Source organism: Bubalus bubalis, chromosome 11 (genome assembly GCF_019923935.1).
Source record: "Bubalus bubalis isolate 160015118507 breed Murrah chromosome 11, NDDB_SH_1, whole genome shotgun sequence".
In the NCBI taxonomy this organism is placed as follows: Eukaryota; Metazoa; Chordata; class Mammalia; order Artiodactyla; family Bovidae; genus Bubalus; species Bubalus bubalis.
The window spans coordinates 60,401,957-60,454,475 of NC_059167.1; the positions used below are offsets into that span (position 1 = coordinate 60,401,957).

The window sequence follows — 52,519 nt, forward strand, 5'->3', positions numbered from 1 at the left end:
TTAATTGTTAAAAATTCATACTTTCTTCTTAAAAAAGAAGGGAGTTTTATTGACAAGGGTTAAAAAGTCACAGAACAGATCAGATGCAGTAGCTTCATCTTATTACTTAATCACCTGGATTTTTTCTGGGTGCTTATTTCTTGGGCAAGCAATTTTTTTTTTTTTTTTTTGCTTAGCGTCACCAGTTGACTTGTTCCTTTTAGAAACTCTCCATTCCTTGGTGTTCAGTACCTTACCCTTGCTTGTCTGTAGTTGGAATGAGGGGTTTAAACAATCCAACTCTGAAACAGTGTCATTAACTCTTTGGCTCCAGAGCGCCCATGTGCCAGACACTGTTCTTGGAAATCTGAGATGCTTTCCCTCTTGAATGTAACTTCCTGTCTGGAAGATATTGAGGTGAGGGTTCAAGTTTGGTGTCCCTCTTTCACATACAACTTCCCTAGTCTTTCACTTGTTTCAACAGTGGTTTCTGAACACCTACTATGCACTAATAATTCTCAGTGTAGTTGGTTAGTCAGTAACTGCTACTCTGCTGGTTTGGCTGCAGGTCCAGGGAGTGAATGAATAAAATAATTAAGGCCTGTCATAATAGCTAACACTCACACAGGGCTTAAAATGCACCAGGCACAGTTCCCAGGGCTTTACATACCTAAACCCATTTAATTCAACACCAGCTTTCATTTATAGTTGAAGAAACTGAAGCACAGAGAGGCTAAGATACTTGCCTGAGCTCACACAGCTTATAGAACCAAGATCTGAACCCAGGCAGCTTGGCTCCAAGTCCACATTTTTAAACACTGTGCTACATTGGTTCTCACCTGATTAGGTTAATGGTATCCCAAGAATGTTTTATTTAAAAAGCAGACAAATGTTGTCCCCAAATACCAAAAAATTTCCCCCAAATCATATGTAACCTCTCACAGTCCTAAGCAGAGAAATGGTTAAAATGAGCTGCTTCGTGTGTTCTGTAATTCTGAGCAGTTCTGTATGTTAAGTGCATCCATTACGTAGCAGAATATAACTGCTGACTCTGCCATTCAGAAGAATCTCTCTGAAGCTGAAGTGGTAATAATTCAAAATTGACAGACTTGGAGAGACTTGAAAAGCCAGGCTTGTTATTAGCATTTAATGGAATCAGGTATTTAATAGACCATGGTAGAAAGTATTACAAAAATAAATCTCAATAAATGAGCAGATTTCAGGAATATTTGGGGAGCAAAGAATTTTTAATATTTCATATGTAAGAAGTAGTGGTTATTCCTGGAAATAAATCCCTTAAGTTGACAAAATGGCTTTTGTTTTTGACATAATAGTTTTAGATTTCTTAAAGTATTTATTTTTAGAAAGGTTCAACTAGAGCAAAAATAATTTAAATGTCAAAAAATTATTCAACACTACATAGTTCTAAAGATACAACACAGACTTGCTAAATACTGCGAAAAATAAATATTAACTTTCTGATTATTATGTAAAGAAGTGTGACACTGATTGTTATATAAAAGTAAAAATAATGCAATTGTATATCAATTCAATACAATCCTTATGAAAGATGTTTAAGTTCAATGTAAGCATTAATAAATTCTATTAGTTCCTACTTATGAGTCTATTGGTAGAACTGGCATGCTAAGCTGAGACTAGAAGGATACTAGAAGGCTATTTTACTGAAATAAGTACTAAGAATACTGTGCATTCCTTTCTTGTTCAATTCAGTATGTTAGTGACCCCTAAAAAATAAGGGAGACCAAAGGCATTTCCAGTTGGAAGATGTCACATAAAATTGACATTTCTGTCATCTCTCAAAAAGCACCCAACAAAAAACAAAGGAAAGAAGAAATGAAAAGGAGTAAATCTCATCTTCCAACAAAAGTCCTTTTTAATTTAACCACAAAATATGCGGTGGTGTTGGTGGTTCAGTCGCTATGTCGAGGCTTCTCTGTCCATGGGATTCTCCGGGCAAGAATATGAAGTGGGTTGCCATTTCCTTCTCTGGGGGATCTTCCCAACCCAGGGATTGAACCCAGGTCTCCTGCATTGCAGGCAATCTCTTTCCTACATTGCCAGCAAATTCTTTACCGACTGAGCCAACAGGAAGCCCTCAAAAGGGTGGAAGGGTACCAAAAGCAGTGGAGTTTGAGCAAAGGCATGAAAGGAAGCTGAGAGAGGGCACCCAAGGCTACATATCTTAGAAAGAGCTTAACAGGGCAACCAATGAGAGGCACATACTGAGGCGAGAAATCAATAGCTCAGTTCGCACAACAGTGGAAGTAAGGTGGAATTATGGGTTGGTTTGTGTGTGTCTCCAAAAGATGCACTGAATTTCTAACCTCTGAATGTGGCCTTATATAGAGTTTGCAGACATAATCAAGGTAAAATGAGATCATACTAGATTAGGGTAGGCCCTAGTGCAATGACTGGTGTCTTTATAAGACAGAAATTTGGACCCAGAGAGGAGAATGCCATGTGAAGATGAAGACAGAGATTAGAGTGATCCTTTTACCAGCCAAGAAACACCCAGATTTCTGGCAGCCAGGAGCTAGGATGGAGGCATGAGACGGATCCTCCCTCAGAGCCTCTAGAAGGAACCAACCTAGCCAACACCTTGTTTTTGAACTTCTGGCCTCCAGAACTGTGAGACAATACATTTCTGTTGTTTTAAGCCACCTGATCTGTGGTACTCGTTACGGCAGCTCTAGCTGTCTAATACAGATGGGTAGGCTGGTAGCGTGAGTTTCCCAGGACCTAGTTTGGTTTTGAACAGCAGAGAAAGTAGACCTAAATTAGAATTCCACCTACAAGCCATATTCATATATTCAGGAAGTTATATGTTCAGGAAGAAAGAAAAGAGACTATGCTGTGAACAGCTCTGCACTGCCTGTCTTCACTGGCTGGGGAAGAGAAAGGCTAAAATATCTCACACACAAAGCCCTGAGTAAAAGAAAAATTCCCCAGGGTATAGAAGGTGTCCTTGGCCCCTTCACTACACAGTCAAAGTTGCTCAGTTGTGTCTGACCCCGTGGACTGTAGCCCACCAGCTTCCTCTGTCCATGGAATTTTCCAGGCAAGAGTATTGGAATGGGCTGCCATTCCATATACAAACGTCCTATAAACAAATATTTAATATAGGAAAAATTCTCCTCATTCAAACATGAGGAATGGAAAAGAAGGCAACAAAGATATAAGAAAAAACAAAAAAGAAAACATGCAGAAACACAAATGCTGATGAATAGTCACCATGAAAATGTTACCTCAGAGCAGATGAAAATTCTAAACACATATTTTGTCTTAAATTTTCCAAAAGATGTAATGGAGCAATTGCTTTCAGTAAACGAGCACAAAACAAAGAAGCAACACTCAGAGAAGCGATGGGGGGAGGTGACTGAAGGAGCAGAAACAGAAGCTGACAGAGCTCAGGAAAGAAAGAAATGAAAAAGAAACCAAGACCATGGTAGCCATATATGCAAAGCTAGAAGCAGGGTAAGGAGAAAAAGGTACAGTGTGGAACACAGTAGCCAAAAATGAGGAGAAAGTACAAAAAGAAATATAAACAAAGACCAAAATGTTCAGAGAGAAATGTGTAAATTTTGGCCAATTTATATGTACACAGGAGAGGGAATTCAATATTCGCAAAATAAAAGTACCTGAAGAAGACAACATGAATAGTGGAAGAGAACAAACATTTAAAGATATATTTTAAGAAAACTTTCCTGGAATAAAAGAAGATTTGAATTTACAAATTGAAATTGCATACCATGTCCCACAAAAATCTTGATTTGGAACAGTCACAGTAAATTTATAGTTTGAAATCTAGAGAGTTTAAAATAAATATTCTTTGAGCAGCCAAGCAGGTTGAAGGGAGGAATCAAGACATTTACAAGGAAAAACATTCAAATTAGCCCCAGATTTCTCTGTGATAACATTAGACAGATACTGTGGCAATACATGAAAAATTCTCCCAGAAAGAAAGTATATATTCCAAACTGTCACTCACTTCCAAAGACAATAAGTAGTTTTGAATATGCAAACGCTCAGGAAATACTGTCTCCAAGAGCTCTTTCTGTTTTAGTATATGTGCTGCCAAAATGAACACCAAGAGCTCTTTCTGAAGAAACGATCAGAGGACAAATTTCAGTCAACCGAGACATAAACGGAAAAACTGCAGCCAAGAACTGCCTGTGAGCCCCTGAATCTATTTAATTGTGGGACTAGAACAAACACAAAAGTAGGAATTATGGTTTCAAAACCAAATGTAAACACCAAAAACTCTACCAAAGTAGAAAAAATTTGAATAAAAATGTTGAAAGGGAAAGGTGGAAAGGTAGGAGGTAGTTAAAGAATATTAACTTCTCCATTTCTTCTAGCTGAGAGCCTCAAGATTTCTTTAAACTGAGAAAGTAATTAATAAGAATATAGAAATAATTAAGTTACCAAAAAAGATGATATCTTTTTATAATAATATCATATAGATAATATAACTAAAATTAGATGGAAAAAGAAAGGGAAGGAAAATAAAAAGGGTATACAGTATAATAATCTCATCAGTGTTCACAGGAGAGAATTAACAGATTATTGGCTAAAGAGAGGATTAAGGACAGTATCAACCATCCTTAATAGAAAACTCTTAGATCTAGGAGGAAATAAAAAACTGACATTTCAGAATATCTGAAATATAGAAATAATGAAAACACTACAAATCAGATTTTAGAGGTACAATCAAAACAGTGGTTCCAGGGAATCTTATAGTCTTCAATAATAGCTATGTCTAAATAAAAAGGAAAAAGAAAACAAAAACTTAAAACTCTGACAAAACTTTAAACTCTCAATATGTTAGGTTTAGTTATTTTTATTTCTTTTCTAAGGAAAACAGAATTAAGCTATAAAGATAAAAATAGAGATTAGTGAATTAAAAGCCAGAGGAAAGGTAGAAATAAATTTCAAAAGCTGTTGCTTTAAAGACAAAACAAAAGGCAAATAAAATCCTGTCTAACAAATCAAGGACAAAAAGAGAAATTTTGAAAAAATAAATGAAACATAAGGGCAAATAGTCACAGATACAGAAGAAATTGAAACACTCATGAAAGTTTGATGATGTAAAAGTATAATTTAACTAACTTTCCAAGACAGAAAATCGAAACAGACCAACTGTAGAGAAGAAACAGAGAAAGTGGTGAAACGATACAGGTTACAATCTCCTGGGAAGCTTCTGAAATCTCTAGGAGTCTAGGCTGTGCCCCAGGCCAATTAAATCTACATCTCTGGGAGACAGCAGTAGTTTTTAAGCTCCTCAAGTGTTCCAATATTTAGCCAAGGTTGAGAAGCACAATTCAAATTATTAAAGACATTGAAAATGATACTTGAACTGCTCTTGGGAATTCCCTGGCAGTCCAGTGGTTGGGACTTGGTGTTCTCTGCTAAGGGCCCAGGTTTGATCCTTGGTCAGGGAAATAAGATCCCACAAACCTTTCAGTGCAGCCAAAAGAAGAAACAAACTGCTCCCTTCCATAGAAAAATAAAGGAAATTCTTGTTAATAATTTACAAGGTAAATTCTTACCTTGAAATATTACTATTGATATTATTACTTTGTATAATAAGTAATAATTATTATTTATAGTAACTATAACATAATTTATAACATTATTATCAGTGTTACTTTGTGGTAATACCAATTAAGATAAAACTTATGCTAAAATATGAGAAAGATAGCACACACAAAAAACTATAGGCCAATATTTTTGATGATTATCAATGCCATAAAGCCTACAGTGAGTGCCAGCAAACAGAATCCAGCATCATATTAAAATAATAATACACCAAGTAGCTTTCCTTCTAGAAATGCAGGTTTGGTTTAATATTAGAAAACCTATTATAATAACTCACCATATTAATAGATGTGGGGAGAAAAATCATATGTATGATTGCCTCTATAGATGCTATAAAAAGATCAGATATAAATGCACTATCACTTCTTGATTAAAAACTCTCCCTAGAATAGGAATAGATGGGTGCTTCCTTAGTGTGACAAAAACGATCTTTCTCTCAGTCTCAGAGCTAGAACCCCACACGGTGGAACATGCTGGCTTGGGTACCCACTCAGGTCTTCCCAATGCCTGTGTCCTCCTAAAATACTGTGCTCCCAGACCTCCCCAAGGCTGATTCCTCCTCCATGTTTGCGTCTCTGTTCAAATGGTACCTCCTCTGAAGGCCTCCCATGAAAATTCAGTGGAAGCATTTCATTCTCCCAAAATATCCATTGATCTCTTTATTCACTGTCTTGCCTCCTTAGATTAAACTCTAGACGAGCTCGGTTTGCCCTGTCACGGGGCTACCACACTGCCAGCGCCTGCATCAGTGCCTGGCTTGTCAAGTGGGCACTCACTGAGGAGGGTAGGGGTTGGAGAGGGAAGAAGTCCTCCTGGAATACTAAACCCAAAGAATAGGCTAGATGTGACCAACACAAAAGCCTTTTTATGAAAAATAAAATAATGTGGTTTGTGAGGTTCTTTAAATATTTAAAATCAGACAATGCAATATCTCCCATTTAAAGCACTTCTTCATTATGCATTACATCTCCATCACTCAAGAGTTTATTTTTTTGGCAAATTCCCCTGCTTTGGGCTTCCCTTGTGGCTCAGCTGGTAAAGAATCTGCCTGCAATGCAGGAGACCTGGGTTCAATCCCTGAGTTGGGAAGATCCCCTGGAAAAGGGAAAGGTTACCCACTCCAGTATTCCGACCTGGAGAATTCCATGGACTGTATAGTCCATGGGGTCACAAAGAGTCGGACATGGCTATATTTCTTCTTCTTGGAAATAGCCATAACAGGAGTTTAAGTTTTCAATGACTTAGAAAAGAATCTGCCTTACTCTCATCTTCATCAGCTAGTTTCTCTTCTCCATCCACCATTTTCTCCTGGTCAATGGGCACCTCAGCCATCCCAACTGACTGATCTTTCTGTTTGCCCACCATGGCTGTCATTATGTGCTAAATCAACACAAAACCTCAGATATAGAACTAAGAATGGTCCTAGCTTAACCTGGCCTTTTCTGGGATAAAAATGCCCCACAACCATACTTCTGGTCCACTAGGCTAGTGAATGGGCTTCCCAGGTGGTGCTAGTGGTAAAGAACCCACCTGCCAATGCAGGAGACATAAGAGATGTGGGTTTGATTCCTGTGTGGGGAAGACCCCTTGGAGGAGGGCATGGCAGGGCAACCCACTCCAGTATGCTTGTCTGGAGAATCCCATGAACAGAGTAGCCTGGCAGGCTATAGTCCATAGGGTGGCAAAGAGTCGGACACGACTGAAGTGAATTAGCACACAGGATATTGAATTCCAAACTAGTTAAGTTAAAAGAGAAAAAACTTAACGGTGAAATGTGTGTTGACACAAGTATTATTGATGCACCTGGTCTTTAGCTAATGTAACAGGAACTTTTCTGTCTTTTAAAAAAGTGGATGAGGGTGAGTTTATTTCAAAATCATAAGAGACGTGGAAAATCATGGATCCTCTGTAGGGCACACATCTGGCTCCATCCCCAGTATCCTTGGGAATATCCTGCCATGAACAAGGCAAAATATATCAAAATATACCACCATTTACCTAATTTTTAAGTGAGTTATATCAAGATTGAAGGCCATTCATTGAATTTCTGAAAAATAGAGTAAATTAGGCATTATATAAATTCTGAAAGTAAGACACATTCCCCCTGAGAGGAAATGTTTGAACATTTATGTGAGATATTAGAGAAAAATATATACAGGCTTCCCAGGTGGCGCAGTTGGTAAAGAATCTGCCTGCCAATACAGGAGATACAAGAGATGCAGTTTCAATCCTTGGTTCAGGAAGATCCCCTGAAGTAGGAAATGACAACCCACTCCAGTATTCTTGCCTGGAAAATTCCATGGACAGAGGAGCCTCGAGAGGTGACAGTCCATGGAGTTGCAAAGAATTGGACATGACTGAGCACGCAGTGCACACATCCAGTCAGAGCAAATTAATGCAAGTCTGAGGGCATTCCTCCTCTGCCAGAAAATCTTTTTATGAAAAATTTAAACAAAGAACAAAGTTGAAAGAGTTTTGTGATGAACATCAATGTACCTTCTGCCTTGATTCAATTATTTCTATTTTGTTTATACTTGCTTTATCACCTTATCCATCCCTCTACCATTATTAATCCACCTTAATTTTCAATGCTTTTTTCATTTGGCCACCATGCACAGCTTGCAAGATCTCAGTTTCCTAGTCAGGAATTGAACCTGGACCATGGCAGTGCCAAATCCTAACCACTAGACCAGGAAACTCCCACAGATGCATTTTAAAAAAAATTATAACATCAGTACATTTCCCCCTAAATATTTCCTCCCTATGATTAACTAGAATTCAATATTTATTTACAGTTTTTATGTAAAATTTGTATATACAATGAATACACTTCAGTGTTTGCTGAGTTTCAATGAATGCACATATTACTGAGTTTTAACAAGCCCGTACATCTGTGTAAACCAAACCTCTATCAAAATACAGAACATTATTATTACCCCCCAAAATTCCCTTTTGCCCCATCCTAGTTAATCCATACTTCCATGCCCTTAGAAGATATCAATATTCTGATTTTTTTCCAACATAGATTTAGTTCAGTTCAGTTCAGTCGCTCAGTTGTGTCCGACTCTTTGAGACCCCATGAACCACAGCACGCCAGGTGGCCCTGTCCATCACCAACTCCTGGAGTTTACCCAAACTCATGTCCATTAAGTCGGTGATGCCATCCAACCATCTCATCCTCTGTTGTCCCCTTCTCCTCCCGCCCTCAATCTTTCCCAGCATCAGGGTCTTTTCAAACGAGTCAGCTCTCTGTATCAGGTAGCCAACGTATTGGAGTTTCAGCTTCAGCATCAGTCCTTCCAATGAACACCCAGGACTGATTTCCTTTAGGATGGACTGGTTGGATCTCCTTGCAGTCCAAGGGACTCTCAAGAGTCTTCTCCAACACCACAGTTCAGAAACATCAATTCTTCGGTGCTCAGCTTTCTTTATAGTCCAACTGTCACATACATACATGACCACAGGAAAAACCATGGCCTTGACTAGACGGACCTTTGTTGGCAAACTAATGTCTCTGCTTTTTAATATGCTGTCTAGGTTGGTCATAACTTTCCTTCCAAGGAGTAAGCGTCTTGTAATTTCATGGCTGCAATCATAGATTAGTTTTGCTTAATTTCATATAGATGGTATCATAAAGTATATACTCTTTTGTATATGGTTTCTTTTGTTCACCTTGTTTTCAAGATTCATCCATGTTGTTTTTTGTATTTATTATATACTGTTGAGTTGTATTCTACTATATCACAGTGTATATATCCAGTCTCATATTAATGGATATGTAGCATGTGAGAGTTGGACTATAAAGAAAGCTGAGCACCAAACAATTGATGCTTTTGAACTGTGGCATTGGAGAAGACTCTTGAGAGTCCAACTGCAAGGAGATCCAACCAGTCCATCCTAAAGGAGATCAGTCCTAGGTGTTCTTTGGTAGGACTGATGTTGAAGCTGAAACTCCAATACTTTGGCCACCTGATGCAAAGAGCTGACTCATTGGAAAAGACCCTGATGCTGGGAAAGATTGAGGGCAGGAGAAGAAGGGGACGACAGAGGATGAGATGGTTGGATGGTCGGATGGCATCACCGACTCGATGGACGTGGGTTTGGGTGGACTCTGGGAGTTGGTGATGGACAGGGAGGCCTGGTGTGCTGCGGTTCATGGGGTCTCAAAGAGTCGGACACAACTGAGCGACTGAACTGAACTGAACTGAAGGCTATTTCCATTACAGATAAAGCTGCTCTTTCTATTAACATGTTTTCACTTTTCTGTGAACCAAGTAGCTAGGATTAGTTTTATAAGAAACTGCCAGACTTTTTCCAAAAAAGTTGTGCATTTTACATCCGCACCCACAATATTTGAACATTCCAGTTGCTCCACATCACCACCAACATTTGGTATTGTCAGTCATTTTAGTTTTAGTCTTTTGGTAGGTGTGTAAGCAATTTTATTTTTAAATTAAAATATTCTTTCTATTCCAAAAAATATGTGCAGTTTACTAAAATCCATTTAAGTTGAAAAACAAACACAAAAATTAGAGTGAAAAAAAGAGTAAGTGTTCATAGATATGATGAGTTCAGGAAGTATTAGTACAAAGAAATAAATGCATGAAGTAAGTACTTTGTAATTATTAAAAGTGGTCCACTTCATCAGACCCTGGGGATCTTAGTGGCCAAAAAAAAGAGGGAAACATGACCAGTTACAGGATTTATGTTGTCCTTATTGTAAAAACTTATTAACTGTTCAGGACAAAGCATTTATAAGGTACTGGGCATAAGGAATGTCTCCTGTAGGGTCTCATATATAAGACCCTGATTGATTCTATAGTACACATTTTCAACTGTGTGTTCTATGACAAATATACATTGTGTATCAAATTGCCCTTTTAAATATAACATCCCTCAGTACAATCCAAAGGTTTATTGGAGCTTGTGACTCCAGAACAACCCTAAGAAATGAAGTGCAGCAGAGAATGTGAACATCGCCTTTTGTGCTGAAATGAGATCATGCACATCATTTTTTCTAGTTTTTTTCTCTGCCTCATAGTCTCTGTCTTACCTGAATTGATCCCTTTAATTAAAAGAATTTATGTGTATTAAATTAATTTCAAATTATTCATATTTATTTCTTGAAACACTATATCCTTATCTCTTCCCCCAAAACTATGTGTAATATTTCCTTTGTTTGTGTGTTTTCACAGATGATCCTACCTCTCCAATTTGAGTATAAACTCCCAAGGGCAATGGCCATTTTTATATTGCAGTCAACAGTAAATGTTGACTAAGATATTACTGGTAGAGAAGAAAATATGACATAAATATAAGCACTATGCAGTTATACAGTATAGCATAACATTTACATTAAAACAGAAAATGTTTTTATGATGCTAGGATAATACTAAAACACATGTGGAATATAAATCTTGTATAGTATAAACCTAAACATAGAACCATTTAGAAGTCAGTATTATTTTGTATGTTCTATTATCATTTTAGTTCTTTCCATGTTAGGCCTTTAATCATTTTGCTCTCTCAAATTCTGAGAGGGAAAATCTGTGTTGTTATTTGAAAAATCTTCCTTAATTGTTTATAAGAATGCATAATACTTAGCGTGCTCCTCTTCAATATTAAATATTACTGTGCTTGCGTTCTCAGTTGCTAAGTCATGTCCAACTCTTTATGGCCCTGTGGACTCTAGCCCACCAGGGTCCTCTGTCCATAGGATTTCCCAGGCAAGAATACTGGAGTGGGTGTCATTCCTACTCCAAGGGATCTTACTGGCCCAGGGATCAAACTCACATCTCCTGCTTGGCAGGTGAATTCTTTACCACTGAGCCACCTGGGAAGCCATTAAGTATTATGACCACCTTACTATGGTGATAAAAGCTACTGGTGGCAGACACTGCATGCTGGCTGACCAGCCAACACTTCCAACACTCTTTTCCCTCACCTGCCTCCACTGCAGAAGGTATAAAAGTTAAAAACTCACTTTCCTAGTTGTCTTGGCAACTTTGTGTGGTCACACGACACAGTTTTACAAATAGGACACAAGGGAAAGTGTGCTGAACTTTTTTTAAATTCAAAGTATAGTTGGTTTACAATATTGTGTTAATTGTCAGATGCACAAATTAGTGATTCATTAATTTTTGCGGATTATTTTCCATTAGAGGTTATTATAAGATACCAGGTGTTACTTCCCTGTGTAGTGCAGTATATCCTTTTTCCTTCTCTATTTTATATATAATATCCCATATCTCTTATTATCTCTTCCCCATTTCCTCTCCCCTTTGGTAACCACAAGTTTGTTTTCTATATCTGTAACTCTGTTTCTGTTTTGCATTTATATTTACTTATTTTTTAGATTCCACATATAAATGAAATCACTTGGTATATGTCTTTCTCTGACTTATTTCACCGAGCATGTTATTCTCTAGGTTCATCCACTTTGCTGCAAATGGCAGTATTTCATTTTCTCACAGCTGAGTGATATTCCATTATAGGTGTGTGTGTGTGTATGTGTGGTGTGTGTGTGTGTGTGTGTATCACATCTTCTTGATACAATCATCTTGTATAGTATAAAGTTAGTGAGCACTTGGGTTGCTTCCATGTCTTGACTATTGTAAATAGTGCTGCTTTGAAGATTGGGGTTCATGAATCTTTTCAAATTAATGTTTTTGGTTTTGTGGGTATATGCCCAGGAGTGGAATTGTTGGACCATATGGTAGTTCTATTTTTAATTTTTTAAGGAACCTCTGTACTGTTTTCCATATGGCTATAACAATTTACATGCCCATCAACAGTGTGCCCTTTTCTCCATACTCTCTCCAACATTTGTTACTTGTAGACTTTTTTGTGGTAGATATCCTGAAAGGTTTGAGGTGATATCTCACTGTGGTTTTCATTGCATTTCTCTAATAATTAATGATGTTGAGCATCTTTTCATGTGCCTGTTCACCATCTGTATGTCATCTTTGAAAAAATGTTTATTCAAGTCTTCTGCCCATTTTTTAATTGGATTGTTTGGGTTTTTTGATATTGAGTTGTATGAGCTGTTTGTATGTTTTGAATATTAACCCTTTGACAGCTGCATCATTTGCAAATATGCAAACCCATTCCTTGGGTTCTATTTTCATTTTGTTGATGGTTTCCTTTTCTGTGCAAAAGTTTTTAAGTTTAACTTGTTCCATTAGTTTATTTTTGCTCTTAATTCTTTTGCTTTAGGAAACTGACCCAAGAAAATATTGCTGTGATTTATATCAAGGAGTGTCCCATCAATGTTCTCTTCTAGGAGTTTTATGGTTTTATGTCTTACATTTAAGTCTTTAAACCATTTTGAGTTTATCTTTATATATGGTATGAGGGAATGTAGTGTGCTGTATTTCGTATTTCTCCTCCTCTGCTTTCCATTCTGTCACCTAAAAGTAACACTTGGCAGAACCACAGCTGCATTCCAGCCACAGGACAGAGATTCATAACTACGGATGGCAGACTGGCAAGACGAGAAAGAGCTTGGATCTATGATAACATACCTTTATCTTCATATTACCTATGAATTTCCTACTGTGGTGGCCAGCATCCCAATTGGCCCCCAGTGACCCTTAACTCCTGGCCTTTACAGCTTTGAGTAAAGGAATTAGGGATTCCTGGAAAAAGGAATTCCACAAGGAATTAGGGCTGGCCTGTGTGATTAACAGAATAGAGCAGAGTGATGCTGTGTGACTTCTGATGCTGGATCATAAAAGGCATCTCAGCTTCTGCTTTGCTCTCTTGTATTGCTCCCTGTGGGGAAAGCTAGCAGCCATCCTTTAAAGACATTCAGGGAGCTTTCTGGAGAGGCACATGTAGGGAGAAAATGCTTCCTGCCAACAGTCAGTACCAATTTACCAATCATGAAAGTGAACCACTTTGGAACTATATCCTCCAGCCCCAGTCAAGCCTTCAGATGACTACAGCCATGAGAATTAACAGCAATCTGATCAAAGGCCTTAAAACTGATTTACCCAGCCAAGTGACTCTTGAATTCTTGAACTATAGAAATCATGAGCAAGAATAAATTATTGTTATTGCTTAATCCATGAAACTTTAGGGATTATTTGTTTTGCAGAATTAAGTAACAGATACATCAGAATTCTTGTTATATAAGAGGAGTTTCAGCTCAGATGGTAAAGAATCCGCCTGCACTGCAGGAGACACAATTGTTATTTGGGTAACTTTTTATCATTGGAAGGACTGATGCTGAAACTCCATTACTTTGGCCACCTGATGTGAAGAACCAACTCATTGGAAAAAACCCTAATGCTGGGAAAGATTGAAGGCGGGAGGAGAAGGGGACGACAGAGGATGAGATGGTTGGATGATATAACCGATACAATGGACATGAGTTTGTGTAGGCTCCTGGAGTTGATGATGGACAAGGAGGCCTGGAGTGCTGCAGTCCACGGGGTCGCAAAGAGTTGGATGCGACTCAACTGAACTGAAACAGTTCTAAGTGATAAACTACTCCTGGAAATTTCGTGTATGCTAATCCATCCTAAAAACTGCATTCAAAGCAATATCAAATCCAATATGAGGTTTAATTTCAGTACCAGTATGAAGAATAAAATGGGAAAAATGAACCACATTTCAAGAAGCCTAAACTCTAGCCCCAACTCTGTCATTATTAGCCTATGACATTGGGCAAATCAACTGGAGATCCTTTTCTTCATTTGAATGATGAGGAAACTGGACTAGATGATTTCTGTAGCTCCTTTTAACTCCTAAACTCTGACTCTGAGCTTTGAGTTCAATGGTTCAAAGAATTTGAAAAAGAATAAATACATGTATATGTATAACAAAATCACTTTGCTGTACATCTGAAACTAACATAACATTGTTAATCAACCCTCCAATATAAAATTTTTCAAAAAATTTAAGGTTCATTGGTACTGTTTTCAGGGCTCTGATAACCTTTAAAGAGAAAATTTTACCTATTAAGTTAGTGTGCTAAGTCACTTCAGTCGTGTCCAACTCTGTGCAACTCCATAGACGGCAGCCCACCAGGCTCCCCCGTCCCCAGGATTCTCCAGGCAAGAACACTGGAGTGGGTTGCCATTTCCTTCTCTAAGGCATGAAAGTGAAAAGTGAAAGTGAAGTCGTTCAGTCGTGTCCGACTCTTAGCGACCCCATGGACTGCAGCCCACCAGGCTCCTCCATCCATGGGATTTTCCAGGCAAGAGTACTGGAGTGGGGTGCCATTGCCTTCTCCAATTAAGTTAGTGTAGTAATAGTCAATATTGAGGAAAATGCAAGGTTATTGGCACTAACATACTATTGTTGGTGACAGAAATTGGTTTAATCCTCTTAGAAAGCAATTTGGTATTATGTCGGTGGGTTTCTTTTAAGCCAATATTCTAATGGAAAAAAAAATATTGTCATTTTAGAAGTGGAACATATAGTACCCTTACAAATAATGTTTAAGAGTTTATACTGATCAGATCAGATCAGTGGCTCAGTTGTGTCTGACTCTTTGCAACCCCATGAATCACAGCACGCCAGGCCTCCCTGTCCATCACCAACTCCTGGAGTTCACTCAGACTCATGACCATTGAGTCAGTGATGCCATCCAGCCATCTCATCCTCTGTCGACCCCTTCTCCTCCTGCCCCCAATCCCTCCCAGCATCAGAGTCTTTTCCAACGAGTCAACTCTTCGCATGAGGTGACCAAAGTACTGGCGTTTCAGCTTTAGCAGCATTCCTTCCAAAGAAATCCCAGGGCTGATCTCATTCAGAATGGACTGGTTGGATCTCCTTGCAGTCCAAGGGACTCTCAAGAGTCTTCTCCAGCACCACAGTTCAAAAGCATCAATTCTTCGGCGCTCAGCCTTCTACACAGTCCAACTCTCACATCCATACATGACCACAGGAAAAACCATAGCCTTGACTAGACAGACCTTTGTTGGTAAAGTAATGTCTCTGCTTTTTAATATGCTATCTAGGTTGGTCATAACTTTCCTTCCAAGGAGTAAGCGTCTTTTAATTTCATGGCTGCAGTCACCATCTGCAGTGATTTTGGAGCCCCCAAAAATAAACTCTGACACTGTTTCCCCATCTATTTCCCATGAAGTGATGGGACCGGATGCCATGATCTTCATTTTCTGAATGTTGAGCTTTAAGCCCACTTTTTCACTCTCCTCTTTCACTTTGATCAAGAGGCTTTTTAGTTCCTCTTCATGTTCTGCCATAAGGGTGGTGTCATCTGCATATCTGAGGTTATTGATATTTCTCCCGGCAATCTTGATTCCAGCTTGTGCTTCTTCCAGTCCAGCATTTCTCATGATGTACTCTGCATATAAGTTAAATAAACAGGGTGACAATATACAGCCTTGACGAACTCCTTTTCCTATTTGGAACCAGTCTGTTGTTCCATGTCCAGTTCTAACTGTTGCTTCCTGACCTGCATACAAATTTCTCAAGAGGCAGATCAGGTGTCTGGTATTCCCATCTCTTTCAGAATTTTCCCGAGTTTATTGTGATCCACACAGTCAAAGGCTTTGGTATGGTCAATAAAGCAGAAATAGATGTTTTTCTGGAGCTCTCTTGCTTTTTCTATGATCCAGGAGATGTTGGCAATTTGATCTCTGGTTCCTCTGCCTTTTCTAAAACAGCTTGAACATCAGGAAGTTCACGGTTCACATATTGCTAAAGCCTGGCTTGGAGAATTTTGAGCATTACTTTACTAGTGTGTGAGATGAGAGAAATATATTTTCATACTAAGAAAAAGTTTAAGAATAGAGATATCTCTTTTGATAGTCTTCTTTGGATGGCGAAACTAGAGATTACTTTCCTCTCCATCCCCCACTGTTTTTATATTTTTCAAATTTTTCATCCATCGCTCATTTTTATAATTTTAAAGCCTGAATGAGAGCCTAGAGAAGGTAAAATTCAAAGAGGAAAATGCAAAAGAATGAAAAAAATTCAAGATGGTGACTTTGGGTTCATTAAATAAGCCAAGATCTACTGCGGGTAGCTTGGTAGTTAATCAAGAGCAGATGTTGGCAGTAAGATAGGCCAAAGAAGAAGCAGTTTGATGAGGCTATGACTTGGAAAATTGGATTAGGAAATAATCGAACACATATGGCACAAACCCAAGAGGAATAGGAATATGGCAAATCCCAGGAGTCAAGGCCAATAGGAAGTAAAAAATGAAACAGAGAACAGAATATACAGACATAGCAATCACCTAAATAATAGGTGGACTAAGAAGACTAAAGTAAGCCTTCAGTGTACGTATTGCTGTAGTATGCCTATTTTTAAAGATTTTTTAATGTGAACCATTTTTACATTCTTTATTGAATTTGTTGCAGTGTTGCTCCTTCTTCTTCTCACTCTTAGTTTTTGTTTTTTGGGGTTTTTTTGGATTTTTGGCCACAAAGCATGTGAGATCTTTACTCCATGACCAAGGATCAAACTCACACTCCCCTTATTGGAAGACAAAGTCTTAAGTACTGGACCACCAGGGAAGTCCCATGTAGTATGTGTATTTAAGTTAATCAATAGACCACAACATCACATATACAAAAAGCAAGGATTTTTTTTTGCAACATACAGTGGAGTATGAGCACTAGGTTATAAACAGTTTGGAATTAATATTTAGCACGGTTGTTGTTAGTTTTTCCTATAAATTTTTATATAATAATATCAGTTCTGCAATTGGTGAGCTTAAGAAGAGATTGAACATTTTGTTTGGTACTTGCTTTCACTTTCTGGGCACTGAGATTAATCAGGAGATCAATAGCGAGCATGGGCAGTAACATCCCCAGAAAGTGTGTGTGATTTCAAAGCATAACAGAGAGACTGTGTCAACTTAGTGAGGGCCTAGGAAGGAACTTATCTTTGTGATTTTTAGATTCAGACTTTTCCCCTCTGTATGTCTTCCCACTGAATTAAAATTAATTCATACTTCAGTACAAAAACCTATAGGTTGAGTATCTTTAAGAAAATAGGACAGTACTTACAAGAGTTGTTTTGAAACTACAAATCAAAGCAACAGAGAAAAGTTCTCCCTTTGATATCGAGACTAGATGTAACCTGGAGACAGAGCAAAGCCAAAACAAATACAGTTTGCTTAACACACAGGCGTATTTCCTCACACGCAGTGCAGTGCTCTACAACATGATGAATGTATGGTTCTTGCTTCATCTCACTGATTGATCCTCCATCCATTCTTTTTTTTCTCCCTGTCCTCTAATTATGAGCCTTCCCTTTGGATTTGTCCTTGGATCCCCAACCTAACCTTTCTCCTGGGGACAGCTCATTCACATCCATGGTAATGCATGAAAACTTACTGAGCACCAACTATGGACTAGGTACTATGCTATACACCAGAACACACCAAGAACACATTGTCCATGAGCCAGAGAAAAACACTCGAGTAACAACAGTATAATGTGGTAAGTAGTACTGAGTGAAAGTTGCTCAGGCATGTCCGACTCTTTGTGACCCCCTTGGAATTCTCCAGGCCAGAATACTGGAGTGGGTAGCCTATCCCCTATCCAGGGGATCTTCCCAACCCAGGAATCAAACTGGGGTCTCCTGCATTGCAGGCAGATTCTTTACCAACTGAGCTATCAGGGAAGCCCATAATGTGGTAAGTGCCCTACTAAAGTTTCATGAGAATCATAGGAGCAAAAAAAAAAAAAAAAAAAAAGAATGTGACTGACATCTGAGAAGTTTTCACAGAAGGAGATATTGCTAAAGGACGACCAAAATGTTCAAAGGTGGATATGAAAATTTCAAGCTAAGGAGACAGTCCAAAGACATGGCATAACATGTTAAGGACAAGTTTGATGTGGAAGAACTTAGAGGAGTTCAAGGGGGTAGAAGGAAGTGAGGCCGGAGATAAAGTGAGTGCTATGGAGAGTTCTTCTAAGCACTGGTAATAAGTTTCAACTTTATTCTTTATGTATTGAAAGCCATTAAAAGCATTAAGCAAGAAGGAGACAAGATCATCTTTGTATTTTAAAATGATCCTTTTGGTAGCAATCTGGATGCTCCTTTGCTAAGACTCAAGCAAGTACAAAGTATTCCAATAATCCAGGTGAGAAATAATGGGAGCCTAAACTAAGAGAGGGGCAGTGGGAGATGAAGAGGAAGGACAGATTCAAGAGCACTGATCAGATCTGTTAGCAACAGAATGTAGGTGGGTAAAGAGAGGGATCAATAAAAGGCAAGTTTTTAACATAGTTAGCTAGTTCGATGTGATATCACTAAATGAGACAAAGAATATGAGGCAAGTATGATAGAGATAAGGCAAAGGATAAAAGGAAAATATGTATCTATTTTGACATGATGAATTGAAGAGTTCACTGGGATATCTGCGGGCAGATATCCTAGGAACAGTTGAATACAAGAATGCAGAACTTAGAAATAATATGGGGGGGGGGGTGTCAAAGCCACTGGCAAGTGACAGCTTCAGTGCTGAAAAGACATCCAGGAAATATAGGGTGAAAAGTATCTAATTGTCTAGATAGTCGCATTTTTCTCTGATACTCGACTGTTAGAAAATCTATGTCCTCTGTCTTTGTTCATTACCAGACTTTTCCATTTGGACATCCTACCATCGCCACAAACATGAGTGAATCTTAAATGGTTGAATATTGGAATTATGTATATTTCCACCTTAGTAATTAGCGTTTCACAACTGGATTACCGCAGCAGTTTCCAGGCTTCCTTATCATGCAGCTCACTACTTTACAATTTATATTGCCAGATATTTCTTACCCTTTCCTCACATATCATTTCCCTGCTCAAAATCCTTTATCGGTGTCCTGTTAATCACTGCAGCCAAGCCGAGCCCCACATTCAGTCTCTGTCACTTCTCAGCATTATTCTTCTTACAGGACTAGGCTCCTCAAGTACCCCAGTGTTCACTGCATCCTTGATTCATGCTGTACCCCTATTTCCTCTTCTCAGCTTATCCAAATCCCATTGAACATTTCAAGCAGTATTTCTCAACTTTTTGACCATTTCTCTTCAATAAAGCTAACTCAAAACACTGTTTCATCCTTGTCCGCTTCCACTAGAGAGGCTGGAAAAGTTCAGTACTTGTTTTCTGAGCCTTCCTTGGAACTAGGAGAGACCAGGTGACACAGTTCCAGTCAATGGTGCTGCTCCCTTCTCCTTCTTGCCTTGAAAATGAGCACAGGTACCCAGAACTGCAGCAACCATCATGGGCTCATAAACAAACAAGGCAGCCTGTTTAGTCTTACAGCCTGGGAAAACACAAATTGCAAGGTCCTTGATTCCATTCCTTATGTCACACCAGGCCACAATTGCCTACCTCTGGCCTTAAATTAGGTGAGAAAATAAGCACCCAATTTTTTAGGCTACAATTGACTGTCTTTGTTTTTTGCTGCAGAAAAAACTTCCAAATTGATATACATGGCATACTTCCATTATTTATTTTCAAACAATAAAATACCCTTAATAGCTAATATTAATAAATTCATGAGAGTTTTTATGTGCAAAAATTCACTTGACAGTTCCAACACATATCTAATAAACTGTCAGCTAAGATGTGTAGACACTCATATCTTCTACCAGTTACAGCTTTGTGTAGAAACTATCCTCGCTGAAGTTCAGAGAGGCTAGGAGAAGCAATAATTAAAATGCTTATATTAGTTAAAGGGAGAATTTCAGCTCTTCAATTGCAATGTGTTTAAGTTATTCTGTAAGCATTTAGTTCTCCTTTACTGCAACTAAAAAGAGAGTTCTAAATTACTGAATTATATATATATATATATATATATATATATATATAGTTACATTTTGCTTTCCCACTAAAGAGAGATGGGTGACCCCTCACAGAAGAGCACTGAAGTATCCCTGTGTCCTGATGTGGACAAAGGATCATTCCATGCTCTGGTAGGCATCCTCTAAGGAGGCCCTCAGTGTTCACCACCTCATGGCATTTACAGCCCTGTTTAACCGGCTCACATAGAGTGGGGCTTGGATTTAGGGGCCAGGTCATATGGTAACTCTATGTTTACCATTTTGAGGAACTGCCAAACTGTCACACCACAGTGGCTACAGCATTTGACATGCCAGATAAACTACTTTTTTTTCTCTAGAGCAAAGGGCAAATTATTTAACCTGAGTTTCCCATCATTTATAAGAAAGAAAGAAAGAAAGTGAAGTCGCTCAGTCGTGTCCAACTCTTTGTGACCCCATGGACTGTAGCCTACCAGGCTCCTCCCTCCATGGGATTCTCCAGGCAAGAGTACTGGAGTGGATTGCCATTTCCTTCTCCAGGGGATCTTCCCGACCCAGGGATCGAACCCAGGTCTCCTGCATTCCAGGCAGACGCTTTAACCGCTGAGCCACCAGGGAAGCCCATCATTTATAAAATGGGATAATTTCAGAAGTAAAGACTAACCTTTACTTAGCACTTACATGTACCTGTACTTTTCTATGTAATTTCTAAGATTTTACTATTTTAATCCCCTGTGTAGTGTTGTCAGATAAAGGATACCCCAGGAAATTCAGATAAAAAATAAATTTTTTTAGTATGATTCTGTCCTCTGCAATTTTGCCCAAGGTCTCATAGTAGTGTGTGCTATTATGTGCCAGGGTGGGAATCTAGGCAGTCTAACTCTGGAACAACTGCTGTTTATTTCCCATAACTTCAAGCAGTTCTTGCAAGGTGGATTAAGTACATTTAAAAACTTGGTACCCACAATAGTAAATTTCCAGTAAATGTTAGTTCTCTTTCAGGTTTCTTCCTTTGCTGGCCTTCTTTGCTGACAACTCCCAAGCCTTGGTGTGCCCATAGCACTTTGTTTATACTTTTTGGTAGTGTGTGTGTGTGTGTGTGTGTGTGTGTTAGTCGTTCAGTTGCATCTGACTCTTTGCGATCCCATAGACTGTAGCCCACCCGGCTCCTCTGAGCATGGAATTCTCCAGGCAAGAATACTGGAGTGGGTAGCCATGCCCTCCTCCAGGGGATCTTCCAACCCAGGGATCAAACCCAGATCTCCCACATTGCAGGCTGATTCTTTACCATCAGAGCCACCAGGGAAGTCTCTTTCACAGTAATAGACTACAGAGAGGTTGTCATTGTTCAATGGTCATAATTTCTGAACCGAGACTTTAATGAAAAATTATTCAAATATCAGTTTACTATAGTAAGTTATGGTAAGGATACCAGTATCCTCAGGGGAAGCTTTAAGAAATAAACACTTATTTTATAAATGCAGAACAAAAAAGTGAAATTCTCTGTTCTCTCTAAATTGGCACCTCACTTCTGATTTTGTTCTGTAAAAGTAAGTCTTCAATTTAATCAGTGATCAAGAATATCAAATTTGATGAAATACTAAGCACATTAATCTAATCATATTCTTGTATTTCAAATGTCAATTGTTTAAATATATTAACAGCAATTTTTTATTTCTCAAACACATTAACCTCTAGAATTCACCCCAGAAGATCTGCAGAGATTTTTTAAAAAGTAGTTCTTTAGCTTTCTGCAGTAATGAATGTGCCTTTAATCAATCATTCAACACAAAAAAAGTCACACTTTTTTTCCCTCTATATCTCAGTGGTGTACAGAACAACCACATCCCTATGAGGAAGTGCTCTACACTTGTTCACTCTCTGGAATTTTTTCTGTTGTATTTGTAACTCAGTATACATTCATTCTTAGAAAATGTAATATGGCACAGAAGAGGAAACACTGGTATATATCCATTGTGATCCTGCGATAACGAAAAAAATGTCTGCATATAAAGCTGGATTCAATGTCATAGCAGTCATTTTGGTTACTGTGTTTCCTGTACCAACTGCTGTCTTTTTCCAGCTGAAAATTATGTTGGCTGAGAGCCATGCCACAGAACCTCCACCCTGAGGAATGACTCAGATAATTAGACAAAAGCATGTAAACATCTCCAGGATTTTTTCAGACTTCTCTCTTGACATTCCTTCCTCTTAGGCATAGATTTGGTGACTACACATTTTGTGTAGTTGAAAGGAAAAAACTACCACCATTCATAAATCTACAATGCCTGTTCTCAATCATCATCTTTGAAAAGGTATTAATACAACAAATAGTTGGCTCCACAGTATCTTGAGAAAGTCTTTGTTCACTGAATATTTTTTATGCACAGTATAATTTTTCAAACTTACTATGGATAAGTTCAAACATTCAATTGAACACCATTCACTCAACTTCAACAGTTAGCAACTCATAGTCCATATAATTTCACCTATAAGTTCAGTTCAGTTGCTGAGTAGTGTCTGACTCTTTGCGACCCCATGCCCCCCTGCCCATCACCAACTCCTGGAGTCCACCCAAACCCATGTCCATTGAGTTGGTGATGCCATCCAACCATCTCATCCTCTGTCATCCCCTTCTCCTCCTGCCCTCAATCTTTCCCAGCATCAGGGTCTTTTCATATGAGTCAGCTCTTCGCATCAGGTTGCCAAAATATTGTAAACCCACTCCTTATTTCCAGATTATTTTAGGACAAATCCAAGATACGTAATTTCATCATTAAGTACTTCAAGGCTAGCACAAGTCTTGAATTTTATTTCTGCTTTCATTTTTTTTTTATTATTAAGTTAGAGGGAAGAAAGAAAATAGAACTAACATCTACTGAGTGCTTCCCATGCCAGATGTTATGCAAGAGACTTTCTCCTAAATTACCACTTTTAATGATAAAACCCTGCTGGATGAACATTACCAGTCCCATGTTTAGAAAACGAAGCAAAGAGAGAAATTTTCCAATGTCACTTAACTATTGAGTAGCAGGGCTTGGGTTCAAACCTAGGTCTGACTCAAAACGTTATGCTGGTTCCCCAAATTCACCCTGTCAGGCAGGGTCCTAAAATGCTGGTGGAAAGGTAGGAGTTGTCTTAGACAACCTTTTTGAGGAGGAGGCACCTCTTCCGTCTTCAGCCCTCCCTCCATGCTATGAATGATATCCCAACATCATACACAGGATGTTTCCAGAGTCTAATTCTTTACTCTAGTATTTCTAACACTTATGCAGAAGTCACAGTTTGCTCAGTCACTATTTTGATGCTCAGGAAAGCGACATGGACTCTTGTGCACCAGTAGGCAACATACTTCAGGGTTTATTAGGAAGGGATGTGCACTGAGAAAAAAACACAAACAACAACAACAAAACCCTACAGCCTAGAAATCACCATAAGTGTAGAAAAATAAATATTAACATGTCTAAGCACATGGAAACAAAAACCCTGTCAACAATACTAGAAGGAAGATTAGTTACCCAGGATACAATTTGGAAAATTTTCCATGCTAGTCTAAAATCTATGCTCCAAAAAAAAAAATAAAACTTTAATTAATAAAACCTATACTCCAATGTGGAGAAGGCAATGGCAGCCCACTCCAGTACTCTTGCCTGGCAAATCCCATGGACGGAGGAGCCTGGTAGGCTGCAGTCCATTGGGTCGCTAAGAATCAGACACGACTGAGCGACTTCACTTTTACTTTTCACTTTCATGCATTGGAGAAGGAAATGGCAACCCACTCCAGTGTTCTTGCCTGGAGAATCCCAAGGACAGCAGAGCCCTGTGGGCTGCCGTCTATGGGGTTGCACAGAGTCGGACACGACTGAAGCAACTTAGCAGCATACTCCAATGAGATTTCCAACAAATAATAAGAGTACCTGTTAGCATTTATGTAAAATATTTTCTCCAAGATGTCTCTATTATATTATTACACTAAGTAAAGAAAAAAAAAAGAACCAATATGTGATATTTTGTTGTATAACTTAAGTTTGTCTCAAGGACAAAAAAAAAATAAGATTCCTCAAAAAAGTTTCTAAATACTAGGTTCTTGTGTGAAATGCATTCACTATCTTAAATCAAGTATTATCTATGAATTTGAGAGAATAAAAAATATAAATTAATCTTATAAAAAGAATTCAAATCATAGATAGGCAATCAACCACAAAAGGCTAAGAATTTTTCATATACCAGTATTACTGTTTACTTTGTGATACTTACCTATCTTTATCCTCAAACTTGATAATTATAGTTCAGATTTTTTAAATTTCAAAAATAAGCCATAATACAATGTGTTCATTTCAGATATAGACTTAAGGTTCCTAAGGAACAATTCATGGTCTAGGAAAAACCTCGAGTGTATCAAATGAAAATACAATGTGTCAATAGTTACCAGTGTCTCAGGTTTGTCCTGTTAAGTCTACAAATGAGTCATTGGGTAGTAACCTCAAAAATCTTGCTTTAAAAGTAGTTTAAGAATCACTATTGGTTACCTTGAGCTAAATATAAATACAAAGATACTGACTGACTTAACACTACTACCAGATCACTACGTATTTTTTTTTAGTTTGAGGTATTAACTACTATTTTTGATACCAGTGAATGTGTTGGAAAAATGAATGAATCCCAAATACTAATATTAAAAGAGTTATTTTTTTAAAACTTCTATTTTAAATTTACTTATAGCATGGAAGAAGATTTTTTTAAATAATTTAACATGAAGCTCTCAAAGTCAAAGCCTCAGAAAAAGGAAAGTTATGGTTCATAGCCACTGACTCATTTCCTTAGATGATTCAACCTCCTGGCTTTAACTGTGCCTTGCCCTCCCCTCCCCCTTCCACTTTTAATTCAGTACTGAGGGAAATAAACCTCTACCACTAAACAGCTAGCTCTCCTGTGCTAACACATCATAATCTTTTAAGTAAACTAAGTCTCTCTACAAGCTTTTATATACTTTTGATATTAAAGTCCTATTATATAATTAACAGTGGCTCAAAGACGCTACGTGGATTTTTCCAAAAGTTATTGAAAAAATGCAGAGGTGTTTTTTCCACCTCTTAAATATGTCACTGGCACAAAGATGATTTCATTAAAATGTGCATCTTTCTGCTACCCTGCACAAACCCTTGAAAAGAAGCCTGGGCTTCATCTCACTTCTCTATGTATTCTTTAAATATTTATATACCTCAAATGTTGAGTTCCTGATGAATAACATGTTCATGAGCTTAGCTAATACAAAGTAGAGACCCACAAAGACAGATGAAGAGAATTAACACAAATACACCCAAGGCACGTCTACACACGCCCAGAACTCCTGGCCAAATTCATAGCAGAAACCAGTACATCTGGCTCCTCCCCAAGTAAGGGCAAGACTAGCCAGCCACACAGAGTTCAGAAACCATGTGTACTGATGCTGCTCCTGAAAAACAACAAACCACCCCCTAATCAGAGGCATATAGAGGTATGTAGTTCAAACCAAGTTGAAAGAAAAAGTGAAAGTCACTGTCACTCAGTCATGTCCAACTCTTTGGGACCCAGGATTTTCCAGATCAGAATACTGGAGTGGACAGCCTATCCCTTCTCCAGGGGATCTTCCTGACCTAGGAATCAAACCCAGGTCTCCCACATTGCAGGCGGATTCTTTATTAGCTGAGCCACAAGGGAAGCCCAAGAATACTGAAGTGGGTAGCCTATCCCTTTTCCAGGGGATCTTCCTGACCCAGGAATTGAATGGGGTCTCCTTCATTGCAGGCAGATTCTTTATCAACTGAGCTATCAGGGAAAACAAGTTGAGGTCACCTTATTTAACATAAGGTAGGAGAGAAGAAGGCCTCTTCCCCCTCACCATCTATGGCACCCCTCCCACCCCATACCTGCCCCCCTCATTTACCCCAAAGCCTTTCTTGTCAACCAGGCCCGCAGGTGATAGTGGATATATAAAGAAGAATGTTTGGGAGTTATTTAACATTGCCAACTTTTTCACTCTTTGGAGGGAAGTACCCTGCTCATACACTTCCAACAATCCCTGCCCTTCCAAAAGTTGTTTTACCTCCAGGAGCATCCACAAGTCCCTGATAAATTGGATTAATGGTGGACAGATCTCCTGGATGACTGACACCAGGTCTTACTGGATTCCATGTTGGGAAAAAAAAAAATAGAAAATTATTGCTGTTTGTTAGAACCTTCCCCTCCTAAAGCCTATTGCTTTGAAATCAATAAGACCTGAGTGTGAATGTAGGCTCTCCCATTTAATAGCTGTGGTATCATGGGCAAATTACTTGAATTTTGTACAGTAAGTTTCTTACCTGTAAAATGAAAGATAACACCACTTACGTTGCTAGTCTGTTGTGAGGATAACATTTAAAGTCTGTTGCACACTGGCAGGCACACAATAACCATTCAATAAGGTGTAATTCAATACAATTATTTAGTACTATACTCCACTTTTTCATCCTGTAGGATTTTTACCTCTAACTCCTAAATCATTGCAGAAGAAATACCATGAAATTCAGAACTGATTCTGACAGACAGTATTGTCAATTTGCAAATCTTTTTTTTTTAAATAATTTTATTTATTTTGGCTGTGCTGGGTCTTCGTTGCTGCTCTGGGTTTTCTCTAGTTGCAGGGAGCAGGGGCCCCTCATTGCAGTGGCTTCTCTTGCAGTGCACAGGCTCTAGGGCACATGAGCTTCAGTAGTTGTGGCGCACCGGCTTAGTTGCTCCAGAGCATGTGGGATCTTCCCAGACTAGGGATCGAACCTGTGTTTTCTGCATTGGCAGGCAGATTCTTCATCACTGAGTCACCAGGGAATCCTGCAAATCTTAAGCTTCCTAGTAAATTGGTAACTATATTTTAGTTAAACTGGGATTAGGTCAATCATGATGTCTACAAATTAGAAACTCTTTTAAATTTCACTCCATGGCCAGATAATTGCCAAATACAAATACATTTTGCACCTAGTCTCAGCTACATGACTAATTGCTATGGTTTCCTGGACAAGTCAGAGCCACCATGGCTTACTTTCCACATTTCTGAGATTGGGATACCACCATCACATTTGCAATTACAGTGGGACTAGAACTACTTGGGCATGGTCACTGCATTTCCAAGGAGAGAGCTCCAACTAAGCTAAAAAAAAAAAAAAAAAGTATCTTACAGGAGTTAAGGTTTTCCCTGATAGCTCAGTTGGTAAAAAATCTGCTTTCAATGCAGGATACCCTGGTTCAATTCCTGGGTCAGGAAGATCCCCTGGAGAAGGGATAGGCTATCCACTCCAGTATTCTGGCCTGGAGAATTCCATGGACTGTATAGTCCATGGGGTCACTAAAAATCAGACACGACTGATTGACTTTCACTTTCACAGGAATTAAGGTGAATGTTTTTCAAATGGTTTCTTTTTTCAATTTTACTTTCCCTCTAGGAAACAGGTGGTAGGGAGCGCATGTTCTCCATTCCCCACTTCACCGTTAATAATCAAGACCTGCTGCTGCTGCTGCTGCTGCTAAGGCGCTTCAGTCGTGTCCGACTCTGTGTGACCCCATAGATAGCAGCCCACCAGGCTCCCCCGTCCCTGGGATTCTCCAGGCAAGAACACTGGAGTGGGTTGCCATTTCCTTCTCCAGTGCATGAAAGTGAAAAGTGAAAGTGAAGTCGCTCAGTTGAGTCTGACTCTTAGCGACCCCATGGACTGCAGCCCACCAGGCTCCTCTGTCCATGGGATTTTCCAGGCAAGAGTACTGGAGTGGGGTGCCATTGCCTTCTCCGAATCAAGACCTACCTACCTAAATAATGTTTTGAAAATTAAATGACCCTCTTGTATTAAAGTGTTATCATCCCTTCATCTCCAGCTTCTTGGAACACTTGTATTAGCAGCTTCTCTACTATCTCCTGTCTTTTTCATTGCAAACTAGTTTCTGACCACTTCACTCAAATTTATCTAAGGAAGATCTCAATGACTTTTAATGTCAATTCTAAAGAAGTCATTCTGAATTTCAACATTCTTGATCTCCCTGTAGGATATGTTGTCATTGATATTCTGACCCATGTCTTCTAAGTCTTCTCTGTTAACACCCTCTTCTTCTAACCATCCCTTAAACATTGGTGGTCCCCAGGGAGGTGTTCTATTCTTTGCCCTTTATTCTTCTTACTCCAAGGAAATCTCACTAGCATCTTTGGCTTGAAAAATCACTTACAAGCTAATTCCTAAACTTCTATCTGTAATTTAGATGTCTCCTAACCTAGCTGGATGTAGACTGGACATTTCCATGTAAATGTCCATACCATCAGATCAGATCAGATCAGATCAGTCGCTCAGTCGTGTCCGACTCTTTGCGACCCCATGAATCGCAGCACGCCAGGCCTCCGGAGTTCACTCAGACTCACGTCCATCGAGTCAGTGATGCCATCCAGCCATCTCATCCTCTGTCGTCCCCTTCTCCTCTTGCCCCCAATCCCTCCCAGCGTCAGAGTCTTTTCCAATGAGTCAACTCTTCCCATGAGGTGGCCAAAGTACTGGAGTTTCAGTTTTAGCATCATTCCTTCCAAAGAAAGCCCAGGGCTGATCTCCTTCAGAATGGACTGGTTGGATCTCCTTGCAGTCCAAGGGACTCTCAAGAGTCTTCTCCAACTTGCTGTCAAATCTGGGTATGTCATCTCCTTCCTCCCCTTAAACTTGTTCTTTTCCAGCTATACTTTTACAAATATAAAACTTTCATTAGCAGTCACTTATGCAAAATTTCCCTCTTCTTCCTCTCATTTGGTTGACTCAAACTCATTTATTCTGTCTCTAAAATAGGGTATCCCAAACTACAGTCCTTGGGACCCTTGTCTGTTTGCTGTGTGTGTGTGTGTGTGTGTGTGTTGTTTTTTTTTAATATTGGGGTGTGGGATCAAATGAGTTTGGGAAGTGCTGGGTTAAGGCAGGACTTCTAAGAATTTTCAATATACTGCTAAAGAGTCTTGTGAATCCCAAATGCAGATACAATCTGAAGCGTTTTCCAAATAACTTGGAAGCCTTTTTTTCCAAGGATTATCTTCTGTGGTCAGTGTACCAGAGAACATACTTTACCAAATGCCATTCAAGGATTTCTCAAATGGATCCTCTCCTCTACACCATCATAGCCACTGCTTCAACTAGGAAATTCTATCTCACCTAGTCTATACAGTAGATTTCTGGCCTAGGAGCTTTATTCATCTTTTATACAGTATTTCATGAGCTCCCTACAGTGTAAATTTTAGGTAGTTTCATGCTTAAAAATCTCACAGCTTTTTCCTAGTACCCAAATTATAGAATCCAAAGTTCCTCAAAAAACCAAAGGCACTTCATGATCCAGCCCCTCATCATCTTTTCATCTTCATCTCACACCAGTCCACGCTATGCTCCAGGCCTAACAAACCATAAATTCCAGAGAGTGGTGGTAACACTTTTTGAGTTTTGCACATAACTATTCTGCCTAATATGTCAACCAGCTTTTGCTTAGCTGAGTAATTGCTATTTGTCCTTTAAAACTCACCTCAGATGGTCCTCTTCTTCTGAAGCCTCCCATTCCCCAGTCAGAGGAAGGTGCCTCACTGGTGTACAGTCAATGAGTCATCTACCATAACACATCTTTGTAATTTACTGTGTATATTTATTTTCAACTGAACTGTGACCTTCTTGAAGATTAAAGACATTTATTTATTCCAGCTACGGAGCCTAGTGCAGTGTCTGGAACCTAGTAGATGAACGCTTGGTTAATAAATGCATGAATATATACATTATCTTTTAGCTCTTTCTATATTCTTTCTTTCTGAAAACTCATTTTAAATGTATAAAGTATGGGTTTTATCCTTGGAACTTTAGTTTGGGACCTAGAAAGATATTTGGCAACTTCGGTTAAGGGCCAGATAGTAAAGGCCTCGTGTGCCATATGGTCTCTGCCCTAACTACTCAACTCTGCTGTCGCTGTGCAAAAGCAGCCATAGACTGTACACAAATAAATGACCATGATTATGTTCCAATAAAACTTTATTTACAAAAGCAGGCAGTGGGCCAGATTTGACTTGTGGACATTGGTTGTCAGTCCCTGGCTGAGAGAGCTTATCATATCTCAATGATCCTTAACTGGTACCCTCTAATGAATTTATTGAAATTATAAGCATGGTATCAGGAAGAAATAACTACACTCTAAAAATGAACTGTCCAGTACAGTAGCCACTAACCATATGAGGTCATTGAGTAAAGGAATGTAGCTAGTCTTAAATGAAATGTGCTTTAAGTATACAGTATTGCATACTCTTGGATTTTGAGGATTTTGTGTGAAACAAAGGTGAAATTGTCTTAGTAACAATTATTTTATAGTAGTGACATTGAAATAATATATTTGATATATTTGAGTTAAATATAGTGCTAAAATTGATTTTACTGTTTTATTTTTTAAAATGTGACAACTAAAATATTTTAAATCATATATGTGGCTTGCAATATATTTATATTGGACAGCACTGCTCTAAGAGAGAATAATTATAAGAGTATGCCTAACATATTCAACCTCTTTTCATTCAAATTATGAGACACTTTACCCAATTATCAAACTTTCTATTCAAAGCTGCTGTATAACCTGTTTTCTATCAATGATGCTATCATCTTTTACGTAAATTCTCCCTCCACATTAACATATGCGTAAAGTGGCAGATAAATAAATATAGGTCAGCCAGTTAAATTGGAGTTTCCGATAAACAACAATTTTTAGTATATAATTTTAGTATATGGTTTGGGATTATTTGTACTGAAAATTAATGTTTGTGTGAAATTGAAATTTAACTCAGTGTCCTGTATTTTTATTTGCTAAATCTGGCACTCCTAGTCAGACAAGTCTATTCTCTATCTCCCAAATACTATACATAGATTACTACCCTTGCTTACCTATTTTAACTGAGATAATCAATTCACTTACAACAGTGCTTAGCACACAATAAGCTTGAAGTAAGTACTAATATTGTTATTCCTCTGACTTTGTGGGTCCAGTACAAAATATAACCTCTTTCCTAAATCTAGTATTTGATAAAGTATTTCATTACTTACTTTGAACATTTCATATATGTCTTATCTAGCCTTAAATTTCCATCTCATATAGAAATTACTGAGAAATAAAATAGGATTGTTAAATAAGGCATTTTGCAGCTTTTTATCAACGTTTACTCTTAAGTTCAAGCTTAAATTCCTAAGTATATGAATAAAGTGCCCTTGATGACCCTGGACTCTAGGCTCTTGCTGTCAGAGGATACAGTGTTCAATAAACCTCAATTACAAAATGTGAGGTTACAAAAAGCAAGAAATTCATGTATTAGTACCTGAAATGTCCATAGTTATAAATTTATGAAGTAAAGACAATATAAATTGTACACTCTGAATTTTCTAAAACTTTCTTAAATCAGGAGTCTATATATAAATAATTGTACGATAATCAGCTCATTGAAATGTTTACCTATTTTTCACAATGATCTGTAAAATTCACAATCCAGCAAGTAGTCACGTTTTTACAGAAAAAATTTTTTTCTCAGTTGGAGTTTAATACAATACTATGTTCGCCACTATACAGAAGACTCAAATTATATAGGGACTGAAAATCTGTTGATGATCAAATAAAATTATGGGATATTCCTCAGAATAAGCGTTCTGTAAACACACAAAATTTTAGGTACATTATTAACCAGTGGTTCACCTCAGTTATATTCTCAGGATAGTATAGACGATCTGAGTCCAAAGTCTGCCTCTGCTACTGATTAACATATGCTATCTAGTTGGTGACGGACAGGGAGGCCTGGCATGGTGCAGTCCATGGGGTCGCAGAGTCGGACACCACTGAGCGACTGAACTGAACTGAACTGATCTAATCCTCAGTTTTCTCAACTATAAAATGGGAGCTCTTTCTGCCAAGGCGTTGTGAGGATTAAGAAGATATGCATGAAATGCTTAGAACAGTGCCTGGCACATGGCAAACATTCAAAAAACGCTAACTCTTATTATTCTTAGAATGTTTTCCAATTTGATTTCTTCATGCCCCTCTACCTCCAATTTAGGACTTATTCACAAAACTAATTTTAAGAAATAAAGATCTGGAGGAGAGAAAACACTTTGCTGTATTAGAACAAACTTCAAAAGTCCTGATCCTTGCTTCTATAACTCCTTTAACAAATTTGGCTTTTGCCCTTACATCCTATGACTTTCTGAGGCCAGTGTAATGGGAAACAGCTTTCATGCTTATGACTAGCCAGTTTCATAGACCCTTCTATGAACAAGAAGTATTTTTATTTGTTAAAGCTCCCTTGTAAATATCCTCCGTAAAACTTACTTCTGTAACTCCTAAATCATTTTAGGTTCTCTTTTAAGATAGTTAGGAATTCCCACATCCTACTATGTATATAGTATAGAACAATTTTTCTATGCAAGTAATAATTCACATGTAAATTATTTTTCCTAATTTATATTGATTAGAGGAATAGTGTTGTGGCCCGTGAACAGTACAATAAGAAACCAAATACCATGCATTATATTATTTTCCAAGTCCAAATAAAACACTTCCTCTTACAAAGTTTCATAATTAAAAATACTGGATTCAGGACTTGATTAAAATAATATCAACTGAATAAAAGCCACAGTTCAATGATGTTATCAAACTATTCCAAACTAATCCAGGTTACCTGGAGGAAAGGCACTTTGTACGAAAAGCATGCTTAACTTATATCCAAAGACCAGTAAAACGACCATAAAAATAAGAGGAATATTTTTTAATGAAATGATTCATGAAATTTTTAAGAATATGAAAACTGATACTGAAAAACTATGGATTTCACACACTCATCCAGCAAGAAAAAAGCCCCGGTTAGACTACTCAAATACAAGTCTCAAAGATCACTACATGTTCATATGTGGTAAATTACATGTGCCACTGTTTCCTAAAGTTTTGATTAGACTCATTTAACAATGGTCTTTTGAGGGATTTGCTTTATATTTTGGTAATGCTTTTAAAATTGGGCTTTAGGGAATTCCTTGGTGGTTCAGTGGTTAGGACTCCATGTTTTCACTGCCGAGGGCATGTGTTCAGTCCCTAGTTGGAGAACCAAGATCCCACAAGCCTCGAAGTGTGGTCAAAAAAAACAGGGCTTTAGATCTGGGGTCAACAAACATTCTCAATCAAGGGCCAGATAAGTAAATATTGCAGGCTTTTCAGGATACTGTCTCTGTCACATATTCTCATTTGGCTTTTTTGATCAGTCTTTTAAGATGCTTTAAAATATAAAACATTCTTAGCTCTTAGCTTAGTCTCTATAAAAACAAGAGTAACTACATTTGCCCTTGGCCAGTTTCCCCACCCTTGTTTTACACTATACATATTATCTTTTTGTTACTATGTCAATTTCATTGATATTAATTTTTCTGCCTTCAAATATTTGTTCAAATGTCACCTTCTCAATGAATACTTCTCTGGATACATGCCTACTTGTTCCCTATGTGTGTGTGTGTGTGTGTGTGTGTGTATATATATATATAAAACATACTATGTAATACATAGTATATCACCTAACATTTTTATCATTCCTACCTCCCAACACCAATATAAGTTCCATAAAGGAGATTTTTGTCCACTGATACATATTTTTTTCTTCATTGTCCCTAGAACAGTGCCAAGCACATCAGTGGGCTCTCAGTAAGTAAACTTACACACTTATAAAAACCATGGAGGAAATACACAGTTGATCCTAGAACAAGTTGGAGGTTAGGAGCGCCATCTGTGCAATGGAAAATCCAAATCTTCGCATAATATTGTAGTTGCACAGTATCTGCTGATTCAACCAACTCCAGATTATGTAATACTGTAGTATTTACTATTGGAAAAAAAACCCATGTATAAGTGGACCCACTTATACCCAAACAGTTCAAATCTATGTTATTCAGGGCCAACTGTATATCCAAATGAAGACAAGAGAAAAGGTATCCAAGAAGACTGACAAATACTTTTTTAAACATTGTTTCAGGCAGTCATAAAACATTTTAAAATTCAAAAGTATTTTCTTACTGCCAAAGAAAGTACAGTTATTTCTAGACTAATTCCTGGAAGTTTACCATTACTTTGGCTTATTTAACAAATTTCAATTGTTATTTCTAAACCCCTCTATTCCGCCTCTTTGACTTCACCTCTATGTATTCCCTGCCCATTCAACTCACTTATCTAGTCTGGCAACTTAGAAGTTTAGCAAAGCAGGGAGAGAAAAGTTACTTTGCCTCATTTATCACTCCATCTCCCAACATTCCCTTTCTGTAAATTTCATAATATTGTAATCTTTCCTACTTTGTCTTTACCATTCAATATAAACAAAGCAAAAGGAGATTCTAGTGAATATTATATTCCAAACACATTATACTCAGTGATTAATTATTTCTAATTGCTGTATGTGGTTTTACAATTCTTACCTCTAAGGAAAAATCTGCCTTACCACCACCCATATATATACTCGGCAAGGTAAAAAGGAAATAACTTTGGGAATTCAGTAAACTTCACCACCATTCAGATTACAGCTATAATATTTCTAAGCTTATATTAAAACATAAAAACTAAGATAAAATATCCTCTACCACTATCTCTGATACTTGATAGCCATTAATAATATTAATGTGGGCGTTAAATTATACTAGAGATCAAAGATATTCTAAACAAACTACTAAGTTAATAGTAAAATACTACTATTCCTTGCTAAGAAGGAATGCCCACAAAAAAAAGATGTTTTTAAAAACCCTTTATACGTTATTCTTCATCTATTTTATTTTCTAAACGGCTACAATTCTGCCATGCTTATAAGACATGCAGTCTTGGTTTTTAAAAGACAAACTTTCTAAAATCCAAGTCAACTGTCAAGGATTAAAACTATGCTGTAGGTCAATTCTTCGAGAGACACAATTCTGTTCTAAAAAAAAAAAAAGCAGCATAATAAAAACTGCTATAGAACTTTCACTTTCTAAATTTTTCAACTGTTTTTGTGTCCTAAAAGTTATCATAAATTCAGATTAAATTTGGTGGAACTAAATCAGCACAAAATTTCCTTGATAGCCAGAATCACAAGAACCAAACTGATTCTTTTTCTTCTTACGAAGGCTAGGTGACTCCCAAATTAAGTCCCTTTGTACCATATATCCCTGGAGAAAAACATGGCCCAACACACCACACGTCCCACTTAATCTAGTTCAAACGAGTAACATAACGTGAGAAACTGCACTGTGTAATTCCTTTATTTTCTGCATATTAGTGCTTTACCAACACTACAACCATAAAGAACACAATTCCAAGTACTGTACTTTTTAGTTTGGGGAGATCACAGTCTACAGACTCATTTACTTATTATTAGACAAGATTAACCCATTCAACTTACTGCAGTTTTTAAATGCACATAAAATACAGAAATTGATGCAATTAAACAAAATCTTCAGGATCTTATTTCTTAAATTCTTAGATTGTAATTTTTTTCTGCAGGCTTAATTACCGGTCCCCATGACCACCAATGGTTATGGCTCAATTTAACTACACCAATTTATCAACCTTTTATATCCTTAAAGATAACGTAAGTGAAAATCACAGTTTCTTATCAAAAGATTTAGGGTTTTCCAAATTTCAGATATTTGCTTCCCCTCCTCCCCCCACCTTAAGACATTTCAAATAAACTAAAAAGAACCACATCTCACCTGCAACATTCCTTAGCAATCACTTGATGTATAAAATTTTAACTATGCCCCCAGTTATTTTAAGACACAAAAATGGCTGCCTACCAATCTGTCTTGTCACAGGTTAGAAATACTACATTTAAGAATTAACATGAGGGTTTCAAGTTTCCTCCAGTTTAGGCATTTATACCTTTGTGCTTGTCGCTTCAGGATGTTACTGTAACATTGATATTTGTATAACCCATGTTTATGTACCTTATATGTAATTATTTAACACACTAGTAATTAAATGTATGATGGAGCTTTGGGAATTTTAAAAGCAACGAAAATGTTCTTAGATGTGTGTCAGCTTCATTTCCAGAGATACTTCTACTAAAGTGAATCTGAGAACTTGATACTTTAGTTGCATTTTGAATTCAAAAATCCCTCTGCACCATTAGGAGCCTACAAAATAGCACCTTTTCTCATCTGCTTTAAGTAAAACGTTTGTCAAGAGTTTTACTTTGAAGAGTTAATTTTCTATAGCCTTGTATTTCTCATACATCTTTGGTAAAAGCTCCATTATACAATATGGCCAAAGCATGAAGGACCAATACTGTCCAATCATATACCATGATATCCCGTTCAATTTTTGTTTTCAGACACCCTCATAAACAAAACCCACTTCACCTTTTCCTGTAAACTGCATTTGCAGTCTACATTTCTGAAATTCCCTAAGTTTTAATTCCTTGAGGATCTCTACAATTAATCCTTAAGGCTATGTAAGAACCAGATGCTGCTACACTATTCTGTATCAAGCATTAACATTTGGTTCAAAGTATTATCATAGTGGTCTCAATAATCTAGTTACTGGTCCTAACCAGCTAAGCAAGTAATCTTGTTAAGATCTGGGTATCACCAGCACATTGCTTACACTTGAAGAAAAATAAGTTTACATTCATTGTCATCTGTAGGTTCTTCTTCTACATCCTACTTCCCCTTTGTCATTCCTCAAGTCTACACATCATTCATTCATCACATTTCCTTCCTTCAAGGAGATAGTGTATTTTTGAACCAACAGGATATCTATTTGCATGAGTTAATCCAACAGAATACTTTTTATAAAACATCTTTTCCAGTGTTCTAATTAATGGAGATATGGATCACTCATTTACTAAAAAAAAAAAAAAAAAGACATCTTCAGGTTGCTATAATGTGGAAACAGATTTTTTTTTTTCAACTAGGTAAAAGATGCATATAATTTGAATTGTTAAACGATTTATTAATGAACAAAATAACCATTCCAGTAATTTAAAATCTACTGGTCTTAGATATTTGAAACATGGTAAAAGGATATATTCCAGTTTTGCCCAAAAGTCACTTAAAATATCTACAAATATTTCATCTGTGTATGTTATACACCATTATTGCTCCATTTTCTGGAAGAGTATGTTTTAAAAGTTAACAAAGAGGGAAAACACAGCAAAGTTGCTAACTTTGCAGTGAAAAAAATCTGTGTCCTTGACAGGTTATATTTTCATAGTTTTATGCAGTGTAAGTTAGCTTTGCAATGGGGAACTTGAGTTTTATCCTTACTCATGCATGATGTATGTTTCAGAACTTAATAGCTGAAATTTCAAAGAACTTCTTACATTACCTGTTTAACATACTGATGTGGAACTGGAACATATTACAAGGATATTACTCATTATTTGCCACTGTGGGCTAAGTTTACTATACTGGTCTTAGATATAAAAGGTCACATTTGAATTTACTAAGTTAAAGTCACAACTCATAAGGGGGAGAAAGGCCTTAAATATAAAAGACAAACGGCAGTTTGATTAAGCAATAATTTTCAGTTTACTAGATGAAACAGACTTGCAACATAGTCTGCATGAATGCAAAATAAGCCATCTACAGCAAGTGATAAGGAAACTGGGCAAAAAGGAAAAAAGCATACATTGGAAAAGAAGATTCTCTCGAGATAAAAAAATCAAACCATTATTATAAAGGAATTTACCAAGAACTGCTATATTTCCCCCATCCCATTTGCTGGAAGTCAACAAGAGCATCTAGCACTTTGTGTTCATGTCAAAAAGTCAGATCAGAGCATCCTAACGCAAAGCAAAAAAAGAAAAGAAAGAAAATCCCTAACCCCCTCCCCCAAACCGCAGAACTGTAACTCCAGAGTTCAAATTCAAAAGAAGAGAAAGTGGCAATTCAAAGAGGTGATGGTGGCGATAATCCTATGAATGGGTTTTTTGATTTTTCTTTCCGGGGGATGGGTGGAGAATGCTCATTAGGATTTGTAGTTAGAGGTTAACCATGTGAGCCCCTCATAGAGTCCGTCCCCCGAGGTGGCACAGGAGGGCTGCACATACCAGTTCCTGTCCCGAATCCGGGTCAGGCCCAGTTTCTCCTGGATCTCGTGGGGTTTCATGGCATCGGGGAGGTCCTGCTTGTTGGCGAAGATGAGGATTATGGCGTCCCTCATCTCCCGGTCATTGATAATGCGGTGCAGCTCCTGGCGGGCCTCGTCGATGCGGTCGCGGTCGGCGCAGTCCACTACGAAGATCAGACCCTGGGTCCCGGTGTAGTAATGCCGCCAGAGCGGCCGGATCTTGTCCTGGCCGCCCACATCCCATACGTTGAACTTGACGTTTTTGTAAGTCACCGTCTCCACGTTGAAACCCACAGTGGGGATGGTGGTCACCGACTGGCCCAGCTTCAACTTGTACAGGATGGTTGTCTTGCCGGCCGCGTCCAGGCCCAACATGAGGATCCGCATTTCCTTGTTCCCGAAGATCTTAGATAGCACCTTCCCCATCGCGTCGGAAGAGCCGGGGCCGGGGGCATTCAGGTGTCCCGGGTCCCCTCCGCCAACAACGCCGCCGCCGCCGCGAAACAGAAACGGAGCCTCCCAGTCGCGAGGGCGCCCGTGCGGCCTGCGTGGGAGTCGCCTCCTCTGGGCAGAGGCCCGGGCCCGCCGCTCACTCGGGCATCACCCACCACACAACTTGATTCCTCCAGGCGCCGCGGCCGCCGGGGCGCTGAGTCTGCGCCGGGAGAGCCGCCGCCCTGCTGAGGCGCGGCCCGGCCCGGAACTGCCCTTCCCCCCGCAGGCGCCGCGCGAGCGCCGCCGCGGTTCCCGCTCCTCCGCCTTCTCCTGGCTCCGCCGCGGGAGACTGCGGCCCTTCGGCCCGGTCCCCGGTCCGCGAGCACCGCGCTCACCACCGACCCAGGCCACCCGAGAGGCAGCGTGGCTCCGGCGCCCGGTCAGGTCATGGATCCTCGCGGGAACTCGGTGCGCTGCCTGCGGAGACACAGAGAGGGAAAAGGGAGTTACTGCTGGAGCCCCAGAGGAGAGCGGAGGCCGAGGGGGCCCGCCTCGCCAGCTCAGCCCAGGAGGTTACCTCCAGCCGCCGCCCCGCGCGCGGGCTCCCTCCGGCCTCCACAGCCTCCTCCCAGTTCTGCCGCTGCCGCCGCCGGAAAAGGCGCCGAGGAAACCGCCTCACTTCCCCTCCCGACTACGCAGGCGCAACAGAGGGAGTCCGACCGTTCGGGCAAGAGCGACCTCTGTAAGGAGAGCGGCCCGCGCGCCAAGCGTCTGGGCGCCACGCGCGGGGGGCGGGGCTACGGCGGCCCGGAGGTCTCGCAGGTGCAGCCAACCCCCACCCCCGCGAACCTCGGACTCTGACTAGCTCCCACCTGTCGCTCCTTTAGCGACTCCTTCCTCTATGCATTCCTTCTTCTGCGCTCTCACTTACTCCACCCCCAACTCGATCCAGGGGAGCCGATCCTCTACGGAGCTCCAAGGGGTGGGGCTCATGAACCGCCCGCTCCCCCAACGAACGCCTTCCCAATGCTCCTTCCAGGCCTGTTGGCAGACCCCGGTGCCTGCCTGATGCTCCGCGAGGTCCCTCCAGCCTGCCGCAGCCTTCGGGAGCCCTCAGTCTCCCAGGGAAGCCCTAGCCACGGTTTTTATCTTTCCCCTGGCCCTCTTTGGCTTCCTTTTATCCTTCGTGTTCTGTGCGTTTCCTGAAAGACACGTGGGAGGCAAGTGGTTCGCGTGGAATCTGCCAGTCAGTGCGGCGGTTTTACTGAGCTTGGGTTTGTTCTGAAGCCCGTCTTTGGGGCATTTGAGCCCAATCTTAATACATCTCGGCAGGACCAGTTCACGTTTTTGTTTTGTGTTTTTTTAAATTACAGTATTATCAACAGTTTCCATGCTTTTTCAACTTTTTAGAAGGTGATAATTTTTCATGTGTAAATATTATCATCTTTTAGTGTAATTAGTAGTAACTTCTCACCCAGCCACTCATTCTCAACTTTAAGAATTAAAAAGACTACTTCTGTTGCCTCGATTTGAACATTTAATCTTACTGAGTTATCTCCTGTTTAAACTGAGTGTACTACTGACTTTGCTGTCCACAAACCCTATTTGAGTATTAAGTAATAAATATAATGTTTGTAGAAAACTTCAGGAAACCTTTTTGTGTCAGATGTTTATTGGTAAAGTTAGACAAAGTGAAAGCTGGAAATGAAGGAAAAACAGGAAGATAGTGTTTCGTTTTTTAAATAAAATGCTGTAATAACATAAGGTAACATACTTCTCATTTCACAATTCAAGAAAATATGATAGTGGTAGATGGGTTAAATGATAACCTCATAAACGTCAGCCTGAAGTAAATTTACTTACCAAAGTTGTTACTATTCTAGCAGTGATTTACTTACCATCAGCCTGAATATGCATTCACTGTCCTAAAACTGAAAGAAGGATTTAGAGTGAGAAGATTGGGGTTCAGAGTGTCACCCCTCCATTTCATAGATGTGAATCCTTTCCTCTAAACCTTTGTAAATTCCATCTTCTTTAAGCTGTTGAAACAGATGAAGAATGATATCATCTAGAATGAAAATAGTCACTATTTATTGTCATGATGAACACTGTATTACATACTTTAAATATTTTCCTTCAACCTGCACAGCAACCATGTGAGGTACCTTTGAGTATTAGTGGAAACTGAGGGTCAGAGAGGTTAAGTAAGTTTTTGAAGGTTCCAGAGTTGAGATCAAATGGTGAATCTATGGCTCATCCTCTTAACCCAAAATTATGCTATCTACCTGAGTACTTCACACGGTTGTTTGGAAGCTCGATTATGTTACAGTTGACTCTTGAACACCATGGGTTTGAACGGCACAGATCCACTGTATCATCAATACTTGGCTTTTTTTTTTTTTTCCAATAGATTTGTAGTATGTTACTATACAGTCCGGGTTGGTTGAATCCACAGATGTGAAACCTGGAATATGGGGGGCTGACCTAGAAGTTATCCTCAGAATTTGGACTGTGTTGAGGTGAGACCTCCAATGTCCCTATTGTTCAAGGGTCAACTGTATTTCTTATAACTTATAATGCTTTATAACTATTGGGTTGGCCAAAAAGTTCATCCAGGTCTTTCTGTACGATGATATGGGAAAAACCCGAACAAATTTTTTGGCCAAGCCAATATAAATAAGGTGCCATCAGTTCAGTTCAGTTGCTCAGTTGTGTCTGACTCTGTGACCCCATGGACTGCAGTACAACAGGCTTCCCTGTCCATCACCAACTCCCAGAGCTTGCTCAAACTCATGTCCAGCGAGTCAGTGATGCCATCCAACCATCTCATCCTCTGTCGTCTCCTTCTCTTGCCTTCAGTCTTTCCCAGCATCAAGGTCTTTTCCAATGAGTCAGTTCTTCACATCATGTGGCCAAAGTATTGGAACTTCAGCTTCAGCATCAGTCCTTCTGATGCCATATTAATTATTAAAGCTCCACGGTAATTATTGTTTGAGGAAGGAATTTTTTATATGAGGCAGTGACTATTGTATCTTGCTTCATTCCAACACAATAGTTTTCTCAGAGCAGATTCCAGTTTTCCTAACTAGATGGAAGATTGATTTTCTGGGCTTTTACTTATTTTTCAGTGAAAGGTGTGATATAATTAAAAATTGAAGCAACTTGAAGCACTAGCATCTACCTGGCACTGGCACTGTGCTAGGGCTAAAACAGTTTATGTTTGAAAGCCAACTTTTGTTTATCTTCTAACAGAGTAAGTGAAGACAGAGACTTTGCATTCTCCACATAATGTCCTCAGTGACAGCATGTAGGTCTCAGGAGTTCAGTCATTATTTACTGAATGAATATCTTTTATACCACAGAGGAGGTAAAACAAAAAAGGAAGCACATACACAATTTTTATCTGTGGTTTGAAATAATAGGTTAGTCAAGATTTTCATACAGTAGCATATCTTACAGTGGCTCTTCATATAACAAATTATACAACAGATTATTTTAAGTAATGATCATAAAAAAATAATAACCAGAATATACATACAGTGAAAAATTTTAACTCTGTATATGCACACTTTTTTTAAAAAAGTGAACTTCACTAAAACCAAAATATCTGCAAAAAGTAACAACTTAGAGAACTACTAAATCATCATATCACTGATGAAATTTTTTCTTGACACTTTCTTGAAACAATTTAAAATAAATTTCAATTTAAAAAATATTATTGTCATTCAGTGAAATATTTTATAAATAAACTAAAATTTACATTTATAAAATAAAGTATTAGATTTCTCATTTGCATTTTATTTCACTGTTTTAAGTTACAGACACAAACGTAAGCTAACTCCTATAGAAAAATGGATGTCTGCTTTTAACTCAGCTTGCAAATGAAGAGATTTCTCCAGCTTGCTTTCAAACAAGACTTCACTTTTAAATGCCATTTCATAATGTCTAATCTGTTCAATATCACGTTTATTGTATCCCTGACTAAAGCATCATCTTATAAGAAAAATATTTACTTTCATAAAATGACTTAGCTTTCCACTTTAAAATGAAATAAATGTCTTCTTTAACAATAGCACCTCATGCTATTTACCCTTATTTCTGAACTCCTGTAACTTTGAAAAATCACTCACTTTGTATCTCGGTCGTATCTTTCTTTCTATCCTATGCAGGATCAGGGAAATTCTGGCCACACATTGAGGGTGGAAACCAAAATGATAGTTCACTCCCTCTTCCCATGTCAGCTGAAGAACTGCTTTCTAGTTTTTCCTCTTTAACCATTAAAAAAAAAGTATATCCCAATCAAAACCTTGATAATTACTTTAGTTATCCCTGAGTATGAAGACTTTCTCTCATTTTCAGAAGTATTAAGAGTGGAAAAGATATAACTAAAAACAGAAGTTTGAACTACAGTTTTTGCTATTCAGTACCTTTGGACTATCAGTAAATTACTGTTTGTAGTTACTCCTACTTCTAATATAAAATTCTGAGCACAATGACCAAGATTTATGAGTGTGGAAATGGTTGTAAAATCCTAGCTAAATGTTGCACTATAACCAATTTAACAATGGCTTAGCTGGGCAAATTTTATGAGTTTGTTTCCATTTCAAGTAAAAAAGATTTATATTCCAAAAGGCTTAGAAAGACACCTACTAGATTATATGTCCACAAATACTAATCAATATAAGCCTGCTGAGCTCAAGACTGGCTTCAGGGGTAACTTTACAGTTTTATAAACCAGAGTCAATGGTGTGGTGACTCTCTCCAGTAAACTAGGGGGACACTTCCTATACTCTCTTCACCATAGGGAAACCCTGGTCCCCTGTATGCTGACTTCCCAAATTAACTAGACTGATGCTGGAAAAGGAAAGTTCTGGAGCCTTTTGAAGCAGTTTCTGATGTTTGACTTCATTTCCAAATGTAAAAATGGGTCTTTCTGCTGCTTATTATATCTTTTAAACATTACAAGAAATATTAAGTCATGAATTCAACTTTCACAGTAGTGATGCTGGTTGTATAAGAAGGTAAACCTGTGACTTTATAACAGTTTCAATGTAGATACATTGTTAACCATGTATCAGAGATTCTAGGAATAGAACAAGATACCCAGTGTATTGAACACTTTTGGCTGTCTTTGGAAATGGCACCCCCACCCACAGGAACACAGGAGTAGACGTCTGTCACCCCTACTGGTTTTTCCATGTTCTACTTCCACACATAAACCTCACTCCATACCAAATAGACTACAGCTAGACTCATGATCCTAATTTGCTAATCGTACTCATTCCTGAGAATTTAAAATCAGATCACTGATTCAATGGACACAAGTTTGGTTAGACTCCAGGAGCTGGTGATGGACAGGGAGGCCTGGCATGCTGCAGTCCATGGGGTCAAAAAGACTCGGACATGACTAAGCAACTGAACTGAACTGAACTAAAGGAAGACCATTATCAGTCTGTCTCTTCCCAGTGGGTCCATATTCTCTTAACTAGGGACTGTGTCACAGCCATATTCTGGTGGCAGACAGAGTCTTTGGCAAGAAAGATAAAGCAGATGTACAGTGAGAAGGTGAGACAAAATATACCTTGGGCTCCACTGCACAGTTCCAGGCCCTTCCTGGAGTCTGTCTCCATACCAACCCTTGAGTTTCAGGAAGTACTTGCATCTTTATACAAAATGACCTTTCTTTTTGCTAAAGCAAGCTCCACAAGGCTTCCCTGGTAACTCAGATGGTAAAGAATCTGCCTGCAATGCAAGAAACCTGGTTTCGATCCCTGGGTCAGGAAAATTTCCTGGAGAAGGGAATGGCTACCCAATCCAGTATTCTTACCTGAAAAATTCCAAGGACAGAGGAGAGCTGCAGTCCATGGGATAGCAAAGAGTCAGACATGACTGAACGACTGACACTTTCACCTTCAGTTTTCTTTCAAGCTCCAGTAGGCTTCTGTTACTTAAAAATAAAAGTTACAGCTTTATAAAATGTATCAATGTAGTATGCAAGCAAAACAAATTTTAACAACATATCAAAGTTACAGACTTTAATGCTTCATTGAAAATTATATATGATATAATAATACCTAATATAAAATAATTGTATACTGTCACCACTATTATGTAATACAATCACCATTAGAACTGGAATAGGTAGGAACAGACTATTGACAAATCTAATAATTGATTTATAAAAAGCTATAAACCACTCTGTGACCTGGTCTTTTGACCTATCTCTGAATTGCTTTATTAGAGCTCTTAGAATACGTTAATGCATTCTCTTATGCTATAGCACGGAGAAGGCAACGGCACCCCACTCCAGTACTCTTGTCTGGAAAATCCCATGGACGGAGGAGCCTGGTAGGCTGCAGTCCATGCTAAGGACTGAGCGGACACAACTGAGCGACTTCACTTTCACTTTTCACTTTCCTGCATTGGAGAAGGAAATGGCAACCCACTCCAGTGTTCTTGCCTGGAGAATCCAAGGGACGGGGGAGCCTGGTGGGCTGCTGTCTATAGGGTCGCACAGAGTCGGACACGACTGAAGTGACTTAGCAGCAGCAGCATGCTATAGCAATAATTCTCTTAATGTAGGAGGAAAAGACATCATAGAATTTCTGGAGAACTTTTTCAATCAGTATCATTTGCTCTGATCAGAAGTTAATCAATAAAATTAATAAAATCTAGGGGAATCCCCTGGCAGTCCAGTGGTTAGGACTTGGTGCTTTCACTGCCGTGGCCAAGGTTCAGTCCCTGGTTGGGGAACTAAGATCCCACAAGCCACATGGTGCATCTAAAAAGAAAAAAGTTAACACAGCCTCTTCCAGGAAGTGGCGTAAACATACTTTTTTCAATTCCTCCTTCTAAGTACAACTAAGAACCCTGGATATTAGATAGAAAAGAAGCATAAGAAGACTGAAAGATGGAGAGAAGGCAGACTGACCAGGGACTTAAAGGCCCAAGGTATGACGTGGTGGTGAGTTCCCTGGGTTTTCTTTTTGCCTCATGTATCCCAGACTTGGAGCTTAAGAAGCTGGCAACCTGGAAATGCAAAAAAAACCTCCAGGGATACTCTCTCTTTAAAAAAGAATTAGGAAAGGGGCAACCTAGCAAGACAGAAAACTTTTCAAAAACAACCACTTTACTCCAGCCAAAACCCAAAGAAAAAAGCTGTAGCCCCACCTTCACCCATGGTGAAGGGCCAGGTGAGCAGCTTAGGCTTTCACCCTCGCCAGTCTCTTAACAAGGTGCCCTAATCTCCTGCCTCCTCACTAGGCAGAGTGGGGAAGAGGTCTTTCATCCCCATGTCGTGTTGATGAGCCCCATCCAAGCCCTTGGTGTCATTGGAAACTTCATGGGGAGCCTGCACTGCCACCTCAGCTAGGCAGTAAGGAGGTTGAATCAGTGGGGCTGGTATCAGCGAAGGCCTACTGGAAAGTCAGGATTTTCATCACGTACAGGCCAGGCCCCTCTTCCACCATTACCCTCTTGATCCTCAACACTGCTCACCGTTCATGGTGTGGTATCAGTGAAAACCATGTTGGGAGCAGTAAAGAGGCACTTCTACCCCTTCCAGCCTGGGAGGTATCCCTGGAGGCTTAGTGGGGAGTCAATGATCCCACCCCCACCCAGAAGTAACAAGCCCCCCAGGCTGTCAACAGATTCTAGTGAGGAACCTGGACTTCTGTTTCAACTTGACAGTAGTGAGGTGATGTTCCACTTCCCTGTTGGAGAAGTGCTAGAGGAAGCCAGCTAAAACAGAAGGTTAAATAAAATTCAGAGTCTTATAATAGTCAAAATATTCAGATCCCAAACAAAAAGCACAGATTATTCTCCAAAAAAAAAAAAAAAAAACCATCAAATTCTCACACAACAATGTCAGAGTGAATGAAAAAGGGCAATCAATAAATGCCAATATCACTAAGGCAAAGATGTTAGGATTACCTGACAAAGATTTTATAGGAGCCATTGTAAAAATGCTTCAGTGAACAATTGTGAACACATTCGAAACAGCTGAAAAAATAGAAAGTCTCACCAAAGAAATAGGAAGTCTCAAAAAAGATATAGAAGATATAAAGAACTAAATTGAAATTTCAGAACTGAAAAAAATGTAATTACCAAAATTTTAAAACTCAACAGATGAACTCAACACAGAATAGAAGGGGTGGAGAAAACAATCAGTGGACTGCAAGATAAAACAATAGAAATGACCTGATTTGAACAACAGAGAACAAATAGAATTTTTTAAAAATTGAGAAGAGACTCAGAAACCTGTGCTACTATAACAAAATTTCTAATGTTTATATCACTGGACTCCTAGAAGGAAAGTATAGAGTGGGCTGAAAAAGTTCCCAAAGAAATAATGGCTAAAAATTTCCCAAATATGGCAAAAGACACAAACCTATAGATTTAAGAAGCTAAACAAACCTGAGGAGACCCACATCAAAATACATTATAATCAAGCTTCCTAAAATGAAAGCCAAAGAAAACATATTGAACAAAACCAGAGAAAAACAGCACCTTACCTACAAGGGAGAAAACTATTTAAATGACAGTGGATTTCTTATCCAAAACCATAGAGGCCAGGAGGAAGTGGTAGGACATTTTTTAAGTCCTGAAAGAAAAGAGCTGTCAACCTAGAATCCTATATCCAGTGAAAATACCTTTTAAGAATGAAGGAGAAATCAAGACATTCTCAGACAAAGGAAAATAAAGAGAATTTCACCAACAGATGTTTCCTAAAATATTACCAAAGGAAGCTGGAAGTTATCTGAACAGAAAGGAAAGAATTTTTTTAAAAAAGAACCTTGGGGGTTTCCCAGGTGGCTCAGTGGTTAAGACTCTGTCTGCCAATGCAGGAGATGCGAGTTCAATCTGTGATCCAGGAAGATCCCACATGCTGCAGGGCAACTAAGTCCATGTATCACAGCTGTTGAGCCTGTGCTCTAGAGCACAGGAACCACAACTACTGAGCCTGTATACTGCAGCTGTTGAAGCCCACATGCCCTAGAGGTCGTGTTTTGCAACCAGATAGGCCACGATGAGAAGCCTGAGCACTGCAACTAGAGAGTAGCCCCCGCTCTCTGAAACTAGAGAAAAGCCTGGATAGTAACAAAAACCCAGCATGGCCCAAAATAAATAAACAAAAATAAAATATTTTTAAAAAAGAATCTCGGAACATCAGGAAGGAAGAAAGAACATGGTAAGCAAAAATATGGGTAAATATAATAGATTTACCTTCTCTTCTTTCTAAATTATTTTTGATGATTGCAGTAAAAATTTATAACACTCTCTGATTTGGTTCTAAAGATTGTTGAGGAAGACTTATATATAATTATAAACAATAATAAAGGAATATAAATGTGTGAAGCAAAAACTGATAGAAATGAAAGAAGAAATAGATGAATCCACATAGTTGGAGGCCTCGGGTGCTGCTGTCCATCAGGTCACAAAGAGTCAGACATGCCTGAGCGACTGAACAACAACAACAACGTAGTTGGAGGCATCAGTCCCTCTTTTGCAAGAACCGATAGAACAAACTAGACAGAAAATCGACAAGGTTATAGAAAAACTCAACAATGGCATCAACCCAAAATAATTAAAATTAATAGAACATTTCACCTAACACCACAGCATATACACTCTTATCAAGTGTCATATCCTGGGCCAGAAAAGCAATACCAACAAAATTTAAAGACCTATAAATCATACAGACTATATTCTCCATCCACAGTGGAATCAAACTAGAAATTAATAACAGAAAGGTAACAGGAAAATCTCAAAATCCTTGGAGACTAAACAACACACTTCTGAATAATTCATGGGTCAAAGAGGAGGTCTTAAAGGGAAGGAAAATACACTGAAATGAATGAAAGTAAAAATACAGTGTATATAATTTTGAAGGACACAGCTAAAGCAGTGATGAAAAGGAAATTTATAGCACCATTTGCCAAACTTTTTCATCACCCCAAAACAGAAACTCTATATCCATTAAGCAACCCTCCCATCCACTCCGTTCTCTGTTCCCCTCAGCCTCTCTCTACTTTCTGTCTCTATGCATTTGCCTTTTCTAGATATTTCATATAAGTCGAATCTTACAATATATGTCCTTTAGTGTCTGGCAAATTTTTATTTAGCATGTTTTCAAAGATCATTTATGCTATAGCGTGCATCAGAACTTTTTTCCTCTTTATGGGTGAGTATTTTATTCACATGGTTTTCTATTAGGACACTTGGGTTGTGTCCACCTTTTGGCTATTGTGAGTAATATTGCAGCAAGCGTCCATCTACAAGTAACTGATTCCTTGTTTTCAGTTCTTGTGGCTAGGAATAGAATCACTGGACTATATAGTAATCATATGCTTAACTTTTTGAGGAACTGCCAAACCATTTTTCACAGCACCATTTTTCATTCCCACCAACAATGTGCAAGAGCTCCCCATATTGTTGCCAACACTTATTATTATACAGTTTTTTTTAAATTATAGTGATCCTAGTAGGTATGACATGGTATCTCATTGTGGTTTTAATTGTATATCCCTAATGACTAATGACTTCCCTGTTGGCTCAGACAGTAAAAGCGTCTGCCTACAATGCGGGAGACCCCAGTTCGATCCCTGGGTCAGGAAGATCCCCTGGCGAAGGAGATGGCAACCTACTCCAGCATTCTTGCCTGGAAAATCCAATGGACGGAGGAGCCTGGTAGGCTCATGTAGTTCATGGGGTCGCTAAGAGTCGGACACGACTGAGTAACTTCACTTTCAATGATTAATGATAGAGTGAATGAATGAATAAATGCATCAACAGGCTTACTAGTTTAATAAATTTCTATCACAAAGGGTAAATCACTCTTTTAGTCTATATTATTATATTACTGTACAAGAGCACTAATATTTGTTTTAAAAACGATAAAGCATAACTCAGCATTCGTATTTATTTGTCTTGCTTATACAAATACTTTTTGTAATATGTAATATTGTTTATCCATATATCATGGTGACTATAGATTATCTCCTTTTACAGAATATTGCAACTAATACATAGTGATTTTGTCTGTCTTTGTTTCTTGCCACATGTTAGGCCATGGCCTCTTGGGAAATGAGTTGAACAAAATGAATTAGAGCTCTGCCATTGTACAGCAAGGGGGTTCATTTGAATAGGCACAAGCAGACTGTGCCTTTAATACTCTGTGTATAAATAGGACTTTTTACAGGGCACACCCTGAGGAAACTGTGAATCACTTTGATATTAAATTGTAATATAGAGAAAACTTGGTGTAACAATACATTTTAATTATTATCAATGTGACTTGTGATAAAATAATGTATTTATAAAACATCTCCTAGCAAGCACCACGGTGCTATATATTCAATCATCACATTATGAAATCTCAATAAGAAGCTGTCTAAACCACACTCCAGAAGTTTAAAATTTCCCTCTCCAAAATAAAAGTGAAAGTACATTGCCATTTTAACCTCAGAAGGCCTCAATGAGCTTCCACTGATTCAAGCTAAGGGGAGGAGTTCAAGGAGAAGGTATTACCCTCCTCACCACCTTTGTATAGGGAAAGCCCTAGGATTTTTATACTAGTCATAACCAGAGGCCAGCAGTCATGCCAGATTAGAACAATTCCAGTCATTCTTCTCTTAGAAATTATGCCCTTTTCTCAAGGTTCAAGCTGAATAGTCATAAGCCTGTATCTTAGACTATTTGTATCATGTCAAACAACTTCCTTGTTTCTCTGTTTACACTTTTAATCTAACTTTTATCCCCAATATTAATTAATAGTTAACATTTCAGGACACCTAGCACATAGCACGGAGAAGGCAATGGCACCCCACTCCAGTACTCTTGCCTGGAAAATCCCATGGACAGAGGAGCCTGGTGGGTTGCAGTCCATAGGGTCGCACAGAGTCGGACACGACTGAAGTGACTTAGCAGCTTAGCAGCACATAGCAGGCACTGGGTCGATAGTTAACTGTTGCATGAGTGAATGAATGATTTAAAGAACGTTATCTTGATCCTCTATCACCTTCGTCAGTATAAGCTGTATGCAGTTTAAAATATTTGTTTCTATACCAAAAGCCAGGCTGTTCAAATATACTAACCTCGATAAATAATTAACCTTGAGAATAGAAAGTTACAAAAAAGCAAATTAATTTGCCAATTATTCTGGCAGGGTGTGGCATTAGTCCGATTCTATGGTGTCCTCAAAGGAAGCATTGTTTCAAACTTAATCTGATGAAAGTGAAACGTTCTAAGGCATTCTAACACTTTCAAAATGAATAAATTAAATACAGTAGAAAGCTTTTGCCACATTGGTGTAAAGAGTTAGAATCAATAACTACGACAAAGTTTGCTAAATATCAGGATTTTAATGTATTGTTTTGGTTTGGGGACGTGATTTATTTCACCTCAGATCAAAATCAATGTAACAAATAGCCATGTTGCAATGGAGTGCTACTGTCGCATAAAAGTCAAAGATATTTAAATTGAGGACAATAACCCCACAAGTTTAATTTATGAGTCTAGCAGCGTGATACCGTATAAGTAACTGTGTTCACTTAAGGATTTATTCTGATATTTGAAAACCTGCCACAAGAAATGAGCTTCTGATAGACACTGTGAGATACTGTGTATTAACTATACTAAAGGCTTTTCCTTCAGAGTGTGCCCAAGAAGTAAATGTTTATTACCTCTCGTTAATCCATTGTTCCTTTATTAAATGTAACAGAATCGGGATTAGCCCATATGGGCGTGTCTCTGAAATGCAAATAACCTATCATAAAGAAAATCCTGTCGGCAGCAGCGAAACTGTCGCGCGGTTGCGAGGGGCCGCGGGGCCGGGAGGCTTTCTTGGGAGGAAGAAGCCCAGGACTGGGCTGAGATCCGGAGACCGCGGAGATCCTCGCCCCCTGGCGGTACCCCTCTCTCCCCCTGCGCCTCCGGAGTCTCCGTCCTAGACAAGCCCCGCCTCACCTTCCCCTAGTGACCCAGCCTCTCGCCTTCTTCCCCCCCACCGAACCCTCCCTCGTGTCCCACCCCACCCTCCTCCATGCCCCACCTTCCGCAGGCCCCCGGCTACTCTCCTCTTCAGCCCTGCGGGTCCCGCCTCTCACACCCCAGGCGGCCCCGCCTCTCCCTGCCCAGGTGGCCCCACCTTCCCTTTCGGAGGCCCCGCCTCCTCCACTTCCTCATTCCTCAGTAGTGGGCTGGGCTGGACCGAGCTGGCGGTTGGTGCTGGAAGCAGTGCACTGGGCTCGTTCTGTATCTTGTTGGCGGGTGATCTTTCCGCCTTCTTTTCTTCAACCGCGTCAGCTCTCCTCTGGTGTTCTCTTCCGGCTATGCGGTCCAGGGTCTGGCCTTAGGCTAGTCCCCTGCTTGGTTGTTGCTGAGGCGGTAAGCCGGGACCCGGTTTACCCACAAGCCTTCTCTCCCGGCTGCCAGGGCAGAAACCCTGTGGGTCTGACCCCATTAACGTTCCCCTGAAGGACTGATTTATAAATGACTCGAGCGCAAGTGAATGGACGTGTGTATACAGGTTGAGACATTCCATTTGGAATGAATGCAGAATCGATTCTGACATTTAGTGCCTCAAAATTAACTGTCATTCAGGTTATGTTTGAAAGAGCAATGTTAATAAGTA

The 52,519-nt window shown here is 39.0% G+C and overlaps 1 protein-coding gene, 1 long non-coding RNA gene and 1 other non-coding gene across 4 annotated transcripts; all 3 read right to left on the reverse strand.

The window, feature by feature from the left end:
• Positions 1–20,886: 20,886 nt before the first annotated feature.
• Positions 20,887–20,958, reverse strand: TRNAS-GGA. The gene has a single exon. It is a non-coding gene; the product is annotated as a tRNA-Ser (tRNA).
• Positions 20,959–37,886: 16,928 nt separating this feature from the next.
• ARF6 (ADP ribosylation factor 6) lies at positions 37,887–39,783 on the reverse strand. 2 transcript variants are annotated; one of them, XM_044925137.2, is made up of 2 exons: positions 39,759–39,783; positions 37,887–39,363 (listed from the first exon to the last, which is right to left on the reverse strand). In XM_044925137.2, the coding sequence occupies exon 2, from the start codon at positions 38,875–38,877 to the stop codon at positions 38,350–38,352; it is 528 nt and encodes a 175-aa protein (XP_044781072.1). In that variant the 5' UTR covers positions 38,878–39,363; positions 39,759–39,783; the 3' UTR covers positions 37,887–38,349. The 2 variants fall into 2 exon arrangements, with proteins under 2 accessions (XP_044781072.1, XP_044781071.1); XM_044925136.2 differs by lacking the exon at positions 39,759–39,783 and adding an exon at positions 39,464–39,644.
• A 2,966-nt stretch (positions 39,784–42,749) lies between these two features.
• On the reverse strand, positions 42,750–52,271 carry LOC123328092. The gene is made up of 3 exons (XR_006542856.2): positions 51,938–52,271; positions 44,714–44,833; positions 42,750–44,628 (listed from the first exon to the last, which is right to left on the reverse strand). It is a non-coding gene; the product is annotated as an uncharacterized LOC123328092 (long non-coding RNA).
• Between the last annotated feature and the right edge of the window lie 248 nt (positions 52,272–52,519).

Bases quoted from the DNA above. Each gene is read 5' to 3' on its own strand.
- ARF6 (XM_044925137.2), bottom strand. From the start codon at position 38,877: ATGGGGAAGGTGCTATCTAAGATCTTCGGGAACAAGGAAATGCGGATC.